Genomic DNA, 70330 nt, shown 5'->3' with positions numbered 1-70330 from the left:
TGAAACTGGCAATTCTTTGTGATTAACGTTTTGAACTTGGCCCAATGTATAGGTTGACTCAAGTCCACTATGCCACAGTAAACTCATATATACATGGACCAGCATCCACGGATTCCTTGCCATTATTAAGTCGACTGCTGACAACTCGACATCACATAAACTGGGAGGTAAAAGAAAACAAGATTGTGGAACCTCACCGTCTTGATGAAGAATTTGTCATGCGAAGTCTTATCATCCCACACAAGCAGGCACACTCTGACACCCTCATTCGACTTGAACTTGAGCAGCTCGCCAAGCGTAAGATCGCCACCCTCGGGCAATGGCCGCGACGGCAATGGTTCGCGCACAAGCCGCACCTTATCGTACACCGATCAGCCGACGATATATATCATGTGGTGCGCCTCTAGGATGGAGTGACAGATGTCCTCCTAGCACGTGTTATGCTGGAACGTCTTGCCGTTGTCGAGCTCGAGCTAGTGCGAGTGTAGATGTAGTGCTGAGCTAGTACGATGCTAGTGGTAGACGTACTAGTGTAGATGTAGATGTAGTGCTGAGCTAGTACTAGCTAGTGTGATGCTAAGATAAATTGGTGTATTACTAAATAAAAAATGGGTTAAGTTACTGGTGGTAGACGTACTAGTGTAGATGTAGTGTTGAGCTAGTGCGATGCTAGCTACTTCTGTCATCATGTGATGCTTTTGCTAGGCGATTAGATTAGCTAGACAATCTGGAGGTGACATCCGTGTTGTTTCCATTATTTAACGTCACACCATCCATCCATCCATCCATAACGACAGCGAGAGGAGAGAGCACGCGAGCTAGAGTCGGAGATAGAAAATGTGGGTACTACTACTGGCACTGGACAAGTTTGGCGCACCGTGCACCCACTGTTTGAGACTTAACTGGCACCGGTCGCTTTTCATGTCAGGTCATGAGCTCGCCGTACATGCAGGCGCGGCAGCCGACAGAAGCGGGCGGGCGTACCTGGCTCTGCTGCGCCACCGATCTTGGTGCGGCTCTGCCGTGCCCTGATCTGTGGCATGGCAGGTCCTGCCACGTCACCGGTCAGCGCCCTTGGTCTTCGTCACGTCATCCTTCCGCTGTGCCACCATACATGGCGCGGCACAGACGTTTCGCCGCGTCATGACAATAGGCGCGGTCAAAAATGTTAGTTTTGAAAATAAAAAACAAACTGTGTTAGATTTAAAATTAGTTTAAAAAAATGTTAAAAAAAATCTCAGTCGAGGCGTTTGTCGCCTCGTAACCTTCGCCTCGCAGCCTAGGGCCGGGTTTCACGCTCTGACTTTCGGCGGGTAGAAATGGGAAGCAAAATCCGGGGTCACTGACATCGCGCACCAGGCACCACTGTGGTCAGTGGAGTGTGTGGCCCTAGTCATTTGTAGGCCAGATCAAATGTCTCCTGAGTGGCTCTAACAGTAACTGGTACAACTACTACAGCCCAGCTTGAGCTCCTCGCCACCACATCCAATTTTCAAGTGCCGTTGTCAGGGGCAACTTTGCGTTTCGTTTTCAAGACTTCAAGTTATTAGTAATCATACGTACTTATTTAAAAAAACTAGCAATAATAATTAGACTAAGAGGGTGTTTAGATGAGTTATATATTCTCTCAAAATAATACAGTAAAGCACTTAGGCCCCGTTTGTCACACCTCCTTCATTAGTAAAGCTGTTTTTTTAGGGTTTTAGCTTTACAAACAGCTTTCTTGGTGAAACTAAAGCTGTTTTGGTGAATTATTTGACAAAACAGCTTTGCATATAGATTTTTGTTAAAACATGCTCTCACATAATCCCACATAAGGCCTACAAGTGTGAGGTGAACATGTGAAAAACTACTATTTTTCATCTTTATCCTCGCACATCCCCATGTGAGAGCACGATTTAAGAAGTTTCATGGACAAAGCTGTTTTCAAAAGACCTGTTTGGCAAAAAAAAAAAATTGCTCACAACAGCTCATTAAATTGTTGGTGAAATTGTGGTAGACACGGCCTTAAAGCACTCCCATCCAAGAAAATACTAGTTGGTTTCCATATTCAATAATTAAGGTACCAACTAAGCAAAATAGTGACGTGATATTGTAACTAATGAACAAGAGAGAAGGAAATGGTTTGTTAGACAAGAAATAATGTCCAAGCGAGAACCAGGATATGAAAAGATATGATAGGTAGATGATACGACATAGATGATATGTGATTGGATAAATTTTATTTTGAAGAAACCGTCCATTCAGAATATGATTTCGATTTGCAATATCTTCGTGGCTTGGAAAGTATAAAAACTATCTCATAGTCTTTGGGTTAAGACGCCCTTGTTCCATCTAAACAGGGGATAATAAGGTCTATACTCAAATTCCCTCACCAAATTTTAAGAATGTCAGTATGTAACTAAAACTTGATAATTGGAAAAAAAACATTATATAGTCGCCAAAAACTTTTTTGTCCCTACTAGATAATAAGGTGTATACTTAAATTCTCCTACCAGATTTTAAAAACCTTAGTATCTAGCTCAAACTTGATAATAGAAAATTAAATGTTATATTAGCAAAAGGACCTTTTTGTCCCTAACTCTTCGATGCCTCAACTCCGGCTTGTCCCCGTTGCCACATTCGCCACACTCTCAACAAGCCATGATGTGTTGCCACTAGAGTTTTTTTTAAGGTGTTGCCACTAGAGTTGGACATGGAACCAAACCCGAATTACCTAAATTATCGGTCTATTCTGGTATCGGGGTTTGGCTTCAGTCCAAGAAAATGTTTAGTTTAAATATGGGATGGGTTATGCTTGGATTTTGGACCTGTGTAGCCCGAATTGAACCATAAAAAAGAAATATACATAAACCCTCCTACAATAACCCTTTCAGTCCAAGAAACTTTGTAGACATCTTCTTTTCATCGTGGAGAAGGTCCGTGACAAATTTGGTTTTAGGCCCTGTTTGGCATGGCTCCAACTCTGGGTGGAGCTGCTCTACTCCAGAACTCCAGGTGGAGCCAGCTCTAGATGGAGTTGGAGTTGTCTGATGGAGGTGTTTGGCTGGAGGGTGTCCCCAGCTCCAGAAAAGCGGAGTTTGAAGGTGAATTATCATTATTGCCCCCCACTTATGGTCCCACCTGCCATCCTCATATTCTCCTTTTTCTTATCCGTTGAGCGGATAAGACATCGATCAGAGCCTTTCTTCCCCCCGTCTTTCTCTCCCCTCCCAAATCGAGCCAGCCAGGGCCTCCGTGCTTGTCTCCCCGCTCTCCTCCGACACCGCACCGGAGCGCGCCGCGGAGATCAACCTCTCCCTGCCCGGGGACGCCTTCGACGCCGTGGGCCGCGCCAAGGCGGCGCTGGAGTCTGCCTGCCCCGGCGTGGTCTCCTGCGCCGACGTCCTGGCGCTGGCGGCGCGGGACCTCGTGGCTCTTCGCGGGCAAGGGACTCACGGCCCGGGAGATGGTGGCGCTGGACTTCGACCCCACCGTCTCCATCTTCAACGACATCGTCACGCCACGGGACTTCGACGAGGCCTACTACAAGAACCTGCCCCACGGGCTGGGCCTGCTCGCCTCCGACGCCGCCATCTGGGAGTACCCGCCCACCCGGGTGTTCGCGCAGCAGTACACCGCCAACCGCACCGCCTTCTTCGAGGACTTCGCCGCTGCCATGCAGAGGCTCGGCGCCATCGGCGTCAAGACCGGGCGCCAGGGCGTCGTCAGGCGCCGCTGCGACGCGCTCGACTGAGTAGGCGAGAGGAGAAAGAAAAGAACGTAACGGTTCGCAGCCAAATGTGTGTAATGAGTGGCAGTGGTGGGTAATTACCCACCAACTCCACGAGGAGGTTTAAAAGATGAGGTTTTGGAGCAGCAAAAGAGGTGCTCCAAAACTCCATCTCTATTTGCACTATAGCTCCATGGAGTTGGCAGCTTCATAGAGTTTTGGAATAGGGGTGTTTGGCTGTATTTTTTGTTGGAGTTGCTGGAGTTATGGAGTGGAGCCATCCCAAACAGGCCCTTAATTGGACTTGATTTGATTGGGATTTGGATTTCTTTTCTTTTGGCCTGGGGTGCAGTCAAAAAAACATGCCAAGCCATTTTTTCTGCTGCAGCACTTTGCAACTTCGCTGTGTTCTGCTTTTGTGCTTCTGTCGATGAAATCTGGTGAGCAGTCTATCGATGGGTATACCCACGGTAGTAGATGAATCGGTGAAGATGCGCGTGATACGAACCAGATGGTAACAGAGACATAAGACACAAGATTTATATAGGTTCAGGCCGTCAGCTTGACGTAACACCCTACATTTTATGCTCTGTTATTTTGTATTGATTGTATATCATATTCGATATATCCCGTCTAGGGGACCCCTGCCTCTCTTTATATACTTTGAAGGGGTAGGGTTACAAGGAAAATATCATATTTGATATTATATAATAAATCACATCTTCATGTAGTCTTGCAGTGCACGTCTTGATCTTGTGGGCTGGGCCACATTTGGTGATGCGGCCCATGTTTTGTCTTGTGGGTACTGGGGGGCATACCCCCCACAGTTAGTCCCTGAGCGCCTTGTATCCTTTGAGCAATGCTGTCTTGAACAAGTCCGAGCAGTTTAACGTGAAGCCGATCAGTTTAACCGATGATTTGAGCGGTGGAAGTCAAACCCGACCAGTTTAATTGGTGAACTGAGTGATGAAAGTCGAAGCCGACCGATTTAACTGGTATGTAGATTTCGGACTTATCCAAGTAAGGCTTGTCAGAAGGATGTAAGGGCTCAAGATAAAAATTTAAAAATTCTCCACCTTAGACGAAGTGTAGCCACTTAGACTCCGTTTGCGAGGAATTATCCATGATTTAGTCAATAAGGAGGGTAAATCAAGAAAAGAGCACTACATTCACCGCTAGGTGAAGTGTAGCCACTTAGTCCCCGAGCCTGTTGTAAGATGAAGAATGAATCTTGTAGTAGGGTCAAAGAAAATAAATCTGAAAGCTTATCGACATTATCTGACATGTGCGTATTAAGACCCCAGAAGTGCTACCCAAGATCAGCACCTTGATCCGAACAACATGGAACAAATTGATAGCACACCGATGAGACGTAGCAAGATTCGACCGCCAAGGGAGTCCCCAGCTTAGCTGTCGACTCTTGCACGAAGAATCCGAACGCCAAGAAGTCCCTAGCTTAGCTGGCGAGCCCCTAGCGTAGCTGACGATGAAGCGATGGACAATCCGACCAGTTGGTTGGCGAAGAATCAAGCACCGAGCAGCCCAACCAACTAGTTGGCGGCGAAGTGAGTGCCGAGTAGAAGTGAACACTGAACAATCCGACCAACTGGTCGGCGACAAAGTCCATGAACCTAGTGGTCCGACCAGTTGATCGGCGGAGAAGTCCGAAGGCCAGGTGGTGCGACCACCCAGACGATGATCCTGCAATAAATATGTAGAATGAGTAGTACATGATGTAAAAATAAATATATGAACTCGGCGATGAAGGCAGCAGAGCGGAATAGATAGACATTATGTTTGTATGAAGTGTTCATATTTTAAATATGAGTAACTTCCTGCCAGTTGGTTCTGTATCGCATCACCAGCCCCGACTAGCCCATACTCCACAACGTAGAGTGTTTAGCACCCGTTTACGCGTAAGAGCACATGCGTCGTCGAGAAGCCACTGCCGACCACCCATAACGCAGAGGGCTAGCGCTCGTGCACGTGTAGGAGGGAGATCGAGGACAAGGCCGCTTCTGGATAACACAAGTGAGAACGTGGCTGGTCGGTGAGTTGATGAAGAATATCTTAAATATATTGTAAACATTAAGTTTTCTTTTGAAAATGTGTTTATATTTAACATAAACTGCCCCGAGCTGTTAGTTTGTTGGTTGAGTCCCCAACCCCGGCTATCCCGCACCCCATGGCGTAAAGAGCTTAGCTCCTATGCATGCTTATGAATATAGGCATCACTGAGGAGCCGCTGCCGACCACCCATAATGCAGGCGACAGGCGCTCGTGCACGTGTAGGGAGAAGCCAGAGACAGGGCCATCTCTGGAGAGCACAAGCGTAAACATGTCTGTTCGGGGAGCCGTTGAGGCAAAAGCGTATGCCATCTTTAAGATGGTATACATGTAAAAATAATTTATTTAGAAAAGCCAAAACGTCTTATAATTGAAAATGGATGGAGTACATGTCAGCATGTCAAACATGTGATTATGTGACTTTATTCCACTTACTTCGGTATTTTAAAAATAAAATAATTACTACCTTAGCTTCATCACTAGATAACCTTTTTTGATTTATCTTTGAGAAGCTTATTCGACAGGAATAAAAGTCACAGACACAGTATATATAGCAGTAAAGTTTGAGTTAGAGCAGCTCAGACGAAGTGGCACCAGAGGAAATGGAAGAAAATTAGAATGCAGCTAACTTGGAGTGCCAGCAGAGGAAGCGGAAGAAAAATGGCTCACTTGATGCTATAACGGTTATTTCCGCCACAAGATTAACACCGTTTAAAGGGAAATAGATGGAAGTGGCGTAAGAGAAACAAAAGTTCAGAACAATCGCCATTTTCGTTTAGCTTATAAACCGTATTTTTTTTAGCTAATAAGCAATATTTTTCTCTCACAACAAATCAGTCAATCATACTTTTAACCATGACTTATCAGCCAAGCAAACAATACAAATATTGCTGAAGAGTGAGGACCGTCGAACTTTTTTTTTTGAATTTTTTATCTTTACGATGGCTCAGCGATAAAAAAGACTCTATTTTACTGGACAGCACGCAAGTACCAGAACTCGCAGAAGTCAGCAGCCCAGCAGGCTTCCTTCCATCCCTCCAGAATTCACAGATCCTGATCGGCCTGCCTCTCAGTCGAAGTATCGATCTGAGCCCGGCTTCCTCCTCGATCTCGCCGCCGCCGCGGCTCCGTCCTCTCAAATCAAAGCCAATATGCAGAAGGTATACAAAACACACAGATCTCGGCTCTCAAATCTGAAATCCTAATTCTTTTTTTCTTAGACAAGTCTGAAATCCTAATTCGTGCGTATAACATGTTCATGCTCGCCGGAAATCTAGTCTTACCTGTTTCAGTTCGGTCGACCAAACTTTTTGTTGGGATATCCGTTCATGGTCTGTTCGCATGTGTGTCCAGCACAAGGTCGCGTTGTGCCAGCTCGCCGTCACACCGGACAAGGACGGAAACATCACCCGCGCGCGCGCCCGCGTCGAGGCCGCCGCGGACGCCGGCGCCAAGCTCGTCGTCCTGCCGGCAAGTCGTCCGCTCCCTCTGCCAGTTACTGACGTGTTTACTGCCTCAAACCACAAATCGCTAACTACTGAGCATACTGAAAGTGCTAGTACAGATTAAGGCCTGATCAGCTGAAAGCAGCTGGCAGCAGAAGTTATAAGCATTGCTTCATTGGCAGCGTTCCTCTGCTTTTGCTTCAGGAAATATGGAGCTGCCCGTATGCAATGGAGACACTGCCAAGTTACGCCGAAGACATAGACGGCGGAGAGTCGCCGTCCATCTCGATGTTGTCGGAGCTCGCCGCTGCCAGAAAGATCACCATTGTAGGTGGATCCATCCCTGAGAAGGCGTCTGGGAAGGTGTTCAACACCTGCTGTGTTATCGGACCAGATGGACAGATATTGGCCAAGCATAGGAAAGTAAGTACAGTAGCTGGAGAGGCTGTTGTCTGGATCCAGATATTAATGTGTAATTTTCAGCTGGTAATTGGATCGACCTGCATAGTGGTTGCTAAAAAATGGGCAATTTCAGCTGCATTTGTTTGAGATTGACATCCCAGGAGACATTAAGCTCAAGGAATCTGATACATTCACAGGCGGGCAAGAAACTACTATAGTCGACACAGGTACGTGGTAAACTGGTAACTTCAGTTCAGAGATATATTACCATGATGTATCTTTCTTGTACGTACTAGCATATTTGTGGCGACATTTTAGGGTTTGTCAAATAAGTCACCTACTTATAAGTTAAAAAGTGAAATAAGTGACTTATTTTATCAAACACCACCAACTTATAAGTTACCTCTGCTTATAAGTTTTAAGTTGGTTCACCTCTGCTTAAAACTTATAAGCCCCCTTTTTCCTGCGTGGGGCCCACAGCTTATAAGTCATCTACAACCAAACAGGCATGACTTATAAGTCACTGGTTTTCAGTCATCCGACTTATGGAAACCAAACAGGCCCTTACTATGCACCTGTGATAGTTTCATGTCTGTTACTGTAACTGTTATGCACCAGCAGAGTTCTCTGAGATTTTGTAAAGCTGCAGAAGTACATTTACAGCGCACACACTTATGTTGGACGGATTGGCATAGGAATCTGCTTCTGTTTTTGTGATAACGCATTCTGCTAGGAATCTGCTTCTGTTTTTGTGATAGCTTTCTGTCACATGCGTTACAGATGTTGGACGGATTGGCATAGGAATATGCCATGATATCCGGTTTCCAGAGCTTGCAATGCTGTACAGATCAAAAGGTATGCTTCACCATTTTTTGTAGGATGTGCTGTGCTACATTGCTTCCATGCAGTGCTAGATCCTCTCCAATTTTCCATGAACGGCTTAACAGGTGCGACTTGCCAAACCAGGTGCACACCTGATATGCTATCCTTCTGCATTCAACATGAGCACCGGGGAGCTTCTGTGGGACCTCATGCAGAAATCCAGGTTCGCTACAGTGTCACAGCTTTTCCAGCCTTTTTCTCTTCATCAGTTTTCAGTTCTGCTCTCTGTGTCACCACGATCACGATGCCATCAGAAATAGTAGTAAACTTTTTGTTCAAGTTGGGATGAGAAAAATCCATCTCTTCATGTACCATCAGGGCCGTTGATAATCAGGTACAGACTAAATACCCTCTTCTGTCGTTGTGCCAAAACTGTACGTGAAGTGAAGGCAGCGATGCTGAATTTTTCTTGGTTCCAGTTGTTTGTAGCAACCTGCTCGCCGGCGCGAGACCCTAACGCGAACTCGGGCTACATGATCTGGGGCCATTCGAGCCTCATCGGACCAGTGAGACACAACAACCATTTGCAGTTTTGCATCTTCTCCCAATTGATAGTTTCGGTTCGACAGGATCAGTGGCTAATTTATTTTTGCAATCTATTCAGTTTGGCGAAGTGCTTGCGGCAGCTGGGCATGAGGAAGCGACCGTCATCGGCGAGATCGACCTCTCCACGATACAATCTACAAGGCACGCGATATTAGAATTAAGAATTTAAGATTCACACACTCGATTTTGGTTGCTCCTGTGTTTGTGGTTTGATCAAGGGAGAACATTTGCAGGGAGAACCTTCCGTTGGAGATGCAGAGCAGAGGAGACCTCTACCGATTGGTTGACGTTCTGGTCAATGACTCGATGAAATCGCGCTCTGAGACTGTCTCCAAGAAGACTCGTATGTGCACGTAAATCCAAAATAGGGAACAGAGACATAAAATCAGTCTTCTACATGCTATGTATATGGGAGATCTATTTCGGGTTGTCTGATAGACACAACCTAAATATGAACATCTTTTTTCCGAAAACTCATTTGTAGAAAGGATTCTCTTTTGTATCCTGTTGTTGGAGAAGATGTCGAATATGTATTGAATCATTTGACTATAGCGCTACCCAAAGATCAAATAGGTCTTGTATTTGGGTGTTGATGATTGAGATAGTCTGAGTTGTGCCGCGAGATGCCTACCTAGATGGTGTTTGGATCTGGTGACTAAAATTTAGGAGGTGTGTCGAGAAGATGTTGCATATGATGTTCGGATACTAATAAAAAAACAAATTCCATAATCCGTTAGTATTCCACGAGACGAATTTGTTAAGCCTAATTACTTCGTCATTAGCATATGTACTGTAGCACCATATTGTCAAAACATGATATAATTAGGCTTAAAAGATTCGTCTCGCAAATTAGTCGCAAACTATACAATTAATTTCGTAATTAGTCTATATTTAATACTTCGTGCATGTATCTAAATATTCGATGGGACAACGACTAGAATTGAGAACGACAACCAAACACCACCCTGGTCACCAGTTGGAAACTTCACATGTTGGACATGTGCATCGTACTTTTTTTTTTTGTGTCTTCGTCTCAGCGTTCAGAAAATCTGTCAGAGATAACTGATCTCCGGTGTCAAGTCTGTCTCTGTCAACTTGTTTTTAGGGCCTTGTTTAGATGCCACCAAAATTCCAAGTTTTTTCACTCTCTCTCCATCACATCAATTTTTAGCCGCTTGTATGGAGTATTAAATGTAGGTAAAAAAATAATTAATTACACAGTTTAGTTAGAAATCACGAGATGAATCTTTTGAGCCTAGTTGGTCCACGATTGAACAATATTTGTCAAATAAGACGAAAGTGGTACTATTCATCGGGTTGAAATTTTTTCAGCATCTAAACGAGGCCTAGGATGTGTTGTATCGCAATTGAAAACTCTGAACTGTACTGTAGGACAATTGATAGACGTGCCATGCTTTAGCGCACAGCTGTGTACGAAGAAATCTCGAAGCCAAACCATTGTCTGCTGCATCCGAAGTGTGCCATAACTAACATATATTGCAGTATAAAGACAAGAAGAAATATTGAAGCCCAACCATAATCTGCTGCATCCGAAATGTGCCATGACTAGCATATATTGCAGTATAAAGACAAGAAATATTGAAGCCAAACCATAATCTGCTGCATCCGAAATGTGCCATAGCTAGCATATATTGCAGTATCGGCAGCACTAGCTCCCCGGAAGTCCGGACGCCCACGGTTGCTCCACCCCGTCCACTTGGACGCGGCGCCCGCGCCGGCTCTATTTTCCGCGCTCGTATCCGAACCGCTCACTTCAGATCCGCTGAACACGCTGCTCGGATGATTTACCCCCGCCTCTTCCACACTCGCACGACGCCCGTCTCTTCCAGGCCGCTCAGAAGACTCATCCTCGCCTCTTCCACAACAGCACCGCGTGCCTCCTCTCCCCGCCGCCGCCGCCACCCTGTGCCTCGTGCACACGTCGGTGACCGCGGCATGGCCCTGCCCGCCCTCATGGACACCAACGTCGGTGATTTGCACTTGTAACATAACACAGTCAAATGCAACATACATTTGAAACATATGAAACTTTTGGGACATACGCTTGCAACATGTGTATGAAACATATGCAACATCCAGATAAAACAAATGCAACATGAAAAAACACTTATACTGCAACATAAACTGAAACAGCTGAAACATTTGGAACATACTGTTGCAACGTATGTGTGAACACATATGCAACATCTACATAGAAAATGATTGCGACATACGTCTGAAAATAAATGAATCATTTTGAACAAACACTTACAACATGCTTCTGAAACACGCGCAACATATGCAAGATGTGCAACATCTCTCGATCTACTTTTGCAATATCCATAAGAAACAACTGCAACATAACTTTGAAACGACTGAAACATGCATTTGCAATATAGGCAAGGGGAAGCCTGGGCCGGTCGATTGCAACCATTGTCGGCGACGAGCGGTGGCGCACGAGCACCACCGCCACCGGTACCGAGCTTTGGCTCGGTAGCGATGGTGGGGGATGGGAGGCAAGGAGCGCCATGGGCGCGCGAGGTGGGGGGAGCTCGGTTGCCGGGGTGAGAGGGCGCCTCCGAGGGTGCGGAGGGTGCCGCACCGGGGTGGAGGAGAGCCGCGCACTCTCCCGCGACACTGCCGTGCCACCTTCATGGATCTCTCCCAGGGTGGGGGAGAGGGCCACCAGATCTGTGGGCGTTGGGGGCACCCAGTGGGGGAGGATGCCGGACGTTTGTGCGCTGCGACAGGGGATGAGGAGCGCGGAACGGGTAAGGGCAGTGAGTGGAGCGAGGCATCTGGCCTTCCGAACGTCTTAATAGTAGCATTAGTGTTGCAGTATACGTACCAAGCGTACCTAAAATAGGTGTTCAATCTCTTCAGATTTAGGCCCTGTTTGGGAGCTGAAAAACTCCAGGAGAAGCTTTCTGAAGTTTCTATGTTTTTTAATACAAAGTGCAGCTTTTGGAGTTTTTTTCAGCTTAAAAAAGCTAATCCCTCTGTCTAAAATTAAAAGTCATTTCAATTTTTGTGTAGAGTCAAACCATTCTAAATTTGACCAAATTATTGAGAGAATTGTAAAAAATTATGACATCAAACAGGTATACTATAGAAATATAATTAAATAAGAATTTGATGATACTTTTTTAGTAGATGTTTTGACTCTTTAGGAATATTGAAATGACTTATAATTTGAGATTGTTTGGAGGAGCTTCTAGTTTTTCGAACTTTCTATAGAAAAGCTTAAAGCTCCCAAAACAGGACCTCAAACGGATAGAATATGAGAATTTCTTGAAACAAAAGGGACAAGCAAAGGGAAAAAGAAAAAGGAAAAATCTTTTGTTCTTTTTGGTCCAGCAAGACGGCCCCCCGGCGAGAAGCCCAAACCACAAGTGCGACGAACGCAGGCCCGGCCCACAGAACCAGTCTGACTTGAAATTGAAATACAAACAAGAATGTAGAGTCCGTGCTCTGCAACCCTAACGCCATTCAAGATGACGCTTCCAACCCTAGCCCCCCTACCAAACGCAGAAATTCCACGTTCACACGTACCCTACGTAGGGGTATATCCGTCATTTAATACCTCTGCCCCCACCACCCCGCGTTTACGCACACTGACACACTAGCCGCCTCGGCCGTAAAACTCGTGCACAGCGGCCACCAGCAATTCCCTTCCCTTCCCTTGGAAAACCACGCACCCACCGAGCCCGGCCGGCCCCAACCACTCCAACCAAACCAAACCCAAACCCACTCTCCCCCGAAACCCAGGGCCTCGCGTCGTTTGATGCGATTCCGGCGGCGATCGCGAGCGCCTCCACCACCACCCGCTCCCCCGTCTCAGCGTGCGTTCGGGCGATCTCCCCTCTCGCGGCGGGCATGGCTGGCGGCGGCGGCGGCGCTCGCGGCTCCGACAGGGCGGGGGCGGCGCGCTCGCCCACCACCACCACGGCGATCCAGTCCACCATCCAGTCGATCAAGGAGGTCGTCGGCGGCCACTCCGACGCCGACATCTTGGACACCCTCCGCGAGTCCAACATGGACCCCAACGAGACGGCGCAGAAGCTGCTCAATCAAGGTCCCCTTTCCTCTCCCCTGTTCCCCCCGATCCGGGTCGCCTCGACTCGATCGATCTCGTACCGGTGCCGGGAGCTAGGGTTTTGGGGCGCTCGCTGAGCCGCATTGGGTCGGCTCTGCCGCTTCAACCGTGGGGGCGCAGGGGATTCCCGCGTACGGTCTAGGGGTTTCGATCTATGGGGATTTGGGGAGGCTCTGGTAGGAGGCTCAGCGTTTATTGATTTATCGATTAATGATACTATATCACGAGGGTCGTGATTTTGATTAGCCAATGATGTCCGCATATATTAATGGTACTCTTGCTCTTGCTGGGCCAAATTGTTAACTATAGTTGTTGGGCTACTTGTATTTTCGTTTTCTATTCTATATATGTTGTAAATTTGTAAAAGGTAGTGCTTACTATTGCTTACAGGGCGTGGGTTCTAACCGGCTTGTAAAATTAGATATTGTAATGGTCTCCATGATTTTTTTGGGGAAGTAAATGAGCTTTGACACGCTGATATGTGGGATGTTCATGTTTATTATTTGATGGATGAGAGATGCCATTGTTTCCAATATATATTGTCTCTAGTAGTAAATCTTCTCATGTTTTTCTTTGTGATTATAATTCGTCGTTTGTTTGTACCTGCAGACCCATTTCACGAAGTGAAAAGAAAAAGGGACAAGAAGAAAGAGGTATACATTTGCTGTTTGGGTAATTTTTCAGTGTAACAGTAAACTGAAGGATTAAACCTAAAGTCGTTTCCTTTTTGTATTGCTCCTTTTTGTTTGTAGCATTGCTTATACATATTTTTCTTGCAATGTTAGGCTTCTCGTGATGTTTTGAAACAATCTAAATCAAAAAGGCACATTTGGGGTTCTATGCCCTTAAATTGCGTACACAGAGTCACTCAATAGGCTAGCAAAAGAAAACCTGGCCTCCAAAGTCCAAATACTAGATGCAAGTTTGACTTAGGACAAAGCTAAAATGACTTGCAATTCGAACAGAGGGAGTAGGAGTAAGATATGATGAGACATACACATTGCTTCTGCACAAGACGATGCATTCCACAACACTTTATTTACTCTTATGTGTCCCTCTCTTGCTTTTTTCCTTGTCATCCCCTGACCCTACCTTGTGTGCGAGCTTTTGGCACTGGCTATGAAGAAACAAAATTAGTTCTTTATCAATTGAGGAAACATGTTAGGTTTATTGCTTCTTTGTTAAAGTGTGTAATGCATGTTATGAAGCTTCAGTAATGCTGAAAATCATACATTGCTATTCTTTTATTCTCTGTTGCGCTGAAAAAATATTGCATTGTTAGAGTACTGGCCAGAAGAGCTTTGCTGATAGTACTGCACAAGTTGAGCAGAACTCACAATGGATGAAGCCACACACACAAAGGATGGAAAATGATCAAAGAAGAACTCCCAATCAGGGTCAGATGTCAGGTAACATAATTGAGGGCCACCATTTGTAATTCTGATCTTATGTTTAGTAACATAGAGTAGATATGCTTCTTTTGCTGCCAAGATAGTTCCAATTATCTTTATATATTTCTAGCAATCCAGCTTCTAGACAATGATGAAACATATAGCTTCCTGTTTTCCATGGCAACCTTGTTTGTCTCCAGCTTGCTTGTCTTTGCTCCTGGCTTCCCATTACATACTATAAGCTTCTGCAGTTTTCACATATGGCGTGACATATGTGCAATATTATGGTTGTGTAACTTGCATGTTTCCACCTGACTGTTAACTGATTGCTTGATGCAGGCCCTAGTCATGAATTTCGGGTTGTGAGGGACAACAGATTTCAACATGGTGTGGTGGAGAACAGACCAGAACTAGGACACAAAGGTTCATCAAATGTACAAATGTCTGATAGGAGGTATTGTTTGTGTGACAAATTTTGTCGCTGCTCTTACTCTCCTGTGCACTCATCTGTTTGTCAAACAATCTTGTCATCATTTTTTTTTAGTTCTGGTTAAGTTGTATACTGATTATAATGCAGCTATCAAGTACTTATTCAACTTCCTAATATTTCTTTGTAGCTAAAGGTTATCTCATCGAGTGTAGGCATCATATCGCCTCCTCTATCAAACTCTAATTTGATAATGTGAAAATGAATAAGTGCTTTAGGTTTGATGTTGCTTTGTCTGTTCCTATGGTACATGAATAAATCCTTTGAAATGGTAATGGTACATTTCTTGAGGTAAATGGCGCATGCAGGCAGGTAGCTGCGTTGACTGAAACCTCTCTGTTGCTTTTGACTTTAGTTTTATGTGATGGCTATGGCCATTTTATTGTCTATTTTGTAACTAGGTTCCAGAGCCGTAATACATAGACCAAATGTCCAAAATACAGTTATGAAAATTGCTATCTTTCTTAATTTTTTGTCAGCTGTTTTGCGTATGAACATCTTGTTGTAATCAAACTAATACTTTACTGGGTTGTCTATGTTCAGTACTATTGTTCAGTCTGGTCGAAACCGCTCACCTGCTACAACCTCAGACGGCCAGATCACACATCAAAATGCTATGCAGAACTCCCACTCTGACACAACTCAAGGGAAGAGGGATGGTCAAGGTACTACACAGAAGCATGCGAAGCCATATTTGAAGAACTCTCAGAACGAGCAGCATTTTCCAGGTTCTGACCCAGCTCATGGGTCAGCCAATGTTAGAATTGCTGGTGGAACTGTTGGACCTGCTCGACGTCATGTTGGAGTTATTAATTCTACTAGGCAATTTGCTGGCCGTTCGGGTTCTCAGATGCATGCGCCAAGTGGTTCTTCTCATGCAAATATTCAGAGGGGGAGTTTTACCTCAGTAGGGGCATCTGGGCGTTACCCAGCCTTTATGTCTAGAAACATTCAACAAAACCAGAGACCTGATACAATATTTCGTGGAAGGCCCACTGGTAGATCTTTTGTTGCACAAAACGTCAACAGGTATCACCAGGGTCCTACTAGCAACCAAAAAGGTATCATCTGCCAGTGATGTCTATGCTTTATTTTATTTATTTTTGTCAGCAGAAGAGTTGATATCAAAATGTTAGTTTTTGTCAGCAGCAACATTGTAAAGGCTTGTTCAGTTAATCCCCAATCTCGAGGGGATTGGAGGGCATTTTGGGTGATACAATCCCCTACAAGTCAAAATTCCCCTCAATCCCCTTGGATTGGGAACCGAACAAGCCCTAAAGTTTTTTTTTTTGAAAAAAAAAAATATATAAGTGATGTGCTTTATATCTCTTAAGTCTGTAAGCACGCATACTGCAGATATTTTGATAGACAATTATTTCCCCAAGTGGTTTTAATCAATTTTAGTACTGGGTTTAGTAGATTGTATTCCAGGAAACCACATATTGTGCTCTCCATTTTTTTGTGCTTCCATGTACATTTGTCCTCACCTTGCGTGGGGGTTTCAGCACCGAGCAATCCCTTTTTCCCATATATATAAAATTGGTGGATCTCATGTTTAACTTCATTCTAACTGTACTGTACTTTTCGCTTTTGTATGAAGATCTATATAACTACCTGTTAAGATTTATTCAACGAAATACTTAGAATGCTGTTTCTGGAAATGTTCTGTGTTGACACAGAATTGCTAAATTGAAAAAATTATACTTGCCACTTGATGTCTAGCTTCTTAGTTTTTCTTTATCCATTATATCTAATGCTTTTAGGCAAACATTCTGATAAAATGACAAATTTTCTCTTCAGCAGTACACCCTGTTAAGGAGTGGAAGCCAAAATCGACAAAGAAGTCACCCGCTACCGATGCAGATAACAATATAGCTGGTGCTGCATCTCCTTCAGCTAGCAACTGTGAAAATGCTAACGCATCAGATGTAAACGGGTTGTCTGAGAAACTTTCACAAGCTAACTTGCATGAGGTGGAGCATGTTATTATTCCGGAACATCTTCGTGTGCCAGAATATGAGCAGACAAAGTTAAGGTTTGGCAGTTTCACATCTGGCTTGGATTCGGAACAAGTACCTGCCTCGGCCCCACAAGACACTGAGCAACCAGAACAGTTAGGTGAACCTTTCCCAATTCTTTTAATCAAAGAGAAGATAATCTTGTAGCAAGTAGCGTTGTGGCAACAAGTTATTCCCTTGGAAGTTATTTATTATTGAATACTGATAAACTAGATTATGTAGTTCCTGTTATTTTTTTATAGTTAAAATACTTTATTCAATAAACTTGATTCAGTAGTTTGTCACATCAATTGTTATTGTGCTATGTGCTACCTAAGCATCTATATTCATGGTGAAATAGTTTGCAAGCTTGCAGTTTTATTGGCATAGCATTTGGTTTTTGGATTCTTATTAGGTACATTTATAACTTACTATTATTGGTTTACGTTTGACAAATTCTAATCATACTTTCTTTTGTTTTACTTTAATAATTATAGCATGTCATTTCTGAATGCTATTCTTGCACTCTGGTACGTTATCTGGGTAATTTAGAGAATATGGCTTCCTCTGACAATCCTTTTGTTATATGTAGTTTACAAGAATCAGTTCAACAGGTCAGTGAAGATGATAGTTTGGATGCTGGGCATGATGACATGGATGAGCAAGCTAGATCTTCACAACTGTCCACGACAACAGCTGAGATTTCCTTGCCCCCATCTGAGGATAGTGATCGGATGAGTGGGCAAGTAGAGAATGATGATGGCCTGGGCTTAGTTCAGAGTGACACTCCAGTTGGAGCAGCAGATGGTGACAGTACCCAAATCACCTCGACTTTGACTCCTTTTTCGGTAATGATGCTTCACATGGTTGAAGGATTTTTTATTTGGCATTTTCTTTGCTAGATTATTTTATAGTGAAGTTGCAATTCTCGTTTCCAGAGAGTTTTTTTGGCATTGTCCATGACATGTAGAACTTGAATATTTGCAGGCTTATGGTCATGAAGATCCTAATATGCATACAACCAATGAGGCCCAGTTATATGGACTGGTGGAGCCTAATGTACATCCGCAAGTATTAGCTTCCTCTTCTCAGGTAAATGTTATATTGGAATCCAGTTGCTACTGATTGTATTACTTTTCGAAGTCACCCAAAAAATGTTTTTTTGGATATAGTTGGCATTTTCAAAATACAACTTCAAAAACTAATTCCTACTATAGTATTTGTAGAAATATTAATGTTACAATATTTAGTACTTCTGTAATCAAACAAACACATTTTCATATGGCCAACTTAAATGATCCTAAATATACTGGTGGAGAAATATTGATGTTGACTGCTTGTATCCAAATCAGCATATATCCTTAACTGGAGTAATATGGATGAAATCTGTTATTTACTGCTTACAATCCCTTACTCTCATAAGGGGTACCCTTCAGAAAATCCGGAAGCAGATAACGCTGTGCAAGTCTTCAGGATGCCAGAACCTAATGTTCACTCACAAGTTCTCCCTTCCACATCTGAGGTAGCACTGTATTTTGATTTTTAACTGCTCTCCTGTAGTCCTTTCTGTATTATTATTACTTGTAATCATTTGGATATATTCTTTAGGCAGCTTAATTTATAGTGCCCACCTTGTAGTCTACTAGTCTTGGCCCATCATCATGTTGACCAGGGCTGCTAATGAGTCCAGTTTTAATCCACTTACCAGATTTAATAATCTCTACCTAGTTCTCTTGTCATTGGACTCATTGCTTATAAAATGGTTCTGCTGCAAGGAGTTCAACACGGGACGCTTTGCTGGTTTGTAGTTGAGGAAATTTGTTCTGCTTACTTTGAAATAAAATTCAAGAAGTCAGTCTTGGTTTTTGCACTTACTTTGTGACACTTGGACTTTTGCCACAATTTCTGTCTTCTGTTTTCCTAAAACACTCTTCTATTCACTGTTGATCACAGTATAAATACATAACCTGTTTGGCCGACTAAGTCACTCAAGTATGTCTCACTACACTCACACACACATAGTGGAGGTAGAACTTAGAAGAAGGGGAGAGCAGAGCACACAAATGAACACACTTGTGAATGGTGCTGTTTGAACTGAGGCTGCTGCCATCCCTCTATCTCTCATATATACATGTCATAGCAAAAGTACATGAAAGCCATCTCTGAATTCTACCAACTAACAGGGTCAAACTGCCCATACTACTTGAACTAAAATCTACAATACCTGCTACTGTTCTGCAAACAGGCAGAGATGAAAAGAAAGAAGCAGTCCCTGTTCCTATACTCCTATGACAAAAGAAAGAAGAGTGGAGAGCAGCTGATTATCTAACATAACCTTGCATTCTTAGAAAAATTAAAGACAATTTTGCTACCTCTTTTGTGTAATGCTGTCTTAGTGAATCTCATGATTAAATTGTGACATCTGTTGCAGGCCCTAAATCCACAGATTGTGAGCAACAGCCCTGTTCCGATCTCTTCACAGCAGCAGCATCTCTCTCAGCAACAAGCTGCTGCACAGATGTACCCTCAAATGCATGTGCAACATTTTCCAAATTTCATGCCATATCGACAACTCTATTCTCCAGTTTATCCCATGCCTATGCCAAACTATTCGCCAAATGTCCCTTATCCATCGAATGGAAATAATTATCTTCAGATGCCCAGTGGAGGTTCACATTTAACTGCAGGAGGCGTGAAGTATGGAGTTTCACAGTATAAACCAGTCCCATCTGGTAACCCTTCTGGCTACGGAAATTACACTCATCCAGCTGGTTTTACAATGGGTTCTCCTGGTGTTATTGGAGCTGCAGTTGGTGTTGATGATGTCAATAGGATGAAGTACAAGGACAACATTTATGCCTCAACTCCACAGGTACAATTTACAATTTTTTGAATGCTATTAATTCTCAAATTAGAGAGATGGGTATCTTTTTTCGTTTTGTAGTACTTTAATAGGACTTACTCTTTACTTTCTTTGTTTATTATGGGTTGAGTACTTTATCTCAGAAGTGCCCGTCTTTCCCTGTGAAAGTAAATCAGGTGGGAATGGTGCCATTCTCTTCCTAATAAGAGAATCTGATAGCGAAGACTATCTTTAGGCCAATAGTGTTCATGATTTCTGAGTTTGGTTCTTTCATTTTACTAATTTGAGTATCTTCCACAGGTCGAGACATCTGACATCTGGATTCAGCCAGCTAGAGAGATGCCACCTTTGCAGGTTCCTTCATATTACAACATACCAGGTCAAGCAACGCCTGGTGCTTTTGTGCCAAATCCAGCAAATGCATCTTTCAATGCTACAGCTCAATCCTCTCACGCGCAGTTCCCAGGCTTGTACCATCCTCAGCAGCCTCCCTCTATTGTAAGTCCGCACCCCATGGTGCATCAACAGGTGCCATCTGCCATTGGTCCCAATGTTGGGGTCGGGGTGGCAGCTCCAGGCCCGCAAGTTGGGGCTTATCAGCAACCACAGCTTGGTCATATGAATTGGAGACCCAGCTTTTGAAGAAAGTTTCTTAATTATCTGTAATTAGGGGGGTCACAAGAGCCTTTATGTAACAACAGTAGGCTCCTTTTAACAGGAAGCACCTTTGTTTTTAGTGCAGCTCTTTCTGATCTATTTAAGCTATAACAAGGTTTTTGTTAGCTTTTCCTTCCCCCAGGTGAATTCAGGATCCCATCTGAACTGGTATGATGTAGATTTGTGAGTTAAACATTGGGCAAGATCTCGCATGAGCATCAAGGTTGAGCGCCTTCCATTTTGTTCTATTGTTTTGTTTCCTTATCTGATTTATGCATGCATAAGGTTGTGAATTTTAGGTTTTTAGCAGTGCAAGCAGTGTTTTAGTGTGTTCTGCTATCGAATGCAATGTGGTAACCTGGTCAGGGTTCTTTGTAACTGGGGCTGTCCATGTCATAATGGTCACGTACATTTTATGCTTCCTTGGAACAACAGTTTAGAACCTAATTGCGTGTGGAAATTTTCTGTGGTACCTGGTACCTGAGGACTTTACTTCTGTAGTCTGTATGTAGTTGGAGAGTATTGTGTACTGATTTAGTTGTCGTGGAGTAATATGTATCATGGATCTGAAAGTTCAAATGGGCATGGCGGAACAAATTATGACATTACAGTTGTTCCTAAATTTTTCCATCATCTGGGCAGTGAACTCGACTAACATTTGTGTGCTTGTTTGTTTCTTGCTTGCTGCGTTTCATGTGCACCCCTTTTTTTGGCATACAAATTTGTTAAGTATCTGAGGGGTGAAAAAGGAATGGCTCACTGTTTGTTAAGCTTGTGGGTTTTGTTGGCCCAAGTGAAGATGCACTGCTCGCTGTATTATGTGTTGTGATTCTTTTCTTGTCTTTGAAAAGAAGTTAAGAAACAATGGTTTGTAATAAGTGTTTATGTTTTGGAGCGTATCCATCTATTGATCAATGTGTACTTAATGCTGCCATGGTGGTTATTGAACTGATCTTTACTCATGATTGAAATGAAATGATACGGAACTATGTAGCAGATGTAGGCTCCGTTCGCTTGTCTTAAAAATAGCCTGTTCGGCTTCTTTTTTCAGCCGGAATAGTATTTTTCTCTCACAACAATTTAACAACAATTTAGCTAGAACAGTGTTTTTTAGTCAGTTTTAGCTAAGTTTTAGACCAGCGAACGGGGCCGTAGTGTCAAAGCTAATTTAGGGTCCACTTTTAGCTGGCTTCATTGGCGAATTTAGAGGTCCTCTGCCGCGTCGCCTCGGTTCCCCTCTGACCTCTCTCCTTTGTGGCGGTTAGGTAAGCCCAATCGCCAACGCAACATGCTCTATAGCCGCTGTTGCCTCCGCCTCGGCGTCTAGCGTCTAGACCACGATGAACGGTGGTTTTGCAAAGTGACAGCGGAGCCTGTAGACTTGTAGAGGCAACTATTGCTTCATCTAACAAAAAAAACAAAAGCACCTATTCTAGCTTGCGATCTAGATCTAGGTCCAGTTTAGTTCCAGAAAATTTTGCAATTTTTTTCAAGATTCCCATCACATCGAATCTTTGGACACATGCATAAAGCATTAAATATAGATAAAAAAATAAAATTAATTACACAGTTTAGACGAAATTCACGAGATGAATCTTTTAAGCCTAATTAGTCTATGATTGGACACTAATTATCAAATAACAACAAAAATTACTACAGCAGCATTTTGCAAAAAATTTCGTCATCTAAACACTACCCTAGAAGAAAGAATCTTTGCCACACGGTTTGTTGTGGCTAGCAGCAGCTTTATGCGGCGAGTATAGAATGATGGGACCACAAAAGAAAAATAAGAGTTAGCTTGCGTTTTGCTGATTGATAGTCTCGAGTCTTTAACATGTACTGAGCAAACTTTGCGTGAGACAACTAACATTTTTAGCCCGCGTTAGTCCTGCTTTTATGCAGTGGCCCCGTTGCCATTATATATAGATCTCTCCTTTGGGGCGGTGACGTGGTGGCCAGTTGCCAGGTCTCATACGTAGATCTCTAGTAGGTTATAGTGGCAGAGGATCAGAGTCTCCTACATATATCTAGTTTCTAGTAGGTTATAGTTTCTTTAGGGTTTGGTTTCTAGTAAGAGATGATGGCAAATTGAAATATATAAGTCTCCGGTTTTTTCCTATCTTGATGATGTCCAATCCATCGTCGACAATCAAGATCGTGACAGTGTAAAGCAGTAGTCTAGTTTTGATGTGGTGACTCCAATCTCCTCTTTGTGATTATTCTACCGGAAGTAACATTGGTAGTCACAAGCGATTATTTTGGTGTTTAATGCCTTGCGTGACAAGTTTGGTAGGTGTCTCTTTTTCTTATTTTCTATTTAATAATACAATCTTCAAGTTCTGCACAGGTGGTAAACAAATTGAAGGAAGAAAATAGCAAGAAGGGTTTGTATTTTTTTTGAGGTTGTCTATCAACTTGCCCTTCTCTAGCACTAACCATGATTTTAAATAGCGGGCTAAACTTAGCGACAACTTTCTCCTAAATAAAGCTATAGCAGGATACAGTTGAAGTTACATCATTTAACGGTTCTATAGAAAACATGAGAAAATTTTACCAGCATTTTAAAGAGCGAGCTATGACATTTAGGATTTGGCTTTAGCGGTAGTGTCGGTGCAGAAAGTGACCAATAAGTAAATATTTGTTATTTTGCCGTACGTTGTGATCGGAGGTGGCCTAGCACTCAATGACACATGGTTTATACTGGTTTAGGCAACGTGCCATACGTCCAATTTGAGTCGGTCGGTGACTTTATTCCTGAGCCCAGGTGCTCGAAGTTTGCAGTGGGGTTACAAACGAAAAGGAAAAAGATGAGGTGTACGAGAGGTCTGGTCGGCTCCGGTTGGAAGGGCCGAGAGCGACAGGAGCTCCACTATGAGCTAAGTGTTCAAGCGTGTGCTTGAGGTCCGAACCTGACGGTTCTGTGATTGTGAACTAGTGAACTTGATCGATCTAGTGAATCTGGAATGACTTGTATGAACTTGAATCAACTTAGATTTTTACCTCCCTCTCTTGGGAGAGAGCGCATCCCCTTTTATAGATGAAGGGGATGACCTTATAAGTGAGAGGGAAGGAGTATGTTTGCTTCTAAGCCTTGTTGCCTACGCCGGCGGGTACAGGACGATGGTAGGCACCCATAATACTGTTGGTTGTCAGATGCACATGGGAGGTCACGTCGTCTTGCTCGGGTATGACATATGTCAGTACCTGCATATACTGGCCCCGTTCGGCTGGCAGAATCTTGGCTGAAACTGGTTGGTTTTGTGAGAGAGAAACACTCTTTGGCTGGATGGATGAACAGTGAAATGAGTGGGGAACCAGCCGGCTGGTCTAAACTTTTCAGACCAGCGAACGCCCCCACTGTTGATTCCCAGAGGCATGTGAGGAGTTTCACCATGTTTACTCGGTACGGTAAATTCTGGCGCCCACAACACTGTCGATGCCCAGAGGCATGTGGAGGGGGCCTTACCGTATGGGAGTTAATGACGCCTACAATACTGTAGGTAAAATATCGGCGCCTACAACACTATTCGGGTCAGGGCGGTTGCAGAGTACTATTCCTACAGGTGTACAGGGTACGGTCTCTGGTATCGTGTTTTGACTTGTGCATCTTGCCTCGCTTTCTCTATTCGTTCCCTGGTCCTTTTCGGGCAGGCGTCCCCGGTCAGTCGGTCCCAGTCAGCTCTGCTCGCGCTAGTCGGAGAAGAGCAGCAAGCAGGGTCTTTGCATCCCCGGTCGGAGATGTGGAGTCGGAATCGGAGGTAGTGCTTTGCCAGGCCTTCCGGTCAGAGAGACCGTCCGGAGGCGGCTGGAGGCCGAAGTGAGCGCTTCGGTCGAAGAGGTGGGCTAGAGTCGACAAACGGGCGCTGCTCCTCCTCGGCCAGACCTTTCGGTCGGTGACTAGATCGCCGTTCGGGCCTATTGTTTAGACTCTTGGGCCGGCCCATGAGTCGCGTGCTGTCTGCTTGGGCCGAGCCTTTGCGAGGAAGCCGGTCCGCGAGGGACCTCGGGTTTATAAACCCAACAGGAGCCGCCGAGCCCCCGGGCGATTCGGGTAGAATCGTCTAGGGGATTTTTGCCTTGACGGCGGGTGCGCGTGAGCGCACCTGCGGGTGTAGCCCCTGAGCCCCCGGGCGGTTCGGGCAGAACCGTTTGGGGGGTTTTTCCGTGTTGCCAGCGGGGGAGGTTTTTGTTTTATCAGCGGGTGCGCGCGAGCGCACCCGCGGTTGTAGGCCCCGAGCCTCCGAGCGATTCGGGCAGAATCGTCTGGGGGTGTTTGTCAGTGGGTGCGTGTGCATGTTTTTAGTCGAGATGGAGTCGTCAACCAAGGCGTCGTTGCGCAGCCATGGCGTTTAGTTTTTTAGGGATCAGGGGAGATGGAGCTTGTGGATCTTGGCATCGATGCGCGCCGTGGGATCGGGCGAGGCAATTTAGTCAAGGGATCGGACGAGACGGAGCTCGTGGGTCCTAGTGTCGATGCGCGCCATGGGACCGGGCGAGGCAGTTAGTATAGGGATCGAACGAGGCGGAGCTTGTGGGTCCTGGCATCGATGCGCGCCGTGGGACCGGGTGAGGCAGTTAGTGTAGGGATCGGACGAGGCGGAGCTCGCTGATCCTGGCATCGGTGCACGCTGTGGGATCGGGCGAGTCAGAGTCGTAGACCCTGGCCTCGGTGCAGTTCGCGCAACCAAGACAGTTAGTATAGGGATCGGACGAGCCAAAGCTCATGGATCTTGATGGGGCGAGTTTGGGGTCGCAGACCCGGTCGTTTTTGGTGTGCAGTCAAAGCGTAGCTAGATGGGGCAAGTCCGGGGTCGTAGACCCAGGTGTTTGGAGTGCAGTCGAAGCGTAGCTGGATGGGGCGAGTTCGGGGTCGTAGACCCAGGTGTTTTTGGAGTGCAGTCGAAGCATAGCCGGATGGGGTGAGTTCAGGGTCGCAGACCCAGGTGTTTGGAGTGCAGTCAAAGCGTAGCCGGATGGGGTGAGTTTGGGGTCGCGGACCTAGGCGTTTGGTGTCTTGAGCCCCTGAGCCCTGTTGGGCCTTAGTATGGGTTGGTGTGAGTTGTGTGCGTTACCCCATCCTCGGTTCCTCACAACCGAAGGGGCTGAGTTTTGTCGCTTGTCCCGATCGCTCGGGCTCGAGTGACACGCTCGGTGAGTTTGCTAATAGGTATGATCGAGTGGAATCCAGGTTCGTCATTCGTGACGGGGTCGACATAGCCCTCTTATGATATTCCACTGCTGCTTTACCTACAACCCGACAGATGCCTGGGTCATTCTAGAGACCGACCCAGGTGGCCTAATGGCCTTCCCACGATGAAAATTCTATGGGCTTAGTAGAGGCTTAGGATCGAATGAGAAGGTTGAGATGACCCTATCTGCCAGATTGGGTGAGGGCCGCATGAGGCTCATCTGTGTTTTTCTCCCCTGGCTCTGTCGTTTCTTATGTCGAATGAGGCAACTGCCGCTTCGTGACGCAACATGGAGCGTTGTGATGCATTTCGCTGCACATGCGATGCTTAGTTCTCGAGCCCCCGGGTGGTTCAGGGCTCGAATCGTCCAGGGGCACGGACATATGGAATGAATGCGCGTATGGATGTATGAAATAATTTATAAAGAAATAGAGAGGGTTTGGTAGTGTTACCTTGATGACTCAAGTGACGGGGTTTGGAGAGCTCCAGTCGGAAATGTTCGACCGAGACCCGTGCTCGTCGTTCGTGACGGAGTCGGCATGGCCTACATGGGGCGTCCCTTCGCTCCCTACCTATCTCTCAGTGTGTTTTTCTGAGCAGTTTGATCGACTTAGGAAACCCGATGGTCTCTCCCGGTGGAGATCCCATTTTTGGTCTTTCCATGTCCCGCCTGGGGATGTGGAGAGCTGCCTACGTGTGGTGACGCTTCGGTTTTCATGCCCAGTTGTGCGATAGTGGTGGGCCATACCCAGGCCATGTCTTGCCTCACTGGGCGGCGTTCCGCCTGACCAGGCATCATTTCATCGCTCAGCGTGCGTTCCATCGGTCAGGGTGTGTCCCATTGTTTCCCATCCGCATTGAATGGGGGAAGGGAGAGAGTTTTTCGCTCTGATCTTTTGCCCCTCTTTGATCTGTCGCATTTTCTCCTTAAATAGGGGGAGGGAGAGGGCTCTCCGTCGTAGTCCTTTTGCCTGTTCTCCAACTGTTGTCTTTCCTCCTCACCGAGAGTGCCTGTATGCCGCGGCGGTTCCTGAGTGAGAGAGAGGGTAAGCGAGGGGGAGGACTTATAGATCCTTTCATGAATCCGGAGCACGATGTCGAGCTGGAGGCTGCCCGGGGCGGTGCTAGCCATCTTTGCCTGAGAAGGAGCGGGTTCCGCCGAAGGGGGTGGCGTGCTAGATTTATCTATGAGGCCTTCTTTAAGATGGAGCCATGTGTGGACTTTTTCTGGTGGATCTTCACCGGGTGAGCTTTGTTGGAGTGGAAGTCGCTCAGGATCGTGCTGGTGGAGGTTTCCGCGCCTGCAGCTGCTCGGGTTGGCTAGTTAATAAAGTTTGATGAGATCTCTTCCAGCCTCGGTGGCCGCATCCCTATCTAGGAGCCGCCTCAACTGCATGAGAAGGCTAGGAGCTCCATGCTCTTTTGATGAGCATCTATGGGTGTGATGCCCTTGAGGTACCCGTTCCGCCCGCTGAAGTCGAGGGAGCAGAACCGGGTAGGTCCCTTGAGGTACCCGTTGCGCTCATCAAAGTCAAGGGAGCGGAACCGAGTAGGTCCCTTGAGGTACCCGTTGCACTCGCCAAAGTCGAGGGAGTAGAACCGGGTAGGTCCCTTGAGGTACCCGTTGCGCTCGCCGAAGTCGAGGGAGCAAAACCGGGTAGGCCCCCGGCGGTGGTGGTTACGTCCGACGGCGTTCAGGTGATGTCGTCAAGCGGTCATAGTAGTATTTGGAGTAGTAGAAAATGTAATAGTTGAGTTCGTGGGTGTCCTCATGTGAGTAGTTTTTTGTATCAACGAATACATCAGTACTGCTTTTGTGATAGAATCACTATCCGTTCTTTGTTTTTATCCTAGCATAGCTATTGTTTTTGTCCTTTCTTTTTCGCACCTACCCGTTAGTTCCGTAGGCTGCAGCTTTTTAAGAACCTAGGCATGGCCCGCGGGGCTCGGCTGCTCGTAACCGTAGGTCATGGCGGGATGCGTTCGGTTAGGAGTAAGAACAAAGTTACATAGGATAGTCAAAGGAAAAGGAATGTGCTTCCGTTCGGGGACGAAGTTGTTTACCATGTGACAGTAAAAAAGAGAGAGTAAAAAAGCGAGGCAGTATTCAGTAATGTATCCTCATGGAGCCCCGAGCGACCCGGGCTGAAAGTGTTCAGGCTGGGGTGTTTTATAGGGGCAAGTGTTGACTAAAAAGCTGTAAGACCAAATTTAGGGGAAAAACGACGTAGCTGTTCAATGTTCCAAGTGTTGGTGAGAACATTGCCGTTGTTGTCCTTCAGTCAGTAGGTGCCTGGTTGGATTACTTCAGTCACCGTATAGGGCCCTTCCCATGGTGGAGAGAGTTTGTCTTTTTCCTTCGTTGATTGGGTCCTCTGGAGTACGAGATCACCGACTTTGAGTATCCTCCCCCTGATCTTCCTTTCATGGTACCTGCGCAGAGTTTGTTGGTAGCGAGCGGAATGGATGATGGTCATCTCGTGGGCCTCTTTGAGTAGGTCGACTACGTCTTGTTGAGCCTCCATGGCTTGGTCACGGTCGAAAGCCTTCACTCTTGGGGCGCCGTGGTCGAGGTCGGAGGGCAGCACTGCCTCAGCTCCGTAGGCCAGAAAGAAGGGTGTGAACCCTGTGGATCGGTTTGGGGTCGTTCTTAAGCTCTAGAGGATTGCTGGGACCTCTACAACCCATCGCCCAGCGTATTTGTTGAGTTGGTTGAAGATGCGTGACTTAAGTCCTTAGAGGACCATGCCATTGGCATGCTCGACCTGACCGTTAGTTATTAGATGTCCGACCAAGGCCTAGTCGATCCTGATGTCGTATCCATCACTGAAGTCTAGGAACTTCCTTCCGGTGAAGTTAGTCCCATGGTCGGTGATGATACAGTTAGGAACGCTGAACCGATAGATGATATCGAGGAAGAATTTGACTGCCTCTTCCGAACGGATATTGGTGATGGGCTTGGCCTCTATCCACTTGGTGAACTTGTCGACTGCTATGAGTAGGCGAGTGAAGCTACCTAGGCCCTTTTTGAGGGGTCCCACCATGTCGAGGCCCCAGACCATGAACGACCAGGTGGTGGGGATGGTTTGGAGCTCCTGTATCGGCAAATGGGTTTGCCGAGCGTAGAACTGGCCTCCTTCACACCTGCGAACGACCTCCTCTGCATCTCGTAGCGTGGTGGGCTAGTAAAAACCTTAGCGAAAGGCTTTTCCGACCAGCGACCTTGGGGCCGCATGATGTTCGCAAATCCTGGCATGGACCTCGAGGAGGAGCGGCTTCCCCTAGTTGGTGGGGATGCACTTCCTGAGCACCCCTGATGGACTCCGTTTGTAGAGCTCATCACCAAGCGCGATGAAGGTCTTGGCGCGTCGAGCGATCCATCAGGCTTCAATCCTTTCAGGCAGGAGAACCTCCTTGAGGAGGTAGGTGAGTAGCGACGCTCGCTAGTCGGTTTGATCGAGTGCCAATATGGCGATGCTTGCGGGTGACATCGTCTTGGGGGTACTGGGATCGGAGCCCCCGAGCACTGGCTTAGCGTCAGGGTCGGAGCCACCGAGCGCCGACTGGGCATTGGGGTGTGTCTGGATCAGACCTTCCATGATGCGAGCGGACGGCTCATGGACATCGTTGATGAAGACCCCGCTTGGAGATGGATCTCACCTGGCGGCCAACTTTGCAAGAAAATCAGCGGCATCATTGTCCCTTCGAGGGATGTGATGTAGTTCGATCCCCTAGAATTTGTCCTCGAGCTTGCGCACCTCATGGCAGTATGCTACCATGAGGGGGCTTTTGTAGGAGGACTCCTTCATGACCTGATCAACGACTAGCTCCAAGTCATCGCGAACGTAGAGTCACGTAGCACCGAGCTCGATGGCAATGCATAGTCCATTCATGAGGGCCTCGTACTCCATGGCATTGTTTGAGGTTGAAAAGTGGAGGCGGATGGCGTAGAGGAGCCTACTCCCATCCGGGGAGATCAGAACCACTCTAGCCCCTGAGCTCGGGCGCCATCACGGACCCATTGAAGTATATTGTCCAGTACTCATGGGTGACGTCTGGGGTCGGTAGCTGTACCTCTGTCCATTCGGCGACAAAATCTGCGAGAGCCTGAGATTTAATGGTGGTATAGGGGATGTACCTCATGTTGTGGCCCATGAGTTTGAGTGCCCACTTAGAGATCTGTCCCATGGTATCACGGTTGCGGATGATGTCCCTGAGTGGGTATGAAGTGACAACCGCGACTTCATGGTCGGTGAAGTAGTGTAGGAGCTTCCGGGTCACCATTAGCACGGCGTATAGGAGTTTCTACACCTAGGGGTACCGGACCTTAGGGTCGGTGAGTACTTCCCCGATGAAGTATATGGGCCACTGGACCTTAAGTTGGTGTCCTGGATCCTCCCTTTTGATGACCAGTGCGACGCTTACCACATGGTTGCTGGCCACGATGTACAGGAGAAGGGGTTCTCCCCTTTCAGGAGCGACGAGGATCGGGGCTGATGTCAGGGACGCTTTGAGGCTCTCTAGGGCCTGCTGGGCTTCCTCAGTCCAGACGAAAGTGACCGTCTTTTTGAGCTTGTAGAGTGGCATCCCCCATTCGCTGAGCCGGGAGATGAATTGACTTAGGGCAGCTAGACAACCGGTGAGCCTTTGCACGCCCTTGACATTATGTATGGGACCCATGTTGGAGATGGCTGTGATTTTTTCGGGGTTGGCCTCGATGCCGTGCTCGGACACAATGTATCCTAGCAGCTTCCCCCTTGGAACCCCGAAAACACATTTTTCGGGATTCAGCCTGATGTTGAATCTTTGGAGGTTCATGAACGTTGCAGCCAAGTTTGTGATCAGGTCACAGGCTTGAGTTGTTTTGACCACTATGTCATTGACATAGACAGCGATCATTGGCCTTGGCCACTCGGTCTGGTTAGGCTGATAGAGCGGGTCAATTTGGTCAGCGAAGCATTGCTGCATGCACCTTTGGTAGGTGGCACCAACGTTCTTCAAGCCGAATGGCATGGTTACGTAGTAGTATGAACCATACGGGGTGATGAATGAGATCGTGAGCTGATCAGACTCTTTCGTTGTGATCTGGTGATAGCCTGAGTAGGCATCCAGAAAGGAGAGGATCTCGCAACTCGAGGTGGAGTCGACTATCTGGTCTATGCGCGGCAAAGGAAAGTGATCCTTTGGACACGCTTTATTGAGGCCAGTATAATCAACGCACATTCTCCACTTCCTGGTCTTCTTTTTAATAAGAACAGGATTGGCAAGCCAATCGGAGTAGAATACCTCTCTGATGAATCCAGCTGCCAGGAGTTTAGTGATTTCTTCGCCTATGGCCCTACGCCTCTTGTCATTGAAGCGGCGTAGGTGCTGCTTGGTGTGTTTCGAGCCTGAGATGAGGCGCAGTGCGTGCTCGGCGACCTCCCGTGGTACGCCCGACATGCCAGAAGGCTGCCATGCGAAGACATCACGGTTGTCACATAGGAAGTCGACGAGCTCGCATTCCTATTTGCCTAGGAGCTGGGTCCTAATCCGCACCATCTTGGGTGGGTCGGTGGGGTCGACCCCCATCGTCTTGGTTTCCTCGAGCGGATCGAAGGCCATCGAGGAGGTTGGTTTGTTGCAGTCTGGGACTACCGGGATTGATGATTCCCCGAGCTGCGGGAGTTCGGTCGAATTGACGACTGTAGTGGCGAGCTCATAGTGCTCGTGGTCGCATGTGAAGGCGTGCGAGAAGGCGCTGCTCACAGTGATGACACCGTTCGGTCCTGGCATCTTCAGCTTGAGCTAGGTGTAGTTGGGGATTGCCATGAATTTGGCATAGCATGGCCGCCCCAAGATGGCGTGGTAGGACCCTAGAAAGTCCACCACTTCGAAGGTGAGGACCTCCGAGCGAAAGTTGGCTCAGTTGCCGAACGTGACGGGCAGGTCGATCTGCCCGAGCGGGTATGCCTGCGCTCCCGGATCACCCCATGGAAGGGAGAGTCCACCAGGCGAAGCTCTGATCGGGGGATACGCATGGCGTCGAGGGTGTCGACGTAGAGGATGTTGAGGTTGCTGCCTCCATCCATCAGTACCTTGGTGAGGCACTTCTTGTGGACGATGGGATCAATGATGAGTGGGTAGCGTCCTGATCTCGTGACATGGGAGAGATGGTCCCTCTGATCGAAGGTGATCAGAGATTCTGACCAGCTAAGAAAGGAGGGGACGGTCGTCTCGGCGGCGTATGCCTCCCTATAGCGTACCTTGTGCTGGTGCTTGGACCAGACGACGTCGAATCCGCTAAAGATCATGATGCATTCATCAGCGTTAGGGAAACCATCTCCATCCTTGCCCGCCGTGCTTCCTTTCTTGGCTGCCGCCTCTTTGCCGTCCCCTTCTTTTGGCCCACCGGCCTGTCGTAGGAAACACTTTAGGAGATCGCAGTCCTTGTAGAGGTGTTTGATGGGATAGGCATGGTTGGTGCAGGGGCTATCCATGAGTTTGTTGAAGTGGTCAGACAGGACTTGTTGGGACGGCTTGCTCGTGCGGTCAGTTGCGGCGACCAACGCGGTGTTGTCCAGTTGGCGTCAATCCTTTTTGTTTTTCTTGCCCCTCTATGTGGAGGGGCCCTCATCTTGGTCCATGCGCTTGGCCTTGCCTTTGTCCTAGCCCCCGTTGAAGATCGCTCCGACCGCTTCCTCGCCAGAGGCGTGGTTAGTGGCGACGTCGAACAGGTCACGGGTGGTACGGGGCTTCAGGCATCCAAGCTTGTGGATCATGCGCTGATGACGTCCGTGTCGACGACATCAGGGAGGGAGTGGCATTGTTGGGAGAACCTACGGATGTAGTCCTGCAGGGACTCGCTGAGCTCCTGCTGGCAACTCTTGAGGTCCTAGGAGTTCCTAGGGTGGACATACGTCCCCTAGAAATTCCTGACGAAGACCCTCTTGAGGTTCGCCCAGTCGCGGATGCTGTCGTGTGGGAGGAATTCAAGCCATGCCTGAACATGTTCCTCCACGCAGATGGGGAGATACTGAATGATGAAATAGTCATCATCCATCCCTCTGGCTCGGTAGGCGAGCCAGAAATCTTCGAGCCAAATACTGGGGTTTGTCTCCCCGGTGTACTTGGTGATGTTGGTGGGCGGTCGGAAGCGCTGTGGGAACGACGCTCTCCGGATACGCCGGTCAAAGGCCCATGGCCCTAGACCCTCAGGGCTGGGACTCCGGTTGTCCGATCGGCGACCGTGCCTGGGGCACGTTTCACCGCTCCCCTCGAGGGTTCGGCTGGGATCCATGTCGCCTACTCTTGCCACCGCCCGGTGGACGTCATCATCGTGCCGGGCCCGATGCCGGTTGCTGACGATGCTGCGAGCATCCTAGCGATCAGTGTGGAGCAGGCGCCAGGTCAGACCGAGGCGTGGCTGTCGCCTCCCGAGCCTCACCTAACGGCTATAGCGGCGAGTGGATGGAGCGATCTGTCTAGCGCATCCCTGTTCCCCCGGTGGGGAGAGATGGCGCGTGTTGGAGTCGCGATGCGGAGCTTTCTTCCTGTTGAACAGCGGTGGCTTCTACTAGAACCCGAAGGTTCCGGTAGATTGCCCACTCCTAGGGGTCGACGGGCTCGGGAACGCCGCACAGAAGCATTGCCGCAGCAGCGATGTTCTGGCCAGCCCAAGCGAACTGTGGGAGATCGTTCCCCTCATTCATGATGTCGTGTTGGACCTGATGGGCGCGACCCGCTGGGCCATGTGCTTTGGGCGCAACATGGTGTACCGAATGCGCCGGCGCAGGCGGTGGCTAGTTTTGCCGCTGTTGTCGTAATTCCTCGGCGTGCGCTTGCGCAGACGTGAGGGCCCCCGCACATGGGTCCAGAGGGGTGTGAGTCTGCGTAGATTCCACAACCATCAGCGGCTGTCTTGGAGCATCCGTCATAGCACACTCCCGAGACGGACGGTGGCGAGGTGCCACGTCGCCGATGCTGGAGCCGTCGCTCTCACCCTCGTCATCCGGGAGTTCGTGGGGAGTGGCAGGAGCGTAGCTCGCCATTCCCACGAATTCGGATGTGAGGGGGGGATGACACCAGTATCCTTCGAAGCCCCCGAGCATACGCATCCGCGTGGGACATGAGGCCATAGGAGAACCGATCGTACGGTGTTCGTGGCGTGGGCAGTACGGTCCCTCCGGATGATCGGTGGGAGATAGTAGATAAAGAGTAAATAACAGTACACATATTACTTATAGCAGGGTTTGAGCAGAGAGTTTGCTCGGAATGAAGCGCAGATGCCGCGTTCTTGAAGTCGTGCGTCCCGAAGTCCATGGAGGGCGCCCCTCCGACGGGTGCCAGAACGAGTGCCTCCACGCGGAGGTGTAGTATGCCGAGCCGGTCGACGATGAAGTCTAGGCTTCCGAAGAGGAAGGCCTGGGATGGCTCAAAGACGGGTGGAACCCACATCCCAACAGGTGAGAGTGCGGGAAACTCCAGCGAGCCGAAGCGAATCGTATCGCCTGAGCCCTCCATGACGAGGGTGGTGGAAAAGTGGGACATCCGATGACCAAAAAGTATTGAACGTACAACGTCTTCCCCACGGACGGCACCAACTGTCGGTGCAGAAAGTGACCAACAAGTAAATATTTGTAGTTTTGTCGTACGTTGTGATCGGAGGTGGCCTAGCACTCAATGACACAGGGTTTATACTGGTTCAGGCAACGTGCCCTACGTCCAGTTTGAGTCGGTCGGTGACTTTATTCCTAAGCCTAGGTGCTCGAAGTTTGCAGTGGGGTTACAAACGAAAAAGAGAAAGATAGGGTGTACGAGAGGTCCGGTCGGCTCCGGTCGGAAGGGCCAAGAGCGACAGGAGCTCCACTATGAGCTAAGTGTTCAAGCATGTGCTTGAGGTCCGAACCTAGCGGTTCTGTGGTTGTGAACTAGTGAACTTGGTCGATCTAGTGAATCTGGAATGACTTGTATGAACTTGAATTAACTTGGATTTTTACCTCACTCTCTTGGGAGAGAGCACATCCCCTTTTATAGATGAAGGGGATGGCCTTACAAGTGAGAGGGAAGGAGTATGTTTGCTTCTAAGCTTTGTTGCCTATGCCGGTGGGTATAGGACGATGGTAGGCGCCCACAATACTGTTGGTTGTCAGATGCACATGGGAGGTCACGTCGTCTTGTTCGGGTATGGCAGATGTCGGTACCTGCATATACAGTTGATGCCCAGAGGCATATGAGGAGTTTCACCATGTTCACTCGGTACGGTAAATTCTGGCGCCCACAACACTGTCGATGCCCAGAGGCATGTAGGGGGGCTTACCGTATGAGAGTTAATGATGCCTACAATACTGTAGGTAAAATATCGGCGCCTACAACATTGTTCGGGTCAGGGCGGTTGCAGAGTACTGTTTCTGCAGGTGTATAGGGTACGGTCCCTAGTATCGTGTTTTGACTTGTGCACCTTGCCTCGATTTCTCCGTTCGTTCCCTGGTCCTTTCCGGGCCGGCGTCCCCGGTCGGTTGGTCCCAGTCGACTCTGGTCGCGTTAGTCGGAGAAGAGCAGCGAGTAGGGTCTTTTCATCCCCGGTCGGAGACGTGGGGTCAGAGTCGGAGGTAGTGCTTTGCCAGGCCTTTCGGTCGGAGAGACCGTCCGGAGGCGGCTAGAGGCTGAAGTGAGCGCTCCGATCGGAGAGGTGGGCCAGAGTCGACAAACGAGCGCTGCTCCTCCTCGGCCAGATCTTCCGGTCGGTGACTGGATCGTCCTTCTGGCCTGTTGTTTAGACTCTTGGGCCGGTCCATGAGTCGCGTGCTGTCTGCTTGGGCTGAGCCTTTACGGTGAAGTCGGTCCGCGAGAGACCCCGGGTTTATGAACCCGACAGGTAGCCTCTTCTAAAAGCTATAAATAAATAGATAGAGACAAATATGGTTAAGCTGTACGTGAATATAAGTAATTTTACTTTCTGGTGAATCGCTCTTGGTTAAGTTGGAGAGGAGCTAAACCATTTCAGCAATATTTGCTAAGTTTCAATAGTTGATCAAGTATGTGTATCTGCTGACAATATAAATTTTTGTGCAGGTGTGTGTGGCCTCGCACGGTCGCACCGTCACAAACATTTTTTTTCCATAGTCGCCAGGCCCCGCGATCCAACGGGAGCTGGAGACTCCAGAGCCCTCAGCCCAACCCGCAGCCCAACAACGACCCCCGAGCAGGAGCGGCGGCGGCGGCACAACCCTCTCCGGCGATCGGCATGGGCACGCGGGAGGTGTACGAGGAGAAGCTCCGCAGCGGCGCGCACCTCCACCGCGATCCCACCATCAACCCAGGCCTCGGCTCGCCCCGGTGCCCGCGATGCCTCTCCCTCCTCAACCCCACCGCGGTGCGTCTCTCCCAGTCCCCTTCCTCTCCCGATTCCTCGAGGCGCTTCCCTGGCTATGTTCCTGACCTGTTCTTATATTCTGCCCGTAGGGAGAGAGGGACTGGGCCATCACCTCGGTCCTTCACGACGCCACCGCCGTGGTAACACGCGATCCCCCGCTCGCTCTCACGCGGCTGCGAGATTCGTGTGGTCTCTGCGCCACCGCTTCAGGAAATTTGCTGCTAACTTGTGTGCGATTTGTTGTCCTGTTTGTGCTGTTGTTTTAGGCTGGCTCCGGTGCAGGCGCTTTGCTCAGTGCTGTGCACGGGTTTAACACAGGTATCTTCCAGTTACTTGTTTGGTTTTGGGATTGGATTAGTAGGCATCCAGATTGGCACAAATTGATATTGTTTTGTTGTTTCTTTGGAACAGGGATCCCTTTTGTCCAGAAGCATGTGAAGGGGACGAAGTGGCTGCAGTTGCTTGTTGGGGTAAGTCTTGGCTTTTGTTTACTGATGTGCATGTATGGGTATACGGCTATACCATGTTCTATTGTGATCTATCTTAGATAGCTTACTAAAGTTTGGTGTGAATATTGATCTAGTAGTCTGATTCAATATTTTACATGTGTGAAGCCTAAACCATTAGGTAAAATGATGATCTTTGGCAAACAAATTATCAAGGAAAAACTCTGCTTGTTTAGTAAATCTGCGTAATCAGCTTTAAGAAGGATATGTTAATAAATGAATGTCTGGTTCTCTTGACGTGAGGATCAACTCAACTACAAACTATATAGTATGCTGACATTACAGGATTTTTTTTATAAAAAAAATACAGATTAGTATTTCAAGGCAAAGTAATAGTCAAACACAGATATTTGATTGCCTGCGTAGTCATTTCTCCGGACCATTTTTAGTTTATCTTTAAAAACAATTGGACTGGGGGAGCTGAACATGGCATTCTACACATTAAGGTTTAGGGAGTTAACCTTCCTAACACATTCAGGATTTGTTATGTGGTTACCGGCATTGTGGTTTGTCAAGTCCTTGATTTGGCCATTTGCTGTCAGGGGTGACTTAACGTTGAAGTTACCTGGTGCCAATGCACCAGGGTAAAATTTTTTTGGCCATTCAACAGTCTCATTTTCACCATATGTTCCAAAAGAATTGTGTATGCTACTTAAACAGTGCACCAGGTCATTTGCTTGTAGTTTTGCCCCTGTTTGCTGTCCTGTGTTTCAGTGGCAAATGCTAATAGCTTTTGTAGATTTTGTGATTTGGCCTCTATAGAACTTTGAGAAAGGATGTTTTGTTATGATCTGTTCACTTTGGAAATTGCTACTTCTGTAGGTGCCACCGCTGCTGATGTTCTCAGGCGCCAGTGCTGTATTTGGTGGTAAGTCTCCTCCAATAACTATATTTTTTTCTAGACAATGCAATAAGCTCTACGAAATTGTCCGCACAAGTTACTTTGACTTTTTTGAGCTATGATCTGATTATTAAACAAATGCTTCTTTATGTGTTTGGACTGGGAATCTATGCAAATCTATAATTGGAAACATGTTTTTTTTTTTTTTTTTTTGCAATTTTTGTGTTTAGACTATAGCTTATAGGGCGGGCCTGGTGCAAGTGGTAGAGTCTTACCGCCTGTGACCGGAAGGTCCCGGGTTCGAGTCGCGGTCTCCTCGCATTGCACAGGCGAGGGTAAGGCTTGCCACCGACACCCTTCCTCAGACCCCGCACAGAGCGGGAGCTCTCTACACTGGGTACGCCCTTTAGACTATAGCTTATAGGGGTACAGAAACAGATACAATTTGTCATCAGGGTTGGATTAGATGTGGTTTCATTCCTGTCAAAAGTCTACATGAACTTTTCCATCTTGTTCTTTCCAAATCCATCAACCCAGACATATGTATCTAAAAACAATTTTGTTTAACAGCTTAATGTTAAACAATATTTGGCTTGTAAACTTCATGTTTATTGTTATATAAGATACTATCATAATTGTTAAGAGTCAATTGGAATAGCAAATCCTGGCTTCCATCCGATGCATGTTTTTTTTTGACAGACTTGTTAGCAAACTTGATTTGTTTTTCTATACTGCATAGTACCTAATGATATATTACTTGATGCAGCATATGCACTGCCAAGATTTGCTCAGCTCACCGTGACGTCTTACTACGCGGCATCAACTGGCTCGCAGTACGCGGTTTCACAGATCACACGGCAGATCGAAAGAGGTCATTTCCAAGAATCTGACGAGAAGTCTAGATGAGTTGGTTGGCATTCAGTTTGTTCTATTGGTCCCATGTACATGGTATATGTAAGTACGCTTATTGCTGCTTTTGCCATGGTACAGTACTAGTTTTACTGTGTTTCAGACAGCACGCAGTGAATAAAATTAAATTGTCTTGCCCACCTGTCTGCATTCAGGTCTTGGGTTAAAATGTTTTTTTTTTCACTCAGTAAAATGTTAAATTTATGTGCGGAGAACTGAGATGATGATACATTGCAGATTTGCAATGAAGAACACGACCTGGTAGACAGTTAATGAATCATTGGTGAATGAAGAGACCTCTAGCAATTACAGTGCACATAAACAAACGCAAATGACTAGTTAACACTGGGTGTTCTCATCAGCTATCATCAGCGATGTATTTGAATATTGGAAACAAATCCTACACCAATCACCAATTCTCCAATTCTTGATCAGACAAACGTCCAAGTCGAGCCGCGATCCGCGATCTGGAGGAGAGTGGCTAGATCTAGCTGCCCGGCGGCGGTATCCCGGCGTAGTACAACCACGCCCTCTCCTTCTCCCGCCGCTGCTTGCGCAGGTACCACTCCCGCCACTGTATGAACTCCTTGGTCCGACGCGCGCCGTGGTCGGACCCGGCGGCGGCGGCGGGCGGTCGCACCACCGCGCGCTTCCGCCTTGGCCGCGGCATGCGCGGCCCCGGCCTCTTCATGCTGATCGCGACGACGACCCCTATCATCGGCACCGGGGCCGGGGCTGCACCCCTCCCTCCGTCTTCTCCCACCGCGACGAGATCGTTGACGTCGTCGGATGAAGAGGAGGCCGGCGCCGTCTCCACGCCCGCGCCCTGTCCCGTGTCCGTTTCGCCGCCGTCCATTTGTTTCGTAACCGGCGGCTAGGGGGTTACTTGGGTGAACCACCTACGCCTACGTACTAGTAGGCTCGGTCGACGCGTGTCACGTTTTATAAAGCCCGCACTGGGTCGGTTGGGGCTGCCCTGTGGCGGTGCGTGCGTTTCGATCGGGGTCGGTTGGGGTTGTTCCATCCAAACCCGGATCGATGACGCCGCCTCTTCGTTCTCCCGGATTTCAAATCTTCAGCATCGTGCGTAACCGATCATCTTTCGTCTTTTTTTTCCCGGATGCTTCACGTTCGCCGCTCGCTGTATATTCTTTTTTTGTCTTTTACGAAAGAATACACGCAAAGCAACACATCCGGCCGAGATTGATAAATTTATAGAGAGCCGTAAAGTAAGAGTACGTCTCACTGTGTAAGAGACTAATGGCATGTTTGGGTTGCGGCGTGAGACAATCCGGAATGATCCGAACCTAATGCCAAAGCTGCCAATGCTGTTTGGTTACTGGCATGGAACTGCCCTGTCCGTCATCAGTTGATTCCCTGTAGAATTAAATTACAAGCAATTGTAGAGGACGGACTCACTCCGCAAAAAGTGTCGGATGGACCCATTCTATTGTCAGCGGGTTCACTTGATGCCGGGTGAAATGAATCGGCAAACCAAACGCGCTGTAAGGGCGAGCATGGAGGCTTGCACTCTTAGCGGTTTCAGTATAAATAAAATGGTCCACATAGACTAGGAAATGTTGAAACTACTATTTTCACAATGCAAACTATCACTACTTGTGGTTTTCACAGAAACTTTTTCGTTTCATCATACCTCACTTTTATTTCTTCTCCCTCTTCTTTTATTTAGCATGAACCACATTCTCTCTCCTTAAGCATATGTAACTTCTGCATGCCACTATAACAACTACAGAGCACCTACTTTTTATATCTGATCCTACATGGCCCTTAAGCTACCAGTAAAAGCACGGCATTGGAGAAGGCCTCAGAGTCGGAGTATTAAACCGGCCTGTTAGTTTCAGTGAACCAGTGGGCGTGCGTACGATGTAACCGCGTGTTTGTTCGTTGTATATACGACGAAAATCAAGGCCATCCATCAAGATGCCGGCGGTGAAGACGGATCGCGCGCACGTACGCAAGTGACCCCTTCCATCCATGATCCATCCAATTCCAATGCAATACTCAAAAGACAAGAAAGCAGCATTGGGTCGAGTAAGGACGCACACGTACGTTGCAGTACGCGTCTACGTGCACGTACGTACGTGTTATGAGTATAATCTATGACGGTACTATCTATACTTGTCTCCCATCATCAACGACACAATAATAACGCCGCATCATCCCGACAATCGAAGTGCATGCATAATAATCACGAGTACTGCTCCTGCGTACAATATGGCGTGCCGTCAGCACCAGCGCGCGCGCGTACGTATATCCACTAGCACGTAGTACAAACTTTTATGCCAGGCTCTAGCTGGCGCTCACACGTACGTACGTGAAGCGGTTGTCGTCGCTCCGATCCGGTTGTCGTCGCTCCGACGCCACACACGTAGACGACCACCACACAGCACGCGCGAAGCGGTTGTCGTCGCTCCGATCCGGCAAGAACTACGTGATCGATGGATGCATGGACGATGATGGATCGATCGTCCGGATCGAACGTCTTCCGAGGTCGACGCATCGATCTGTCGATCCATCGACGGAGTGCCGGTTCGTTCGAAGAAGCGTACGTGCAGGACGCGTACGTGCGCACAGCGTGTGGAACGGATGCGCGCACCGGCCGGCGCACATATAGCCAGCCAGCGAGTCAGCGACGTGCATGCGCTGCACCGTACCCCGCTGGTTTATTTGCAAGGTCAGGCGGCACACGCCATGTGGTCTCGGTCGAGGGACACACGCCATGTGGTCTGGATGTACGCGTACGCGTGACTTGGATCAGATCCTAACCGCCCGGCCCGGCCCTCCTCTCGTACCGGCGCTAACCCACGATCGACAGGCACCTAGCTAGTGAGCCCCCGGGCCGGTGCCGCGCTGGGTTCGGTCGGAGTGTAAGTACGTGCATTATTAACAGTAGGGAGTAACATTACGGCATTGCCAACATGCATGTCTTGATCGATTCGACACATGTCATGCATAGTTCGTGATGAGAGGATCTAGGACAGGAGAATAGGCCGGGCACGTGCAGTACGTGTGCTGTGCACGTGTTATTATACAACGCACACGCACACGACACGCCGGACACGGTGACGCCGTAATGTTACTCCCCACTGTTGGCAGTTGAAACCAAGTGCGTGTAGCCGTGTACAGTACACGTCTACACTCTGCTTCTGTGCTTCTAGAACTCTGCTATATATGTGTGAATATACCATCATGAGCTTAGATGAAGGCAAACTTTATACCAAAGTTGTAGTACTCGAAGAGATCCGTAACTTTTTAGTTGATGACTTTTTTATTTGAAACCGTTTAAGGCTAGAAAATTTTGTTTAAAGTTTTCATAATTTGAAATTATTTTTTGTTAAATTTTTCAAGTAACTTTAGATGGAGAAACGACCTAAATTATAGTACTAGAAAAGATCTGTGACTTTTAGTTGACTCCTTTTTAATTTAAATACAATTAGGATCTTAAATATTTATTATAGTATTTACTAAAGTGAATGACTAAAAAAGTTTGTATCAGTCGTTTAGTTACATAAAGTATCGCCGGTAGCTAGAAATGGTTCTGTAGTAATTTAATAAACGAAGATCGTGCGTGTACACATTAGTCAGCGGCTGTTAGATGCTTCTACGTACCAGTATACCAAGCCCGGTCCCGTCGACGGTACGCTGGACTAGCTAGTGTCCCTAATCCGTGATTATTGCCAAGCACGATATATCCGTGGAAACAAGCCAAGATAATATTAATTATTTATATATATGGCTCATTACACGTGACCACATGTAAATGGGAAGGACAAGGAACTGAAGAAAGTCATGCATGGATGTTACATTTACCGCCACTTACCATCTCACCTGGGATCTTTTATGGTAACCAGAGCTTAAGGACATGTTTAGGACTGCTCCTACCAACCATTCTCCCATAGCATCATCATCTAGCATTGTTATTCTAGTCTAGTCTAGTCTAACGCCTTCTCCGAAAAGCTCTCAAGGAGCAACTAATCTTGCTATGTATAGAAGGCACAGGGCCACAGGCTAGGTACTCGCTGCTCTCTGTTGTGTGGGCTTGGTCGGACATGTGAGTATGTGACTGGTGCCTCCGGTGCTCCTGCCGCAGAGATCAACGGTAAGGTCAACGACAAGCCGGCCGGTGCCGAATCCCGCGTGTACGAGAAGCGGTACGCTATCACTTTGTTTCGAATGGATATATGGATAATCATTAATAGATGTATCGTGTATGATATGGTATGGAATATGAACTATGGATGTATGGTATAGTACCTTAGTGTATTCTTATATTTGCATATGTTAGTATTTATTGATGCATTTGTTTGATTTAAGGCTTATGGATGAATTGTATTTGCATTATTCCTATTCCTAAGTTTTAGATAAATGTATATAGATTATATTTATGTTATTTCTATTGCTTGATTTGCGAGCTAAACGAGCTAGCTCAAGCTCGTAAATGAGCCGAGGTGAGCTTGGCTCGTTAAGATAACGAGCCGAGATCTAGCCCTATTTATGACGAATACGTGACTTTGATTGCATTCCAAAATTGCGGTGTTTTTTTCTTTCTTTTGAAGCAAGTTGAGCAAGCACATCCTTGATAGAGAGCCAGAGAGGTGGAATCAAAACGAGCAATAAATATGCACTAGATGATTAATTGGGACCATCTTGATGGATCATCTTATGGTACTGTGCTCTAACTCAATTTGGCTTGGCCACGCTACTGGAGTTCATTGCATGGTCTAGTGTGTTTGCTTGACACTCGCGGATCATCCGGTGGGGCTGTCACTTAAATGTGTCATGTCACATTCAGAAATTAGTTTTTCATCAAATGCTTATTGAAAGATATTTTTAATCGTAGTATCATGGCATATAGATTTGGTGATATTTGGAGCTCGATCATGTCATAATTTGTCAGTTCTTTTAATATAGAAAGATGTGAAAAATAGAAAATACAAAGAAACTATTAAAATGCCTATGTTTTAGTTCCACACCTGGTGCAGCTATATTGCACAATTGTCTCTAGAATCATTTTATTTAATGCTAAACTGAACTGTTCCAATGTTTATCACAAACAATCCAAGTCCTACATTCTTAGATGGCCTATGACAAAGACAACCGTCGTACCCTGGAGACACTAGAGTAGGCATTACATGATGAAAGTCTGGAGCCCATATGTCTTCCTCTGCCACTGTTGGAGGACATGCAGCAGTATACAAGGTGATAACTAATAAGCAGGGGCGGAGCTAGAAATACAATTTTCCTTGTGACGGAGAGGGAGGATGGGTGGATGTAGTATTATATGTTTTTTAACATAGTTAAATTTATTTTTTTCCCAGTGAAAAATAACTTAGGGCTACTTTGGAAGTGAAGGGAACCTAACCCAGGGAAGGAAAGCACCTGGGACAGATTTTGATGGCAATGCATTTCCCTGGGCAGACCACCCACCAGGGTTTCAATTCCCTGTCGTTGTTTGGGAAGAAGAAGGCAGAAATCACATGTATCAAAGATGATCTAAAAAATCAGAAAAACTGCCGCCTCTCTTCTTGCTTTTGAATAGGCAATATCACCAATGCAGAGCGCAAAAATGGTCTCAAAAATTAAAAATTCGAGAAGAAATAATTTAGATGTCTGCCGCCTCTCTTCTTACTCCTGAACAGGCAATCTGACAGATGCAAAGTAGAGCAAGATGGTCAATGATGCAAGGCAGTGGCCAACCAGGCCAGCATTGCCCTGCCAGGGGCGGGAACTGCCACTACGGTCGGGGATGCGGCGATGGAGATCGTCTGCCGGGCACGTGGGTGCCAATAAGGGTGCCCGGGCCGGCGGCGGCAGGGAGGCGGAGGCGTTGGATGGCAGCAAGGCCGTCTCGAGCGGATGTCGTGCTCATGTGCGTCAGTGGTGGGCGAGCCTAATCCGGCGGCGCTTCTCTCCCTCGTTCACTACCAGCGGGGCGGCCGGCGATGGATCGAGCAGCAGTGGACGAGCGAGCTGTGGCTGGGCAGGTGTGGTGGAGCGCAGCCGCGCAGGGCAGTGAGCTGCAGAAGCGCGTGCTGGCGAGCTGCGCGTCAACTGCCGCGTCCAAACGGTGCGCCCGTTGGAGGCGGAGTCGCGGCTCGTGGGAACAGGTGGCGGGGAAGCGCTCCTGGCCTATTGTCTCGTGGATTTGTCCCCCGTGGAAAACGCAGGGAAGGGGGCTGAGATCCCGTGTCTCGCGAGCTTCCAAACGTCGTGCAAAATTGGCGCGGGAGAGATCGCCACGCGGGTTCCTCACCCCGGGAAATCGCCAGGAACCCGGCGGGGATCTCGGCTTCCAAAGTAGCCCTTAGGGGGATATGCTCCCTGCCCCTTATTTCCGCCACTACTAATAAGCGAATGTGATCTTGAGCTGCCTCCACTCTAAAATTACCTGATTGTCATAACCAATACAGAAATTAATGACAAACACTATCAGATTCAATAGAGGGATTTCAATAATGAGGTTAGGTGTATGAAAGAGGCTAGACACAAAAATATATTGCGGTTTCTAGGATACGCCTACGATGTACAAAAGAATGACGCAAATAGTCGATCATTTACTGATTTACTCCAAGTACCTCCCTAATTAATATGAGCCTCCACAAGTATATTAAGGGCATGCTCAACCCTAACTTAGCTTCTTTGCTCTCTTCTTTTTCTAGATTAATTGACAACTTTATATTTTCCATAGACAAATCTTGCAGGTTCTACACAAAATATTATTCATAGGCACTGTATTATTCAGAGGGATCTTAAACCACAAAATATATTGTTCAATCATGTTATGGTGTCGAAAATTGCAAACTTCAGTCTTTCAAGGTGGTTTCAAGAAGATCAAAGCCATGCTATTACGTACTAAATACATCGGTGGAACATTGTAGGTTTCTGAAGTCCTACATTGTGCTTAGGGGGGTGCAAATGCCCCCCCCCCCCCCCCCCCCGAATGAAAAAAATAATTATTTTAACTAAAATTCTACCATATATGCACCTCTCGTGATACAAGTATATGAACCCAAGGCAAACACATCTCTCTCTAATTTGTTCTAGACAAACCAAGGGTGCCAACAGCGTGCTCCTATACAGCCATGGTCATTGATTTTTATACTATTGCAACACCATTTCAATTGTCATAGTTATTACTGAACAGGACCACACACGAACTGCCATGATTCAAGTTTCAATCTTTTCTTGAAGAAGAGCACATCTTTCCGTCAGTGTTTTCTATGCATTCACGGAGTATATTGAAGTGATATGTCCTTGTTATTATAAAGCTCTATATCATCTTGTTTATTCTAAGTGGAACTCGATGTTAAATCATTGTTTAATTCAACTTGTGGTTTAAATAGCTTGTCAAAACAAATTTGCTTGCTGAGATGTTTTATCTCACCCTTGCATTACTCAATCTAGGTACTTGATGCTTTGCTTGAAGTGATAGGATTAGCCGCGCACCATCACTACTTTGCCCACACTTTAGTGATATAATAATACTTTTGGCTTGTTGTAGTCAACTTAGTTTATCAATCATGATGACCCTTCGTGGTTTAGTAATATTAACTGAGGTGGAACATTTCTTAATCATGGTTTTACTATTCTTGTTGCTTCGGTGTTCTACCGTGTTTATTGTGTTCGCTGCTGAGTTTTGTACTCCCGCTTGAGAAAAGGGACATTTAGTAGCATCCTTGGCTTTTCTGGCGTCTAGGGTGTTACAACCACTAAGCGCAGGGATCATAATCAGCAACTTCGGTGGGTTGGGAAGTGTTGGGGACCAATACTAGGATACCCGAAGATGAGGAGCTAATAACCATCAACATTGAGTCATCCGAGCAGTCAAGAGCGCGACTACAGCTCCAATCGACCCCCAGGTGCGCAAGCTCCGCCTCGCCCGGCCTCTGGGGGCGGGCTCCGCCTCGCCTGACACCGAGTCCGCGGGCTACGCCTCGCCCGACCTCTGGGGACGGGCTCCGCCTCGTCCGACACCGAGGCCGCGGGACTCTGCCTTGCTCGACCTCTGAGGGCGGGCTCCGCCTCACCCGACCCTTAGGTTTGTGCTCCGCCTCGCTCGACCTTTGAGGGCACGCTCTGCCTCGCCCGGCCTCTAGGGGTAGGCTCTGCTTCGCCCGACCTCTAGGGGCACGCTCCGCCTCACCCGACACTAAGGCCACGGGCTCCGCCTTGCCCGACCTCTGGGGGTGGGCTCTGCCTCGCCCGACCCTTGGGCTTGGGCTCCGCCTCGCTCGGCCTCTGGGGGGTACTCCACCTTGAAAGGATCAAGATGCCCAAGAGGGGGGTAAATTGGGCTAATTACAAATTTCTTTGCAATTATCAAATCTTATGGTTAGCCCAATTAACCTCTTGTGCCTAGAAAATGTTTCTATTGATCTAACGCACAAAAGTTTAGCACCCTAAGTTCCAATCCTACTCTAGCATGGCAATTCTAGGAATGTAAATGACAAGTATTGAATTGCTCAAAGTAAATGCTTAAAGTAAAGAAAGGAGAAGGAACGCGGCGATATTTTGCCGAGGTATCGGAGAGTCGCCACTCCCCACTAGTCCTCGTTGGAGCACCCACACAAGGGTGTAGCTCCCCCTTGATCCGTGCAAAGATCAAGTGCTCTCTACGGGTTGATTCTTTGACACTCCGTCGCGGTGAATCACCCACAACCGCTCACAACTTGAGTTGGGTCACCCACAAGCTCCGCCGGATGATCACCAAACTCCCAATCACCACCAAGCCGTCTAGGTGATGGCAATCACCAAGAGTAACAAGCACGAACTCTCACTTGACCACGACAAGCCTAATGAGAAGGGTGGATGCACACTTTGCTACTCTTGATCTCACTAATGAGGGCTCTCTTTGGGATTCTCAAATCTCAATCATCTCACAAGGACCTTGCTCTTCTCGGCACTCTCAAAGGTGTTTCTCAGCTGTTGGAATGAGCAAAAGTACCTCCACACACGAATGGAGGTGGTATTTATAACATGGGCTGAAAAACGAACCGTTATGTGCCTCTGCAGGGTGATCGGACGCTTCGGTCATGTTGACCGGATGCGCCGGTCAGTTTACCCTAAACTCCAGTGTTTACAGTGTGACCGGACACTGGCCAGCGTCCGGTCGTAATTTACCCTCACTGAAACCTTACTGATGTCAACCGGACGCTGGGCCTCCAGCGTCCGGTCACTTGCTGAGCAGCGTCCGGTCAGTAGCTGGCACATGACCACCATCCGGTCAGCACTGACCGGACGCGTCCGATTAGGATTCTCCCTCTCTGGGACCTTACTAGAGTCGACCGGACTCTGGCCCTCAGCGTTCGGTCACTTCACTTCTCAGCGTCTGGTCACTTCCAGACGACTTCACCTTGATCAAATGAACTGACCGGACTCTAGGCCAGCGTCCGGTCACACCAAAGCCAGTGTCTGGTCAGTATTTGACCCTCCATTCACTTCCAACTCTCGATCATATGTGAATGAAGTTTGCTCCATTGGATCTAAGGACTATTTTGGAGCTACCTAGCGCTAGTTTTATAAAGTGTGCACCACACCTAACCCACTAGACTCACCTAGGTCAAGCTACCTGTCCGTACCCCCCTTAATAGTATGGCCAAAGGACAAACAAAGTCCTAAGCTACTCTAAGTGTCACTCCAACTCCAATCGACACTTAGAACTAGTCCATCCTTAACCTTGTCATCCATCCTTTGAAAACCAAAATGATTTCCATCGTAGGGACATAACCATCATGATAGCCCAATTGATCTCCATTACCGTGACCTAACTTAATTGCCTCTGCAAAACACATGTTAGTCACAGTAATCACGTATTGTCATTAATCACCGAAACCCAACTAGGGGCCTAGATGCTTTCAATCTCCCCCTTTTTGGTGATTGATGACAATACCACCTCGAGTATGTGAAAGAGATGAGGTTTTTAACATGCTTGATTCATATAAGCTTTTTGCAATAAGAACAAAAGTGTTAGGCAAGCTTATATGACCCAAGCCAACATGATGTACTCAAAAGATATGAAATAAGCATGAGTACTAGTAATAAAGCTCATTTGCATCGGAGTAAAAATGCGGAAGCAAAGCAAAAAAACATAGCACACGTGATATGACATATAAATAATTCAAAGTAGAGAGCACACATGTCATATATCATGATCACATAGATATCACTATCACATAGATATAGTTTAATGCATAGAAGTAAACACACGACGAATGCATAAAAGTGTATCACACATAAAACTCTAAATGTACTAGATAATAAGCTACTAAGTAAGCTAAGCTCCCCCTAAATAGTCGCTCCCCCTAAGACTATCATACTCGATCCCTCTCCCCCTTTGGCGTCAAACACCAAAACCTAAGGGTCGGTCGGCGAGGCTACAACGGATGAGCTGGGCGCTGAGGTACAAGGAGCGAGCTGAAACTGGGTGCCATCATCATCTGACCCTGAGCTCTGAGCAGTCTGACCCTCTATAGCTAGAAGCGATGCTAAAGCAGTCTGGGTCGGATCAAGAACTGGAACTGCTGTAGGCTGTGCTGGTATGACTGAAGCAACTGGCTCTGATGATGCCACTGAGGAAGGGAGCGTCTCTGTAGTCCCGATAATAGGTGCAACTGTAGAAGGACCTAGAACATGTAGATATGGAGGAGTAGGCTGCCCTATCAACTCACTGAAGGATGCACCAAGGCTCCTGGACACTGTAGTCTCTGGCACTAGCAGCGAGGACGTCTCAGCCAGTGTGAAGCCCGTCTGAAGAGGTGTGAACTGCGGGGCTATCACTGGTGAAGCAAAATACTAGGACACCTGCTCTATAGGTGAAGCAAACTGTGCTGGTGGCTGTCCTTGACTTTGAAGCCCACTAGGCTGTAGTGGTAGTCTGACCAAGCTGGGGCGAAGGCTATGGCGGTGGAGCCCCAATAGCTGTCACAACATGCTGCATAAATCCATGTAGCTGCTACTGCATGAGGATCTGCTACTAATTCATGGCCTGCTGCTGCTGCTGTAGAGCCTATGTTTGCTACTGAATAGCCAACTGCTGTCTCTGAAACTCATCCTGCCGAGTCTAGAAATGTGCAAAAGTGGCAGCGGTCTCCTGAGCCTGGCGTGCCTGATCCTGCCTCATCCACTCAAGTATAGCAAGAAGAGCGGGGTCTGTCTGCGGTGCAGGTGGAGCTAAACTAGAGCTACCGGCCTCATGATCATGTCGATGTGCAGGTATCTGAGGAATGTCCCGATAGTCCTCGTCTGAGTTGTCACTGGGGTCGCTCTCGACCATCCCTCCTGCTGAGCAAGCTGCTCCTCCTCAGTAGCTGCAATACCCCTGATAATAGCATCCTACTGGGCTAGTCTCTGGTACATCTAGACGATGGCGTGGCTGACTAGGTGCCTATGGTGTACTATGGCGGATCATCTGAGTCAGGTTGTATATAGGGAACTCTATAGTAGCACCACTGTACTCAGCTAGCATCTCAGGCGGCCTCACTGTAACTGCCCTATGAATAAGAAATGTGATCCAATGGGCATAGGGCAACTGTCGATGACCTCTGAACCCCTCAACAATAGTATCCTCTATCTCTGATAGAAGGAGATCCCAAATGTCAAATACGGTATGCTGCATTAGGGAGTTGAGAAGCCATAGCTGCAAGCGAGTCAAGCCCTCGTGATACCCCATCCTCGAAATCAAGGTCCTCCTCATAATGGCATCCAACACTCTAGCCATAGGAGTGAGATCACTGGGAGTCCTGCTCGACCCCTCGCCAAAAGGCTCCTTGAAGCAGTGGCGAACCAAATCTATGGGAGGCACCATACCGCCATGAGGGCATCTGGGAGGCGCTGTCTGTCCATAGCAAACATCATGTAACCTGACGGGCTGCTCCTGAAGCTTGAGTATCTCCCTGACCCTAGTGCTCATCAGCCTGTAATCTCTGCCTCTGAATGCAAAGTGAATGTATCTGTGATGCGGGTCAATCCATAGTGTAGCATAGAACTGACAGACCCAAGATGGAACATATAATCCTATCCATCCAATCAAGTCTGTCAGCCCTGGCAGATATGTAAGGTAGGGGCGAATGTGCTCTCCAGCTGCTGCAACTATAGACTCAATGTTGCACACCCTCTGAGGTCTGAATACAGCTTCACTGTTAAGATATACATTGTAGAAATCCTCCTGGAGTGGTGTGTAGAAGTCCTCTGATGCTCTATCATCCCTCCTTGGCGAGAACCACTGCTCAAACTCCATAAACCTAAGCTACTACACCTGCTTGGCCGTGGCGGCCCTCAAGTCCAAGTTTGTCACAGGAGGCGGACCCTGTGGTCTGGGTGATGGATGAGAACCCCTCCATTGTGTATCTGCCCTCGATGTGACTAGAGCATGGGTACGACCAGAGCGGCGAAGCTGTGGCTGAGGTGCCTGCTCTGTCTCCTCGGCTTGCTATCCCTCCCAAGCCTGCTCTGCTGATGGTGCCTACTGCTGTGACTCCCCCTGAGGCTGATCCTCATCGATGGCAACACGCTGACCTCCAATCATGAGAGTCCTAGCTGGACCACCATGAAGGCGCTCAACCCGCTCAAGTGTAGCCCTCGCTTCTGGTGAAAGCTGATCTGTGATCCGAACTCCACTACGAGCACCTCCTCTCTCAGCACGCTCTGCAGCCTCTGCATCTGCGACTGCCCTAGCTGTCTCTGCATCTGGGTACTTGTGCTTCTTTGTTGCAGTCTTCTTCATCGCCTTGCCTTTTGGATCTGCAGGCATGCGAGGTGGACGCCTCGGATCCTCATCACCTGGACCGCCTCCAACATTCTTGACGTGAACCATCAGTTGGATATGAAAGGAACAACTACCGCTGACAAGAAACAACTGCCAACTGTCACTTTCGAGGCTTGGCCTCGATTCATACTCGCGAGCTTGGCCCCGAGTTGACTGTCAATTGCCACTGAGACCTCAACGACACCGACTTGCTGCATGATAGAATAGATAGGATATACAAATAATTTTAATTATTCATCTAGAGATACAAAACCCTAAGAAAGCAAGCAATTAGGTACGAAATTGAAACGGAGGCTTGCTACCTGACGAACCGGCGACCCGATAAGCAGAGGAACGATACGTGGGGGAAACCACCAGGAATCCTAGGGTTAGGGTTCCAACATCGCTACTTGGCACTGGATGGAGCTAGCGGCGTGGGCAGTGAGCAATGCGGCTCAAGTGCGTGGAGCAGAGGCAAACCCTGGGGCACGGTGCTGGTGAAGTGGAGCTTCTGCTGAGAGGGCTCGGAGGCACTAGGGCACGGCGGCATAGGGCGTTGCTGTGCAACGGGAATAGCGGTGCTCGGGCATGGGAGCTGGCAGAGGCGGCACAAGGGCGCGACTACGGCGGTGCAGGGAGCAGCAGAGGCGGCGCAGGAAGCTGCTGGCGGTGCGGGAAGCTGCTGGCGGCACGGGAAGCAGCGGAGGCGGCACGGGAAGCTGCCGGCGGCACAGGAGCAGCAGAGGCGGCACGAGAATCTACTAGCGGCGTGGGAGCAGTGGAGGCAGCGCACGGGTGCGGGAGGCGGCGGCTGCGGTGGCGTAGGAAGGCTGGCGCAGCGGCTAGGGCAAGGCTAGCACGGCGGCTTGGTGAGGTTGTGGAGGCGGCGATGATGGCGGAATAGGTCAAGGACGCGTGGTGGCTCGCGGTTATAAGGGTCCCCGATGGAGTTGGATAAGGAACGAAGAATAGAGATCAAAATCCACACGACTCCTGTTGACCGGACGCTCCAGTGGCAGCGACCGGACACTGCCACCCAGCGTCCGGTCGATTCCAGAGAGGTCCAAATCTCCTGTAATCATGACCGGACACGTCCAGTGGACACCGACCGAATGCAGCCAGAGTCTGATCACCTTGCCTTGAATGCCTTCATGCTCGACCGGACGCTGAACCTCCAACTGACCGGACGCTGAAACGCAGAGTCCGGTCACTCCTTCACAGCAAGTTCACCCCCTGTGAACTGACTGGACGCTGGACTCCAGAGTCCGGTGCAACGTCCGGTCACTCTTTTTCCAGCAAATCTTCAAAGTTCTTTGTGCTGCCTGTTCCCAATCAAGTCCCAACTTGAATAAGATTCAAATAAACACCAATTGGACTGATGTGAGTGACCTCTCTCAAACTCTCAAATTTTTTAAAAATATTTTACCTTAGGCTATAATTCTTTTTAAGAAAATCGGCAATAAGAGGGCAATTTGAAGACAAACGACAAAACAACATTCATGCATATGCAATGCAATACTTGTAAGTGAATCTAGTTGCTTGTCAAGTTTGATCCAAGTTTAAGCTTCTTCACATGCTTTTCAGCGGTTATCTTAACCATGTTAGACAAGCCCTATATGCATTACAAAACATTAAACATGTTGTATATTACAATGCAATGCAAGGGACAACACAAGCTCATTTTTAGTGAAGTTACTAAAATCAAGCACATTGAGCTCATTCCACAATCTACAAAATGTTGCCTCATCTAGCGGTTTAGTGAAGATATCCACCAATTGATCCTTGGTCCTTACACCTTCTAGTGAAATATCATTTTTAGCAATATGATCTCTAAGAAAGTGATGACGGATATCTATGTGCTTGGTGCGAGAGTGTTGAACCGGATTATTTGCAAGTTTTACCGCACTTTCATTGTCGCACAAAAGAGGTACTTTATCTAGAACTACACCATAGTCTAGCAAAGTTTGTTTCATGTAAAGTATTTGTGTACAACAAGCACCCACGACAATGTATTCCGCTTCAGTGGTGGACAAAGTCACACTATTTTGCTTCTTGGAGGACCAAGACACAAGTGATCTACCAAGCAAATGGCACCCTCTGGATGTGCTTTTTCTATCAACTTTGCAACCGGCATAGTTCGAATCAGAATAGCCAACTAACTCAAATATAGCTCCTTTGGGATACCAAAGTCTAATGCTTGGTGTATGCTTAAGATACCTAAGGATTCTTTTTACGGCAATTAAATGAGTTTCCTTAGGATTAGCTTGAAATCTAGCACACATACACATACTAAACATGATGTCGGGCCTAGATACGGTCAAATATAACAAGCTACCAATCATAGAACGGTAGAGAGTTTGATCAACCGTGTTACCTCCCTCATCTAGGTCGAGATGTCCATTAGTTGGCATTGGTGTCTTGATTGGCTTACATTCATCTATCTTGAATCTCTTGAGAAGATCATTTGTATATTTCTCTTGAGAGATGAAAATCCCTTCTTTCATTTGCTTGACTTGAAAGCTAAGAAAGAATGTAAGCTCTCCAATCATTGACATCTCGAACTCCTTCGACATCAATTCACCAAACTCTTTGCATGATTCTTCATTTGATGATCCAAAGATGATATCATCAACATACACTTGACAAATGAAGATATGCCCATCAAGCTTCTTGGTGAATAGTGTAGTGTCGACCTTCCCAATGGTGAAACCCTTCTCAATAAGGAAGTCCCGAAGGCGCTCATGCCAAGCTCTTGGGGCTTGCTTAAGCCCATATAATGCCTTGGATAACCTATACACATGATTAGGATATCTAGGGTCTTCAAACCCGGGAGGTTGATCAACATAGACTAGTTCATTAATAAAGCCATTTAAAAATGCACTTTTCACATCCATTTGATAAAGTTTCATTTCATGATGTGATGCATATGCAAGGAGGATACGGATGGCTTCTAATCTTGCAACCGGTGCAAAGGTCTCTCCAAAATCCAATCCTTCAACTTGAGAGAACCCCTTTGTAACTAGTCTTGCCTTGTTCCTCACAACAACACCTTGATCATATTGCTTGTTTCGAAACACCCACTTTGTTCCAATGACTCTTGCACCTTTTGGCCGCTCTTCAAGAGTCCAAACTTCATTGCGGGTGAAGTTGTTCAACTCTTCATGCATTGCATTTATCCAATCTAGCTTTTGAAGAGCTTCTTCTACCTTAGTAGGCTCAAAGCAAGAGACAAAAGAGTGATGAGCAATAAATGAAGCAAGTTTTTGTGAGCGAGTCATTACACCCTTTGATGGACTTCCTATGATGAGATCTTGTGGATGATCTTGTAGTAGAGGTGTATTTCTTCTATTGACCACTTGAGGAGGAGGTTGTGGAGCATCAACATCTTGTGCTTGTACCACCATTTGATCATGTGAGACATGAGTGTCTTCATTTTCTACTCTTCCATCTTTATCACCATCTTGTGGCACACTTGATGAAGAAGGTGGATCAATCACTTATACATCATCTTTAGGCTTGATGTCTCCAACCGGAATGTTCTTCATAGCCTCCCTCAATGGTTCATCACCTACATCATCAAGATTCTTATGTGCTCCTTGGGAGCCGTTAGATTTATCAGATTCCACATCATATGTTTCTTCAACCAAGCCGGTGGCATGATTAAATACTATATATGCTTTGGACTTTGATGAGTAACCAACAAGAAAACCAATATCACAACGTCTTTGAAACTTCCCTAGGTGTTGCCGCTTCTTGTAGATGTAGCATTTGCAACCAAACACCCTAAAGAAGAAGATGTCCGGCTTCTTTCCATTGAGCAACTCATAAGGTGTCTTGCCAAGGAACTTTTGAAGGAATAGGCGGTTTGATGCATAGCATGCGGTGTTGATAGCTTCCGCCCATAGAGCTTTGGGGGTGTTGTACTCATCAAGCATTGTTCTTACAAGAGTGATCAATATCCGGTTCTTCCTCTCAACTACACCATTTTGTTGAGGAGTATATGTTGCAGAGACCTCATGCTTGATCCCAACTTCATCACAATAGGCTTCTATGTTTGTGTTGTCAAATTCCTTCCCATTGTCACTTCTTATCTTCTTAAGCTTCACTTCAAATTCATTTTGTGTTCTCTTGGCAAACTTCTTAAAACAAGATGCAACTTCAGATTTATCATGAAGGAAGAATACTCATGTATACCTTGAATAGTCATCAACAATCACAAGCCAATAAAGATTTCCTCCCAAACTCTTGTATGTTGTTGGTCCAAATAAATCCATATGAAGGAGTTCTAGCACTCTTGCGGTTGACATAAAAGCTTTTGTTGGATGGGTATTTGCAACTTGCTTGTCGGCTTGACATGCACTACAAAGCTTGTCCTTCTCAAACTTCACATCCTTCAACCCTCTCACCAAATCATTCTTCATTAGCTTCTTGAGTGAGCTCATCCCAACATAAGCAAGTCTTCTATGCCATAGCCACCCAAGTGTTGTTTTGGTGAATTTCAAGTTTGCATCTTCGGAGGTGAAGTCCACTAGATATAGGTTGTTGTATCTAAATCCTTTGAATATCACATGATCATCATCCTTCTTGGATACAACAACCTCCTTCTCAGGAAACAAGCATTGGAAGCCAAGATCACACAATTGTCCAACGGATAGCAAGTTGAAACTCAATGAAGCAACATATAGCACATTGGAGATGTAATGATCATTTGATATAGCCACTTTGACCAATCCTTTGACCTTGCCCTTTGAGTTATCTCCAAATGTGATTCTTTCTTGTCCATCTACTTCTTTATCTAGTGAGGTGAACATATGAGGATCACCGATCATATGTTGTGTGCAACCACTATCAATAACCCAATGACTTCCACCGGTCTTGTAGTTCACCTACACACAAGAGATCAAGCTTTAGGAACCCAAACTTGTTGAGGGCCCTTCACCTTATCAACAAGTGACTTTGCAACCTAAATTTTCTTAGGCCTATTCTTGTTGGGAGGTCCTAAGAACATCACTTTCATCTTTCCACTAGAATCCTTTCTAAGCATATAGTGAGCATTGAAGGCAAAAGGTCTAGCATGCTTGGGCAAGGGTTGTGGTGGTGGAGTTTGGCACTCATGAGCGAAGTGGCCTTCTTGTCCACACTCAAAACATCTCTTTGGCTTTGGCTTGGACTTATGTTGTTGTTAAGCTTGAGCCTTCTTTTCTTGGTTTGCTAAGTACCCAATGCCACTTCTATCCATCTTCATGATGGTGTTCATTAGTAGCTCACTTTGGAGATGCTTGCCTCTAGTGAACTTGCTCAATCCAATCTTAAGATGCTCTTTCTCCAACTTGAGCTTCTTGTTTTCTTCCTTGAGAGCATCATTGTTTTTCTCTTCCTTGAGCTTCTTGTTCTTATCTTTGAGCTTCTCATTCTCTAGGATCAAACCATCATCATGAACAATAGTTTCTAGCATAATAGACTTGGTGGTTTTGAGCTCTTCAAGATCTTTCTTGAGCTTTTCATTGTCATTCTTGAGCTTGACAAACTCATCATACTCATCGGCCTCAACCACTTGCTTGCCCTTGCTACTAGAACTTTGCTCAATGCTCTCAATGATCAAATCATCACATGATGTAGCTATATCAATCTTAACAACATTGTTAGTAGCATCATGTGGCTCATCAGATAAAAATTCTTGAGCAATGACAAGATTATCATGATTAATCTTAAGAGTGGTGTATTCTTCTTTTAGCTTGTTGTGGCTTATGATGAGCTCTTTGTGCACCCACTCAAGTTTATCATGTTTTTCTTTAAGCTCTTTCTTAGAAGATTTGAGCTCCCTGAGTTTGGATGATATAGCATCATTTGTTTCTTTAAGCTCAACACTAGCCTTTTCCGCTATGTCACATTTGGCTAAAAGAGAATCATTTTTAGCTTCTAGCTTTTCATTTTTAGCTCTAGTTTTTATAATGATCTTAGTGTATTGTTTTAGCAATCTAGCAAGATCATCATAAGAAGGTGATTCATATTCATCATCATCACTATCGCTATCATCATCACTAGTATGCTCATCATCACTACTATCATCATTATTAGATACCTTGCGGTCACCCTTGGCCATAAGGCATAGGTGTGTAGAGGATGATGGCGGTGGTGACGGTGAAGATGATGAAGAGTCGATAACAATTGCAGCCACCTTCTTGTCGTCACTATCATCATCGGATGAGGCACTAGACGAATCAATGTCCATGAGCCAATCACCGACAATGTATGCCTTTCCACTCTTCTTCTTCTTGTGGAAGTCCTTCTTCTTGCCATCTCTCTTCTTGTATGGCTTGTTCTTCTTCTTCTCTTCTTCTTCTTCATTACTTGAGTCATCTTTCTTGCTCTTATATTTGCTCTTGAACTTGTCTTTCTTGGGCTTAGTGCATTGGTGTGCTAGATGACCAAGTTCACCACAATTGAAGCAATCTATCTCAGAGATTGGCTTCCTTCTAGAGCTAGTGAAGAACTTCTTCTTGCCATCAAACTTGATGCCACTCTTGTTGAGCTTCTTTAGCATCTTGGTGGTCTTTTTCACCATGAGAGCAAGACTTTCATCATCAACTTCATCATCACTTGAGCTCTCATACTCAAGTCTTACTTTACCCTTGTCTTGGCTAGCTTTGAATGCTAAGTCCTTATCTTTCTTCTTGGTAGAGGATGAGCCATCTTGTGACATAATGTGCATGTACATCTCATGAGCATTGATCTTTCCCAAGATTTGTGTCGGTGTAGCGGGGGAAAGATCACCTTGATGAAGCACGGTCACAATATGCCCATATTTATCAATGGGGAGGACACTCAAGATCTTTCTTACAACATCGGATGGTTGCATTTGAGTGAGTCCAAGCCCATTGACTTCCTCTACAAGAACATTCAAACATGAATACATTTCATTAGCATATTCTTTAGGAAGCATTTCAAAAGAGTTGAGCTTTTTCATGACAAGATGATAGCGTTCCTCACGCTCACTCTTAGTTCCCTCATGGAGTGCACAAATGTCCGACTATAGTGCATGGGCGTCTTTGTGGTTCCTCACCCGATTGAACACATCTTTGCAAAGGCCTCAAAGATGGTGTTTCGAGCCTTTGCATTCCACTTCTCATAATTCACCTCATCACCTTGTAGGTGAGTAGCATCCTGAGGTTTTGGGAAGCCTTGTGAGGCGGCTCTAAGAATACCAACATCTAGAGCTTCTAGATACGCCTCCATGCGAATTTTCCAATAAGGAAAATCATCTCCCTCAAAGATAGGAGGAGGTCCATCCCCATGAGACATCTTGCTCTAGGTGGTTAAGCCTAAATACATGAGCACGAGGCTCTGATACCAATTGAAAGGATCAAGATGCCCAAGAGGGGGGGGGGTGAATTGGGCTAATTACAAATTTCTTTGCAATTAGCAAATCCTATGGTTAGCCCAATTAACCCCTTGTGCCTAGAAAGTGTTTCTATTGATCTAACGCACAAAAATTTAGCACCCTAAGTTCCAATCCTACTCTAGCATGGCAATTCTAGGAATGTAAATGACAAGTATTGAATTGCTCAAAGTAAATGCTTAAAGTAAAGAAAGGAGAAGAAACACGGCGATGTTTTGCCGAGGTATCGAAGAGTCGCCACTCCCCACTAGTCCTCGTTGGAGCACCCACACAAGGGTGTAGCTCACCCTTGATCCGCGCAAGGATCAAGTGCTCTCTATGGGTTGATTCTTTGACACTCCATCGTGGTGAATCACCCACAACCGCTCACAACTTGAGTTGGGTCACCCATAAGCTCCGCTAGATGATCACCAAACTCCCAATCACCACCAAGCCGTCTAGGTGATGGCGATCACCAAGAGTAACAAGCACGAACTCTCACTTGACCACGACAAGCCTAATGCGAAGGTGGATGTACACTTTGCTACTCTTGATCTCACTAATGAGGGCTCTCTTTGGGATTCTCAAATCTCAATCACCTCACTAGGACCTTACTCTTCTTGGCACTCTCAAAGGTGTTTCTCAGCTGTTGGAATGAGCAAAAGTACCCCCACACACGAATGGAGGTGGTATTTATAACATGGGCTAAAAAACGAACTGTTATGTGCCTCTACGGGGTGACCGGACGCTTCGGTCACGTTGACCGGATGCGCCGATCAGTTTACCCCAAACTCCAGTGTTTACAGTGTGACCGGACGCTGGCCAGTGTCCGGTCAGCACTGACCAGACGCATCTGGTCGCAATTTACCCTCACTGGAACCTTACTGATGTCGACCGGACGCTGGACCTCCAGCGTCCGGTCAGTAGCCGGCACCTGACCAGCGTCTGGTCAGCAATGACCGAACACGTCCGATCAGGATTCTCCCTCTTCAGGACCTTACTGGAGTCGACCGGACTCTGGCCCTCAGCGTCCGGTCACTTCACTTCTCAGCGTCCGGTCACTTCCAGACGACTTCACCTTGATCAAATGAACTAACCGGACTCTGAGCCAGCGTCCGGTCACACCGAAGCCAGCGTCCGATCAGTATTTGACCCTCTATTCACTTCCCACTCTTGATCATATGTGAATGAAGTTTGCTCCATTGGATCTAAGGACTATTTTGGAGCTACCTAGCGCTAGTTTTATCAAGTGTGCACCACACCTAACCCACTAGACTCACCTAGGACAAGCTACCCATCCATACCCCCTTAATAGTATGGCCAAAGAAAAAACAAAGTCCTAAACTACTCTAAGTGTCACTCCAACTCCAATCAACACTTAGAACTAGTCCATCCTTAACCTTGTCATCCATCCTTTGAAAATCGAAACGATTTCCATCATAGGGACATGACTATCATGATAGCCCAATCGATCTCCATTACCTTGACCTAACTTAATTGCCTCTACAAAACACATGTTAGTCACAGTAATCACATATTGTCATTAATCACCAAAACCCAACTAGGGGCCTAGATGCTTTCACACCTCAACCAACCCTGAGGCCGGGGGATCCATCTCGCCCGATGGAGACCCATATCACCGCCAACCACCCTAGGTCCAAGCAAATGGGCCTGGATCAAAGCTCTAACACCAGGGAGGTGATCGGCACGCCCTGATATAAACCATGGACATGCTAGGCCATGCCTAGGGATTCACATCAGGAACAGCATTGGGCGTACCGGTGCTATTCTGCCTAACCCTCGTACGAACACTGACAGGCGTGTCAGTTCACCACGACGTTCGCTAGGATAGAGTGGAGCGCTATGACTAGAAGACGATGCCTGCGCATGGTGCCAGTGACGGATGGGGCCATGATGTGGAGCTATCCCTGTTGACATGTACAAGGTCGATGGGACCCGCATGATGGAAAAGGACCCGACGATCCTGGAGGACTTCTTCTCATTCTTATTCTCCTATTTTCCCTCCACTATAACCCATGCTTTCCCTTGGCCTATAAAAGGGAAAGCAGGGCGTCTCATAAAGGGCATTGCAACACATCACATAGATTCAAACTGGAACCCATCGAACTCCGAACTGATCAGAACACACAAGTACACAACCAGGAGGTGACCGAGCTCTTAGCACCCGTTCACTCCTCTCACCAGAGACTTGGGACCTATCCCTCTCTCAACTGTTTGTAACCCCTACTATGAACTTTTAGTGCTAGTAATATGAGCAACAACAACAAACTAGATGTAGGGACATTCTGCCCGATCCAGTATAAACCTCATGTCCTCTTAGCACACCATCCGAGCTAGACACACAATATTAGAAATTTACTTGTTGGTGGCAACTCGAAACATCAATAGTTGGTGCGCTAGGTAGGGGCCTTTTGTGCGTCTTGACATCCACACCAGACCTCAGATGGCTAGTCACAACCTTAGCTAGGTCCCGGGCACGCACGTGCACTTCGGGGACCTAGACTTCATCATCATGACAGAGGGAGAGTTGGCGATGGCTCCCACTGCCATGCGACCTCTCCACTCCACTAGCCTCGATGTGATCACCGAGGCTCTTGAGGAGCTATAGCTGCATGCACTAGAGGCCTATGCCCCTAGAAGCAACTAGCTCCTCGACTTCGACTATAGGTGGTTTGAGCGCTAGGTCGGCGCCTTCCTGGGACCCCGACCGTCCCGGGAGGACCTACGCCACCTCACCTTCTTGTTCACAAATGTCATGGCATAGCTTACCGGAGGGGAGCCGCTCTCTCCAGAATACCTCATCTAGAGCACCCCGATAGTGCTTCCGCTCGGTCTCTGCAACACCACAGAGACCGATGGCCACCTTGTGGCACAATGCACACTACCATCTCCTGCGAATGATGAGTTCATGGGGATGACCGAATATGTCATGGAGTCTTTCCATGACCTCCTCATGGGAGAATCAGAGTCGCCCTCTAGCTCTGACTCTAGCAGGGGAAGCCGTCACACCTCTCGTGAGTGTTTCATGGCGGTTACCCCTAAGGGATACATCAAAAGCATCCACGAGGAAGAGGCTACCCCAACAAATGACCTCGACGACGAGGTCAAAGGGGATGTAGGGTCCCCGCCTCGCCTGCGGGTGGAGTAGCTGAAGGCCCGACACCAAGAGCTCGAGGAAGCGTGACTCCAGCTCAAGCAGGAACGTGCGGAGCTCAATCGAGAGATCGAGCGCCACAGACACTGTGGGCACGCACGTGCCATGGCCTGTGACATGAACCGGAGGATCATCGAGGATGATGAAGCTCTCCCACATTTTGCTTGGGCAAGCCAGAACATCGCTGCTGTGGCAGCCTTGCTCCATGGGCTTTCGGGGCCTATGACGCCCGAGGATCATCGGGCCCATCATGAGATTCACCTGCTACTCGAGCGTGCGGCGGCGCAACAAGCCGAAAGCTCGTTGTCTCGACGATGCGAGCTCGACGCCAGCCAGCGTATGCCCTCGGAGTGACCCAACAAGGATGCATCCGTCCACCAGGCACCGCAAGGTGGTAGGTTACGCACCGTGGTCTCGGTGCATGAGCATCTTGGCCACAACCGTGATGTGTGCGACACCCTCGATACCCGCAGGCGCACCTGTGGCGATGTGGGGGAGGGAGCTAGCCACGGCTACCACCCTCATTGTGGCGAGCACTACAATAGTGGTGAGGACCGAAGGCCGAGCCCCAGCCTACCGGGACCTTAGGCCTTCGGCCGACACATCCTCAACGCTGCCTTCCCACCATGGTACCGACCACCAACCAACATCCCAAAATACTCTAGGGAAACGAACCTCGGACTATGGCTCGAGGATTATCAGCTTGCTTGCCAAGCCGGTGGAGTGGATAATGATGACTTCATTATCCACAACCTTCTATTGTTCCTGGCCGATTTGGCACGAACATGGTTGGAACACCTTCCGCCCAATAGAATCTAAAGTTGGGCGGACCTGAAAGAGATCTTCATGGGGAACTTCCATGGCACATACAAGCGTTTTGGGAACCCATGGGATCTCAAAAACTGCCAATAGAAGGCCAGAGAAACCCTCCATGGGAACATCCGACGCTTCTCTTGACAGTGCAACGAGCTACCTAACATCACCGACGTCGACATTATAGGAGCTTTCCTATCTAGGACCACCTTTGAGTCCCTGGTTCATAAGTTGGGACGTAAGGGCCCGCGAACCACCAAGGAGCTCTTCGACATCACGACCAGCCATGCCTCAAGCGAGGAGGTGGTCGGAGCGATCTTTGACCGCCTCAAAGGAAAGGCGAGGCGGGACAAGGATGCCGGCGAAGGCGCCTCCAACCATCCCGTCAAGAAAAAGAAAAAGCAGCGGCGTGAGGGCTCGCTCGTGGCTGCTGCCGACCGCAAGGGGGCTAGAAGCCCATGAAGGGTACCCTAGACCACTTCGAGAAGCTACTCAAAGGGCCATGCCCAAACCATACCTTCCCCGTCAAGCATCTATACAAGGACTACGACCTCATGAAGCGGTTCTTGTCTAGAGGCTTCAACAGGGGAAGCATGGGAAGGACCCCAAGCCAACTACGGACGATGCCAAGGGGATGGACGATAGCTTTTTGACGCTGGATGGCTGCCTCATGATCTTCGGAGGGTCAACGGCCTATGACTCCAAGCGCCTCTAGAAGCTCACGCGTCGTGAGGTATGGTCGAGCCAGTCACGCCTATCTTCCTCCGATGGTGGGAGTCCGCCATAACCTTTGATCGGACCGACTACCCGAAGAGTGTCCCACAACTAGGGAGATATCCGCTCATGGTTGACTCGATCATCGGCATGAAGTGGCTCACCGAGGTACTGATGGATGGAGGCAGCGGCCTCAATATCATGTACGCCGAAACACTTGACACCATGGGCATCGACCGATCATGCGTTTGACCGACCGGAGCGCCTTTCCACAGCATCGTGCCTAGAAAGCAGGCTGTGCTGCTTGGGCAGATCGATCTATCCATCACTTTTGGGGATTCGTCTAATTATAGGACGGAGACCCTCACCTTTGAGGTGGTCGAGTTCCATGGAACTTACCACGCCATCCTAGGACATCCATGCTATGCGAAGTTCATGGCCGTCCCCAACTACACCTACCTAAAGCTGAAGATGCTAGGACCGTGCGGGGTCATCACAATCGACACATCCTTCCAGCGCGCCTACGAATGCGAGGTCGAGTGCTGTGATCACGCCGCAACAATCGTCACCTCTAAGGAGCTTGCGGCCATCGAGAAGGAGCTCGCCGAAGAAGCACCCAACCCCAAGTGGTTGGCTGGGTCTTTCGAGCCAGTGGAGGGCACCAAGGAGGTCCTCATGGACCCCAGCGGCTCCAAGGGCGAAGTGGTGCGCATTAGCACCACATTTTCCTTCGAATAGGAAAGCGCACTCGTTGGCTTTCTCCGCACCAATAGAGACATCTTTGTGTGGAAACCCTTTGTAACACCCTAGGTGTTAGGCTTGCATAATTTGACTTGCATTGCATGAGCGTAAGCATCAAGCATTCATATATGAGCTTTTACATATGAAACATGTGATTGAAACATATGAAATATGCTTTGTTATTTTATGTTTCCTTTGTGTATGCTTATGATCATGAGTGAATAAGTGTAAGTGGTTGATGTTAGTTACTAAAACACCTTAGCTACACTTAGGATCACTAGTGGAACATTGTTCATGTAGACCACTTTGTCTAATTAAACTCCTAAGTGATGATATACATGTTGACCTGGGAAGTAATTTATGTAACCGATGTATGAAATGCTTATGTGACCTTAGGAATAGCTTAAACATGTTTAGAATGTCATTATGAACAACTTTGGTATTCATGACTATGGCTAGTTTGGTCACTAAGACATAGATATAGTGTAAGTCATCATGTGAAAGTGGAATGTTTAACCTAGTTTGAACTATGTCATAGAGACTTTGCATGGATGTGTTCACTAAAGTAAAGTTGTAGTATTTGATGAGAGGAACAACTTTTATTTTTGGGTCATAGGCTAGTTCAACTCCTAACGTGCTTGAATTTGGCACACAAGAATCAACATTTCCCTATTTTTAGCACTTACGAAAATTTGCTAAGTGTTTGACGCTGACAGTGCTAACGCCCACGCCATCGCACCATCGTCGTCTCCATCTAGCCCACAGCTGCGCCACTTTCCCCTCTACCTCCTTGACGTGATTGCAGCACCGGACAAGCTTCGGTGAGGGCGTATTCACCATTTTCGTCCTCGCGCGGACTCACAGTGTCCATGGCTGCCTCCACGGTGAGCTCGCCGCTGCTTAGCTGGCATGTGCTTTGCGTTTGATTTCTCGCATTAGGGCTTGGCTAGGATGTGTGCTAGCTAGTAGCATGACGTTACCACATTTGGTTGTTTCGCTGGCGCGGAACATGACGACCCGCCACTAGTACAGAAACAGGCTTTACTCCCGGTTGGAAAACCCCTTCGGTCCCGATTTTCCAACCGAGAGCACGAATCCGGGACTAAAGGGCCCCTCCTTTAGTCCCGGTTTCTCGCCCGGGACTAAAGGTCCACCTTTAGTCCTAGTTGGTAATACCAACCGAGACTAAAGAGGCCTCCCGGCCTGGCCACGTGGACCGGCCCTTTAGTCCCGGTTGGTATTACCAACCGGGACTAAAGGTTTTCTTTTTTCTTTTCTTTTTTTTGTTTCTATTTTCAATTGATGATTCATTTTGGTTTTCGAATAGGTTTTCGAATACACATTCTACGCTGCTAATAATATACGTATTCTACACGCTTATAATGTTCGAATATTTTGTACAAACTAAAGTATGAAACTAACGTATATATTACATGCATATACATATATTGTACGCTATTTTATGTATATATAATATGTATATATATATATTACAAATAAAGCTTATATTGTATATTCTATCATATCCTTGGGATAACAAATTCACTCCATCTGGTTTGGCTTCCATGTTTCATTCACGTCATTGTAGAACTCGCCGGCGGGGTTTAAGACCTGGTCATTAAGAAATCCTGCTATGGTCTCTTGAATTTCTTTCAGTTGGTCATGCCATATGACTTTTTCCTTCAACCATAGTCTTCAATAAAAGTTAAAGGAAAAGTATTAATATATATATATATATATATGTGTTGGTCATGTGATTACTTATATATATGAGCAATAAAAGAAATTGTGAATATATGAATATATTTATATAACGTACTTTGAGGGTCTCTTCAGGAGTTCTTTTTGCGTATGCCATGATGAACTCGCAAACATAGTGTCCGCAGTAGTTGTTCTCCTGTTCTTGCCTCAGAACCCACTTTTACGAGAAAAAAGATCCGGTGAATTGAAAGCATGCATGGTGTTAATTGAATTATATATATAAATGTAGCTAGTACTTACTTTGTGTGCGATTACATCCAGTGGCGCTTTGCAATGTTTCATGTGGTGCTCCTCAATGAAACTTTTCCAAACACTATGCCCAATAAAATAAAAAATTAATTTGGCATTTAATAATTGTTGCAGTTAAGAGATCAGGGTATATATAGTTGCTAGAGAGACCAAATTACCCTTGGATAATATCTATCATGTCTTGTTACTCTGTTTGCTCTTTTCTTAACGAGTCTAAGATGCTCAACCGACTATTGGCCATATCGATGACCATCAATACCCAGTGATTGCTGCATATGTTTTTATACACAAATATGGGAGATAGCTTAGCTAGTAAGCAAATAATTGAACAAATGTCCATATGATCGACATTAATTATTTAACACTCACTTGAAGTTGTAGGGGAAGAGTATGTCCTTGTTTTGTTGGTTCACTAAGAACCTCATGAGATTTTTCTCGAGTTCAGCTTTTCATTGAGGCAGGGGATTAGGGTGTTTGAATACGACATTTGGATCAATGAAACCAGCATCATTATCCTTTCTCTTTCTGAGTTCTGTCATCTCATATCTGCATATATAAAAATATAGTGTGAGGATATATAATTTATATATATACATGTAGCTTTATATATATACACTTTAATAGCAGAAAATAATCACACTTATAGACAATAGCAGCTAATGAGACTTTTGTCGAGAGAGTCCAGGTGGCATAGTTGGTGTAATTCTAAAAACTCGACATATATAACGTCATCGCCACGGAAGTAATGTTGGTTTCTAACTCTGACAGAAACAAAGTTCTCTCCCCGTTCACACGCCGCCATGTACCACTTGTTTAGCAGGTACATTTGCGTACCTAGTTCACCTAAGGCCTCAGGGTTGTATAGACTCTTTCCATGTTCAAATTTCTTCCAAGGATCCACTTTCAGAGCAGATGGTCCTTCAGCGAGCACTTGGGCAAGGTCCAAACCGGTGTCCTCGTAAAACTGAGCTAGGTCCTCAAAATTGATGTCCAGTACGTCTAAGTTTGAATCATATTCATTACGAATGACAAGAGGGGGGGACTGATTGTTGCGATTGTTGTCCGAGTTGTGCAACACCTTTCCCTGCTCTGGTCTTTTTCTGCGCCGCCTCAAATGACTTGGTGAGAGAGCGGTCGTAGTCTGATTTTGGCAGGGTCTTTTGAGATTCCCGCTTTTTCTGGTCCACCTTCTTTCTTAGAAGAACTGGAGGTAGGTAGAAGTATGATTTCTCTGGGTTCTCCCTCGCTTCTCATTGCTTTCTTACTTTTTTCGAAGAAACTGCTCACATCTTTTTGTACTGTAGCATTTAATTCCTTTTCACTTTTCTCGTAAGCCAGTTTTTGGGGAATAACTGGATTAGAGGAGGCTTTCTTCTTTGCCGGCTGGTGGGCCAACGGCTTCATTTGCGGGGCGGACCTCTTAGGAGCTGGCTGCTTCTTGGTCATGAAGGGAGGCGGGGTAGCCGTTGGAGACCTCCTTGGAGGCGTTGGAGACCTCCTTGGAGGTGGCGGCGTTGCATAATCATTGCTCGGAGCACTATGATGAACTAGAGATTGAATAATTGGACTTAGGTTGGCGAAGGCCCTGATGTGTGAGTACAAAAAAGAATAATTTGGTATAAGAAATTGTTATTATTAATCATGCATGTCAATAGAGAATTAGTGAAAAAATTGTTTCGTTCACTTTTGTCCGCACCTATTGTCTGACAGTTAAGGAAGCGGCGGTGGACTAGAGACCCCAGGAATAATGATGTAGCGCTTGCGCCATAGTATGAATGTCTTCTCTGCTTCTCCTAGAGTCTTCTCTCCATCACCTCCTGGAATGTCAAGAGCCAGATCACTAAAACCTTTGTTAACTCTATCCACTAAGACGCTAACATATCAATGTGGTATTATTGCCCCATGGATTCTTGGTGTCTTGGTAGGATCTGGAGGAGAAAAAACACTGAGAGCCACCATGATTGTGACATTCCCTTTTGGAATATGTAGCTCACATGATGTAAACGGTGTAGTGATGTCATCCATGGGAAAACATAACATTGCGTCATCTTGATTTGGCAACTCCGTGGAAGCGCAGCTGCTTTTCAACTGATCAGGGGGGCTAATATTAATGTTGATTCCTGGATCTGATGCCTGCCTTTGGGCACTCATTGCTATTTGCACTTGCTTTATGATTTCGTCCTACATTCTAGCTTGCATGTCTTTTTCGCACTCCTGTGCTTGAAGCAATGCCTCCCGTGACTCACAAACATATTCCTCCAACCTACTGATCCGCGCTGCTTCCTCATCCTTCCTTCTCTGTTGGCTTCTATAGGTATCTCTGTCGTTAGGGAAACCATGCTCGCAAGAAATGTTCCGTCCTAAACCTCTCGTTCGGCCACTGTGTTCAGTAGTCCTGATGGCATACGTCAGTTCATCCTTCTCTCTATTGGGCCTGAATGCACCAATAGCTTTAGCTTGTAGAGCATAAGAAAATCTTTGTGTTGCTCTTTCAAGTTTTGGGCCATGAACCAACTTCCCGGTCTCTAGGTCCAGTCTTCCCCCATGAGCGAAAAACCAATTCTTCGCGCGTTTGGGCTAATTGAGTGATTCTAGTGTGATACCCTTGGCAAGAATGTCCGCTTCCATTTTTTCCCACTTGGGAATGGCAGTCGCGTAGCCACCTGATCCCATGCCATGGTGGTATACCTTATGTCGGGCATTCTCTTGGTTCCTTCTCACCCGTTCCTCACCCTCTTCCGATGTCTTGTACTATACAAAATCATTCCAGTAGGGCCTCAACTTCGTGAGCGGGCCACTAGTATTGAAATTGGGCGTTAGGTTCTTCTTGACGTATTTTGTGTATAGGGATTTCTTATAGGTCTGGAATTGTGTGGCCATCTTCTTCATAGCCCACTTTTGAATGAGCTCCTTCAATTCATCATCGTTGATATCATCATAATCATCCGCTTGCAACGTGAAATGTTGAAGGATATCATCCCAAATTAAATTCTTATCAAGATCAAAGACAAAACTAACATGAGGCTCATTGATCTTTTGCTTCCATTCATGGGCACTGATCGGAAGTCTATCCCTTACGAGGCACCCACAGTGTTGCACGAATTTCCTTACATGTGGACCAAGTGGTTCGCCTGTCTCTATATTGAATTCCGATATTATGTAGCGCCCCCTCCAATAGCTTTTTCGGGCCTGAAATATTTTTGCTTTTCGCCGTTGTGGTCGTTGATCTAGAGGGCTACATTTAAAAAAATAAATAAATATCATGTGTACACATAATAGATGATAGATATTCAAATATATATATATATATATAATATTCAAATATATATATATAAATATATACCTCGTCAGTATTTTCTTGCACAATATTTTCTTGGTTATCTTCAAGAGATAGGTTTTGACTCCCATCATCTACATCCTGCTGGTCACCATCGGCAAATTGAGTGTCGGTGTTGATAATATCCATCATTTCTTCATCCATGTTGTCTCTCGGGGCAGCCATCTAGCTTTTACACCACTAGATATATCTATAAAAAATAAAAACTATGTCTATAAAATGGACTCCTACAGGACATGCCACCTCGAGGATAGTAACATTTGTAGATGACATTTGTAGGTCTAAAGTTATCAAATATCCATCAAATTCTAGCTCAAAAACATGTTTAAATAAATAACCATCCGTACTAGTTGACCTTGCTTACGTGATCATCTTGGCGAGCATTTCTCCACCAGATGGCACCGTACTTGGCCATGGAAGAGCTCCAATTCTACGAGGAAGGGAACATGGTCTTCCACGACTGTTGCCGCTCTCCCTCATAAAATCAAAGCTCCTCCTTGACATCCGTTACCGCTTGGCAAAGAACATGCTAGCCGAGATGAACATGGTCCGCAAGTTCAACTAGTACGGATTTTCTACAATTTTCTAACTATTTTCTAAGTTTTTCATTTCATGGAAAAATTAATTCTAAAAAATAAAAGGCATGATTTCTAAGTATTTCATTTCATGGAAAAATTAATTCTAAGTGACTTGCTCGACATCGGCGAGCTCGCGGGCGTTTCATGGAAAAATTAATTCTAAGTGACCTGCTCAACAATATTGAGAAAAAACACACGCTCTCATGCCATCACACATCTTCTAAGATCACGTAAGCTTCCGTACTAGTTGACCTTGTTTACGTGATCATCTCGGCAGGCATTTCTCCACCGGATGGCACCGTACTTGGCCACGGAAGAGCTCCGATTCTACGAGGAAGGGAACACGGTCTTCCACGACTGTTGCTGCTCTCCCTCATAGAATCAAAGCTCCTCCTTGACGTCCGTTACCGCTCGGCAGAGAACATGCTAGCTGAGATGAACACGGTCCGCAAGTTCAACTAGTATGGATTTTCTACA

General features: G+C 46.9%; 5 protein-coding genes across 7 annotated transcripts; all 5 read left to right on the top strand.

The window, feature by feature from the left end:
* Positions 1-3013: 3013 nt before the first annotated feature.
* Positions 3014-3736, top strand: LOC136523630 (peroxidase 31-like). The gene is made up of 3 exons (XM_066517249.1): positions 3014-3086; positions 3170-3411; positions 3449-3736. The coding sequence occupies exons 1-3, from the start codon at positions 3014-3016 to the stop codon at positions 3734-3736; spliced, it is 603 nt and encodes a 200-aa protein (XP_066373346.1).
* A 3026-nt stretch (positions 3737-6762) lies between these two features.
* LOC136520956 (omega-amidase, chloroplastic-like) lies at positions 6763-9652 on the top strand. Of its 2 annotated transcripts, none has more exons than XM_066514653.1 (10): positions 6763-6939; positions 7133-7273; positions 7429-7647; positions 7760-7853; positions 8407-8481; positions 8593-8671; positions 8827-8842; positions 8928-9014; positions 9113-9195; positions 9288-9652. In XM_066514653.1, exons 1-10 carry the CDS (start codon positions 6931-6933, stop codon positions 9409-9411), a joined length of 927 nt encoding a protein of 308 aa, XP_066370750.1. In that variant the 5' UTR covers positions 6763-6930; the 3' UTR covers positions 9412-9652. The 2 variants fall into 2 exon arrangements, with proteins under 2 accessions (XP_066370750.1, XP_066370752.1); XM_066514655.1 differs by having other exon boundaries at positions 7133-7249; positions 9288-9649.
* Positions 9653-12726: 3074 nt separating this feature from the next.
* On the top strand, positions 12727-20786 carry LOC136519887 (uncharacterized). 2 transcript variants are annotated; one of them, XM_066513274.1, is made up of 11 exons: positions 12727-13129; positions 13760-13803; positions 14433-14559; positions 14881-14995; positions 15572-16089; positions 16832-17141; positions 17618-17873; positions 18013-18117; positions 18449-18547; positions 19457-19897; positions 20189-20786. In XM_066513274.1, exons 1-11 carry the CDS (start codon positions 12931-12933, stop codon positions 20528-20530), a joined length of 2556 nt encoding a protein of 851 aa, XP_066369371.1. In that variant the 5' UTR covers positions 12727-12930; the 3' UTR covers positions 20531-20786. The 2 variants fall into 2 exon arrangements, with proteins under 2 accessions (XP_066369371.1, XP_066369370.1); XM_066513273.1 differs by having other exon boundaries at positions 16829-17141.
* A 15034-nt stretch (positions 20787-35820) lies between these two features.
* LOC136519888 (uncharacterized) lies at positions 35821-38484 on the top strand. Its single transcript, XM_066513275.1, has 6 exons — positions 35821-36088; positions 36178-36228; positions 36355-36406; positions 36500-36558; positions 37417-37462; positions 38202-38484. The coding sequence occupies exons 1-6, from the start codon at positions 35960-35962 to the stop codon at positions 38339-38341; spliced, it is 477 nt and encodes a 158-aa protein (XP_066369372.1). The 5' UTR covers positions 35821-35959; the 3' UTR covers positions 38342-38484.
* Positions 38485-63316: 24832 nt separating this feature from the next.
* LOC136523629 (uncharacterized) lies at positions 63317-63925 on the top strand. Its single transcript, XM_066517247.1, has 2 exons — positions 63317-63390; positions 63541-63925. The coding sequence occupies exons 1-2, from the start codon at positions 63317-63319 to the stop codon at positions 63923-63925; spliced, it is 459 nt and encodes a 152-aa protein (XP_066373344.1).
* The last annotated feature ends 6405 nt before the right edge of the window (positions 63926-70330 follow it).

This window comes from Miscanthus floridulus, chromosome 18, assembly GCF_019320115.1.
Source record: "Miscanthus floridulus cultivar M001 chromosome 18, ASM1932011v1, whole genome shotgun sequence".
NCBI lineage: Eukaryota > Viridiplantae > Streptophyta > Magnoliopsida > Poales > Poaceae > Miscanthus > Miscanthus floridulus.
This window is presented reverse-complemented; position numbering and strand designations above follow the sequence as displayed.

Bases quoted from the DNA above. Each gene is read 5' to 3' on its own strand.
- LOC136523630 (XM_066517249.1), top strand. From the start codon at position 3,014: ATGGAGTTGGAGTTGTCTGATGGAGGTGTTTGGCTGGAGGGTGTCCCC. The intron at 3,087-3,169 runs GTGAATTATCAT...TGAGCGGATAAG, and splicing joins CAGAAAAGCGGAGTTTGAAG to ACATCGATCAGAGCCTTTCT. The intron at 3,412-3,448 runs GTGGCTCTTCGC...ACGGCCCGGGAG, and splicing joins CGCTGGCGGCGCGGGACCTC to ATGGTGGCGCTGGACTTCGA.
- LOC136519887 (XM_066513273.1), top strand. From the start codon at position 12,931: ATGGCTGGCGGCGGCGGCGGCGCTCGCGGCTCCGACAGGGCGGGGGCG. The intron at 13,804-14,432 runs GTATACATTTGC...TTGCATTGTTAG, and splicing joins AAAGGGACAAGAAGAAAGAG to AGTACTGGCCAGAAGAGCTT. The intron at 18,548-19,456 runs GTAGCACTGTAT...CATCTGTTGCAG, and splicing joins TTCTCCCTTCCACATCTGAG to GCCCTAAATCCACAGATTGT.
- LOC136519888 (XM_066513275.1), top strand. From the start codon at position 35,960: ATGGGCACGCGGGAGGTGTACGAGGAGAAGCTCCGCAGCGGCGCGCAC. The intron at 36,089-36,177 runs GTGCGTCTCTCC...TTCTGCCCGTAG, and splicing joins CCCTCCTCAACCCCACCGCG to GGAGAGAGGGACTGGGCCAT. The intron at 37,463-38,201 runs GTAAGTCTCCTC...TACTTGATGCAG, and splicing joins CGCCAGTGCTGTATTTGGTG to CATATGCACTGCCAAGATTT.
- LOC136520956 (XM_066514653.1), top strand. The intron at 8,482-8,592 runs GTATGCTTCACC...TTGCCAAACCAG, and splicing joins AATGCTGTACAGATCAAAAG to GTGCACACCTGATATGCTAT. The intron at 9,015-9,112 runs GTGAGACACAAC...CAATCTATTCAG, and splicing joins ATTCGAGCCTCATCGGACCA to TTTGGCGAAGTGCTTGCGGC.
- LOC136523629 (XM_066517247.1), top strand. From the start codon at position 63,317: ATGGTTGACTCGATCATCGGCATGAAGTGGCTCACCGAGGTACTGATG. The intron at 63,391-63,540 runs GTACGCCGAAAC...GTCTAATTATAG, and splicing joins GGCAGCGGCCTCAATATCAT to GACGGAGACCCTCACCTTTG.